Source organism: Simochromis diagramma, unplaced genomic scaffold (genome assembly GCF_900408965.1).
Source record: "Simochromis diagramma unplaced genomic scaffold, fSimDia1.1 OVJJ01000205.1, whole genome shotgun sequence".
Taxonomy (NCBI): Eukaryota; Metazoa; Chordata; class Actinopteri; order Cichliformes; family Cichlidae; genus Simochromis; species Simochromis diagramma.
In genome coordinates this window covers 9,296,483-9,368,090 of record NW_024386782.1, presented here as the reverse complement: position 1 = coordinate 9,368,090, position 71,608 = coordinate 9,296,483, and the positions used below count along the sequence as shown (strand labels likewise).

The window sequence follows — 71,608 nt, the reverse complement described above, 5'->3', positions numbered from 1 at the left end:
CTTATTCACTCTTATAGCATCCGTATTCAAAGGAGGAACCTCTCTCAATATATAAAGTAAATGAAACTTGATATTAAAATACCGTATATGCTCGTAGTGTAATATTCTACTTTTTACGATTTCTGTTTTTCGGAGAACCAATAAAATTATACAGAGTATTATGTTTTAATCACAAGTTCCCTCTGGGTGGACTCCACTTTTGGTATCGTCTCAGTTCACAGGTCATGCGCAGGCGCCCTTTTCAACACACGGAGTGAATCGCTTGTTGCTAACAAGCTGAATCATTTGGTAGCCTTTTCTCCAGCTTATTGCTATAATACGCGTCTTGCGGTGCAATGGCGGCAAGATATGACAGAGCTATTACTGTCTTTTCTCCCGATGGTCATCTTTTTCAAGTGGAGTATGCACAGGAAGCTGTAAAGAAAGGTTCTACAGCGGTAAGTCTTTAAATGAAACTAATGCTAAAGCTAACGATAGCAACATGGGTGACGCTAGATTAGCCGATCAACGCGCGGCTAGCGGTTTCCTTTATGTGTTTAGCAGTTTTCTTTCTTAACACCTTCTGTTATGGACAAAGGCTTTGTTGTAATTTTACGAGCTTGTTGGCGTGCTAATGTGTAATACATATTTTTAATGCCGGAAATGGCAAACAAAAAGCAGTCAGCGTTAGCTAGCATTTTGTCGCTGTGTCACTCTTCACACTTAACTTTCATTTTCGTTGTGTTGGTACTAACTGACAGGAGTTTGCAAGTACCCATAATTGATTATTACCTGGTCTGGAAAGTTGAATTTTACTCAGCATATTATATCTCCCTCTAAATCACTGAAAAGCCACTGTAGTAGCCTCATAACTAATGGTAGTTATGTTAAGGTTTAGTGACAAAAGTTATAAACTCACAAAGCTACTAAGTCGCAGCTCCCCTGGTTACAGGTAACATCTGTCATAATAGTGGCTTAGAAAGGACACTGAGAAACGATGAAGGCTAAACCAAACGGTTTATATTTATTATATGAAAATAAATGCAAAAACACCCCAAAACTTCTAACTTTAGAGTGTTTGGGAGTAATCTTAAATAAGTCCTAATCAGGGTTGTTGAGTAAATTTGGCTATGATAACTGATTACTTTGTAGAGGGCTCCTTTTTGGACAGGTGGACCACAGAAAAAACCTCACATAAAAATAAAAAACCAAACACCTGTGACCTGAGCAGAATTTTTAATTGGGTTTTACTGAGGTTGTAACTGAAAAATGTCATCACTCTCTTCTAATTCCTCTTTTGGCTGCTCCCTTTAGGGGTCAACACAGCAGATCATCTGCCTTTGTCTCACCCTATCCCAAGAATCCTCTTCTGTCATGCCAACCCTCTGCATGTCCACCTTCATTACATTTATGTATCTTCTTTTTGCTCTTCCTCATTTGCTCCTGCCTGGCAGCTCCATAGTCAGCTCCCTTGTTCACTGTATTCACTATCTCTCCTCTGCACATGTCCAAACCATCTTATCTTTGCCTCCAAACTGCTCAACCTGAGCTGTCCCTCTGATATACTTTGCATTGTGTACTTACTTTCTTTAGTCAACTTATTGGGGAATTGTTCATTTACACCTGGACACATAAACTTATTTGGAGCCTTGCAGCTTAAAACTCTGCCAAATCAAACACGCAGAGGTATCTGCTTTGTAGATTTATTTGGGAATCTGAATATTTGCTGTATACTATTTACTCACGTCAACTGCTAGCCTGTGGGAGAAAATTAATATTAATGTTTTCTTTTTCTTTTCTTTTTTTTATATATGCAGGTGGGAATCAGAGGTAAAGACATTGTTGTCCTTGGTGTGGAGAAGAAATCTGTTGCAAAGTTACAGGAGGAAAGGACTGTCCGCAAGATATGCGCACTGGATGAGCACGTCTGCATGGCATTTGCAGGTATCCCAGATAATACTTTTCTTTCCATAACTGAATAATGTGTTCATTATTTAACATGGCATAGTAGAAGACAGCTGTGTCATGTGTTAGTACTTGGCTTTTATATTTTTGTTTTAGCTTTGTAATGTGTTAAATGGCCTCATTCATTGTTTTATAGGTTTGACCGCAGATGCTCGTATTGTGATAAACAGAGCTCGTGTTGAGTGCCAGAGCCACAGGCTAACAGTTGAGGACCCAGTCACAGTGGAATACATCACACGCTACATAGCTACACTGAAACAGGTATGGAAGCATCTGAGCAGTCGTTTACTGTTAACACCTTCAAAAAGGCATGTGTTAGCTATTCCTTTCAGTAGGCATTTGTGCACTGCACCATGGTTGCTAGCCGTTTCATTTTCAGTACAGAGTCATGAATAACCTGTCAATTTTTATTTTATTTTTTTTATTTTTTTAATGTATTTGTAGCGCTATACTCAAAGCAATGGTCGCAGGCCGTTTGGCATCTCTGCATTAATTGTTGGCTTTGACTACGATGGAACTCCCAGGCTGTATCAGACGGACCCGTCAGGAACGTACCATGCCTGGAAGGTCAGTAGGATTTCTGTGTCCAAAAGGTTTCTTGTACAAGTATGAAAATGACTTTTAAAAAATGTATTTTTGAAAAAAAAAAAAACAGGCAAATGCAATCGGCCGTAGCGCAAAAACTGTGAGAGAGTTCTTGGAGAAGAATTACACAGAAGAAGCCATTGCTGGGGACAATGAGGCAATCAAATTGGCCATCAAAGCTTTGCTTGAGGTAAGGTTACGATTAGTTTCTGCATTTCCATATATGTTGAACTCAGTGTATTTACATCTTCTATGATGTGAAATTAAACAGTCGTGGTTTCATCAAAGAGCACAAACTGCTGCCAAATAAACTATAACTTATATATAGCTTTCCAATGGGGGGTGTGTGTGTGTGTGTGTGTGTGTGGTGGGGGGGTCTTAGCAGGCGTAGTAAATGTGTCCTGAATTGGTCACAGTATTCACTTTATTTTTTGTTTGCTGGTCACAGGTTGTCCAGTCAGGGGGGAAAAATATTGAACTTGCTGTTATCAGACGAAATCAGCCACTGAAGGTAATTAACAAGGCAAATGTTACTTTATTTTTTCTACTAGTTCACTAAAGTGCTAATGGGTTTGCATTTTGTTCTTTGCAGATTTTGGAATCCAAGGAAATTGAGACCCTGGTGGCTGAGATTGAAAAGGAAAAAGAAGAAGAAGCAGAGAAGAAAAAGCAGAAAAAATCCACATAAAGCAGTTGTATAAAATCTTGTCCTTATTGCACTTGGATGATGATGATGATATCATACTTGGGTTCCAAATATTAGCAGGTTTCAGAAGGTTTATTCATTTATTTCATTGTAAAGAACTGACTCATAACTTGTGATTTTCACTTATTGTGTAGATGCTATACCAGTTGTAAAGACCTTCAGAATTATACATCCAACTGTTGAGCTGACTATTGCGAAAACACACAGTCGTAGATCTCAGGTTAGGGTTCAGATCTTAAACTATGGTCACATTTTTTTTTTTTTATCATTCAGTAAACAATTCTAATAACTCCCCGGTGTTAAAATAAACTGTATGTGATACTCAGAACCTTAATGAAACAAAATACTCAATAAAAGCAGACTTGTTTGTATGATTTATTATAAAAGTTGTTTCACTCCATTATACCAGCTTGCTCTACGAAATACAGTCATTGTATAAAAATGACTGAAATTATTAGTAGTGACACTCCTAGTAACAAAGACTGGTTTCTTCAAGATGAGGCTTGGAAAAAGAGCACAAGATTTCTTCACTCTCTTTATTGATTATTGTACTGCAACGCAAGTAGTGTGATAAAGATAACTACAGTTTAAAAACGCCACCAGCAGAAGTGAAGCGTGTGGCTATAAAGTGTAACGTTTTTCATTTATCAGCATTCTGTTGCACAGACCTGAAAATGGAAGAGGGTGGGGAGTTGCTGGAAGCTTGGATTGCTTTATAAAGTGCTCACCTTTCCCTCAGTCATTTAAAACGAATTAGTGATGAACGAATGAAGTGTCTAATGGTGGCCCAACGAGACCCCCTTTTTTGCCTCTCCTTTTTTATTTCTCCCTAAATTCGCTTATCAAGCAACCACTGCTCTGAATTCTCAACGACACAATTATGGCCGGCGGTGTGGTAGGGCTGCTTAATGGGATCCTGGCCTCAGACCCCAGTGGGAACTTTCAGTGACTTTAATCTGGAGCCCTTTGAAAAGTTGTACCGTGCTGTGCTGAAGAGCCCCGGGGGTTCCCTCTGACTCTTACCAAAGACATAATGGTGAATGGTAAAGTCCTTCATTTAGAGTCATCTCCCCAAGCCAGGATTTCCTGAGTGGGTGCCCTGGCTGCCTTGACTAGAGCAATTGCACTTTGTCTTGTTTGTGAGTCTTTACAGGTTGGTGTTTCGGCTGATGTCAGAGATCAATTAGTGCTCTGATATCTTTTCCCATGTAATAAGTTAATAAATTGTAGGACATAATGGGTTTTGTGTAACTCACTCTCAGCCATTTCATCCATACGCTAATTGCTCTCACTAATGCATTTCCAGTTGGATTTTAATATTACTTGGCTGTAGCGGCCATTAGTTTTTTTTGGGGGGGTGTTCATATTGTGGACAGAGAGACGCTAAATTAGCCAAACGAAAAGCTATAGGTATAGTGCATTCTGGGTAATCCTCTAGGTTATCTAATTCATCTTGCCAATAAGGCAAATGCAGCTTATTCTTCGCTAAGACTCCGAGTCGTTTGAACTGCTTGTGGGAAGAGTTTTCCGTCTTTCTTTTTGCTGGCATTGTTGTTGCCCATAATCGGTGCTACTGTGCCTCAGGACTAAGTCCATCTCTCTCATCGCTGGCTGCTACTCATCATTAATGCAGAAAATAATGGCTTCACCAGAGGTCATTGACGGAGGAACAAGGCCTCGGGACATGTACTCTCCGAGCAAGAATGCACACTGCTGCAGGCTGTCGACGGTGCATTATTTGTATGCGCACGCATACACACAGCTTACAGGCCAATTGCACACACACAATGTATTAATGTGAACACGTAACAGAGCTTTTAAAAAAAAAAAAACAATCCTTGCATCTCTTCCATCTGCGTGCGTTCATGTACACTTTAAGCGTCATTCATTCGTATTTTGTAGATGATGTTAAACAATAGCTGGATAAGATTTAAGCAATTTGCTGGATCTAGTTCAACAGTCAGAACCTTTTGTTCAATGCTATCCTCTCTAGCTGGTCTCCAAGTCACAGGCAGATTTCACTTTAAGTATCTACATTTTTGTCATTCTGATGTTCCACCCTGTGGCCATATTTCAAAGTATGCCCCTCCTGGGATATTTAAAATTTGCCAGTGCAAAATGTCCTTAGGTCCAAATGAGGTAACTGCTTCAAGGATAGAAGCACACACACACTCGCATCCTCGGGGAACTAAGGTTGCATTAGTCCTGCAAAGCCTGTCTCCCTCCTTGTGCCAAATTAATCAACGTGTTAGCAGCCTCTCTACCAGCAGAGCGCAGTGTTGCATAAAAGCAGTTTCCATCATATCGCTTACACTTTCTCTCACTTTTTGTTCTACAGATTGACAGTATGACTCCTCTAGCTAGCAGCAAGCAGAATCTACTGGCCACTGTGACGTGTCTCTGTACTTTAACGTACACGGCCACAAAGGCTCTCTGAAACAATCGAATCCATCGAGGGAGAGTTGTTTTGCTTAAAATTGTCACATGAAAAAGCAACATTGCCTGTGTCCTCAAGCGATGGCCAAGCTGTCAAAGTGTGTTGGGTCATAAAAGGCTACGCTCTCAACACTGTCCCTTTTCTGCATGTCACATGTCGACAGTTACACACACACATTGTTTGGGTATAGCAGATTGGCCTGCCTCCACCAATGCCCTTTAGGGCTCTGCGTCAGTATGAAGTAAAGTTCGGGCGTATTGGTGTACTGGCTTACATATCCATAAGTTATCCAAAAATGTTTTCTTTTAATGTTCTCTTTTAACTTCTAGCTCCAGGGATATATTTTGAATATCATTCTATTATCTCTTATCACACATCTTATCTTTTTCTGTCTTCAAATCTCTTTCCTCTCTCTCTCTCTCTCTCTCGCACACATGCACATCGTACATTGATTTTCAGCTGTTTTCTTTCTCCAGCATACCCCTACCGCTCTCACCATCACAGCACAGAGATGCACATACAGTCAAGTAACAGATACCGCTGTCGTTGTTAGCCGTCATTACCTTTGTAATCTCTGAAAGGTGCGGGGATACTACTAACAGTTTGTGTGAAGAGACCAAAGGCATGGTTTTAAGTTACCCCTCAAGAGTCACCTGTCAGTGGTTTTGTCTCACAGAAGAATAGAAGTGCATCCTTCTTTAATTGAAAGTAGACACCACTGGGCAAGAAGGAAAGAGAAACGGAGAGAACAGGAGAGATGAGGAGAGCTTAAGTGAAATGATGGGGGGAGAGGCAAAAAAAAAATGGGGGCAGACAGAGCTAAAATAAACAATTCCCGGGATGCTGCAGGCCAAAAGCAAATGGCCCTAGGGCTTCATGGCCTCTGAGGGCCGTGGCAGAAGCCAGTCACACACATCACATAGCATTACTCGGGATGGGGTTACAAGAAAATGTCAGCCGACGCATAAGGAGGAACCATCGGCCCATAGGATAATTTGATTGCCTGAGGGAGGTGCAATCTTGCATTCCCACGATTCCTCTCTTTCCACCCACACCCTCTTTTCATTGTATTTTTTTGAATCTTAGTTCTTTAATGTTTTCAATTCCCTTGTTTTGCCCTGGTAGCCACATAAATTTACAAAAGTCCTGTTTTATTGTAAATAGAGGCTACTTCAGGGTTTTTGCAGTGAAGCCTCTTCTATCCTCGTGGAAAATTTATGGACCGCTGGTTTGCAGTGTGGTGAAATATTCTCCCCCACTTGTCTTCGCAGACCCTATCAGTGTTGGGGTTGGGTGGGTGGGGGGCTACATGTTGCGTCTCTGGTCACGGAATAATTCCCGTCCCTTCCAGTCTCGCTCCCGCAGCAGGCACGCGGTCAAGACACTGATGTTGAAATGTGAAATGACTCATTGCATATTGTATATCTAAAGCAGATGTTTATGGTTTACCGTCATCTGTTTTGCATAGTCTCTATTATGCAAATGTTCTTCTACCTTTGTTGCTGTATGGCTCTTCGAGCACAGAGTTGTTGCGTGTGCTGGTGCATGGACGTGCAGCTGCACATATGCGCGTGCATTAGATAAAGACGGAGAGAAGGATGGAAAGAGGAAAAGAAAGAGACAGCGAGAGAGTTCAGCGCAGATATCTGAGTGCGTCTGACAGAGAGGACAGCCCTGGAGGCAGGTCCCAGCCCTTCAGCACTGAAAATGACACATGACTGCTTTGACTTTTGTCATCCCCTGTCTCCCTACGCCCCCGAACCCAAGCCTCCAACAAACACCGAGGCTAGCGTAGATACACACACTCAAAGACACACAGTCACACACTGTATACTGCTTAGATTACATTATCTTTATCCCCGGGACATGAGCCCTCCTTGTTGGATGACATTTGGGCTTGTGCAGCACTAAGGTTACCTTTCTTTGCCCCTGAGTTAAAGATGCCTGTCTGCAGCATGCATTTGAAATGAAGGACGGGAAAAAAATCAGATGAGAAAGATTTCCAAAAGCACTTTGATCAGAGGCATCAACAGTCACGCACAAACTTGTTAAGCAGTATGTAAATTTGGGCTGATACTGAATAAAGTTGCCAGAATGGCATGAATCCATTGTGCTGCGATGATCAAAATAAAAGAGGGCTTCATACGCTGGAGGGCAAGAAAGTCACAGACATGAAGGTTTTTTTCCTTCCTCTTTTTTTCTACAAAGGGGCTGATGGGATGCAGAGAGGAGAGAAGAAGGGGAGGGAAATGAAAGATAGGGGAAAGCCTGGAAGGATCTCAATCTAAATTAGCCGAGTAGAAGGAAGACTGTGCTGAGTGAGACATATAATTAAAACGAAAGTGATGAAAACATCAGCACTCATTCAGTCACCCAACAGATGAATTTCTGAAATTGCTAGTAGGATGATCTGAAGATGGTTAAGAGCTAAAGGTAAATCACACCTTCGGTGAAAACACTCTAATCTCCCGTTTACTCCTTACTGGACTTTCTTTTAGCATCTTTCCTTCTGCCTTCCTCTCTCCTTGTCTCTTTCTGCCTCCCTCGTTCCCTTTTTCTCTCCAACTGACACTCTGAGATGAATAGACGCTGTCACCGAGACTCTTGTAGCCTGTCACTTTTTAAACAAACAGTTACCAAAAGGATCACTTTCACAGGAAAACTCCCAGTCTGAGATGAGGTTATCGGCTTTAGGTTCTTGGCTTCTGCCTGTATGGGAACACCCACCCTGTGATTGAAGGAATATGACCTCACGCAGGGACCGGTTTCATGCCTCATCATACCATAGGCTGCTCTTCATACAAAGTGACTAATTAAATTCACGAGACGGTTTTAGTACCAGCGATAGTGCTGTCCTGCATTATGTTCTTTATGCTTTATTTATTCTGGCAGCCTCTATCTGTAAACAAGTATCTCTGGCAGTCAGAGAGGAAGCATTTGTACTGCAAACCCTTTCCCTCCCTCTAGTATAGTGCACCTCCAGTAAATAAGTCCTCCAGACAAGAAATGTCCCTGCACTAAAAAGGCCCTCAAAAAACAAGTCTGACTTTTGTGAGGAAAAAAAATAAAAAATCAGCCCCCTCAGGTGTGTTCCCTCTCACTCCTCCTCTCTGCACCTGCACTGAGTCTCTCAATGCCTCTGTGTGTCTCTCCACACAATGGAGACAGTGCATAGCCTCTGGCACCTCTCTCCAGCTGAGAGCCACCTCTCTCCAGAGGACAGGAGAGGAAAACTGCCAGCACTAACAACTGATCCTGGCAGATAAAGGAGCAGATAAGCGAGGAGAGAGTGCCTTGGACAATACTTGCCTCGCCCTCGTCATCAGCACTGCTTCCCTTAGTTCTGAGAGCAGAACTCTTAGGGCAAAATGCTGATAATGAGAACACCGACAACACCAATCATTCTGCAGCCGCATACATTTTCTTTCTAATTCAAAATACATATTAGTTTGCCCACAATGTGCTCTTGCTTTGCACATATGTTCTATGCAGAGAACAGCATTCGAAACCTCCAACCCCCCGCCGACGTTGATTCGATTTGTGAGCTAAACTGTATCCATCACCATCAATTGCATCAGGTCAGATACAAACACTGGGTTGTTTAGGCCTTTGTTAATGCGCTGTAATGTAGTAGTGCCAGGCCAGATGACCCAGCACCAGATCAGTGTAGCACTCACGCTCCTGGGGGCAGCTGACTGGAACAGCAGTTAGGCGAGACAGCCATCACAGGTCGCCCAGGCCACAGCTGGGGAAGCCCTGGGCCAAAGTGTTGATCTGAAATGATTAAGTGTACATCCAGCTGCACAAAGGAGAATAATGCATTGAAATAGCGTTACACCTAAAGACGTGCAAGCCCCTTCCTCTTATTTCGTACACTCATCCATTTTCAGTGTGTGTATGTGTGGTCTATAAGAGCCAAACTCCTTGTATTTGTCCTGAGAAAGACCTTGATAAGAATGGGGTCTGAGTGAGAGTGCTTATTTTATTCTCTTCCATGCTGCTGCAGGCTATGGCTGTATTAATGCAATGGCAGGGATCTTTGAAGTTGTGACTTTATGAGACAAAAGCTAATTTCCTTTCCTTTGTTCATTATCGAGAGAGACTTCCAGCCGGGCGGAAAGCATGCTGTGCTAATTATTCCATTCATGAGTCGTCTCTAAAGTATGTAATGGATTTCACTGGGCTTTTCACAGGTAAGCAGGGTGATGTGGCAAACACACATCTGTCAACATGCTTGTTTCGAGTGATTAAAACTGTTAATTTTGTTTTCTTTTTAAAATCCTCACAGCATAAAGATAAGCAAATCTTCAAATACAGCACTTATTGCACTTAAATGACTTAGAAGCAGAATAGACCTGTAGGTCTGGGTTTCCAGGTTGCAAGTTGGTTGTAAGTGAACTTTTAAAACAGAGCTGACGCATTGCCACATTTTCCCGTAACGTCCCCACAAACATATTCTCCGCAGACTTATACAGCCAAAACCACTTTGCAACTCATTAAGATTTGAACCCAATTTCACAAATGAGTTTCAGAGTTTGTATGGGGCCAAGTTAGACATGTGACATAATGGGATTTCCATCTTTCCCTGAAACACAACTTGGCAGAGCATGAAGGAAAAACGATTCATTTCACATTCCATCTTTGCCGGCATACCAGGATGCCACCCACAACACCTGAGCACTCCCAATCAGAAAAATGTGTGCGCCTTGTCACTGATGTGCGGCATGTATCCTGCCACCCAGAGTCAGATCAGACAGCAATAAAAAAAAGAGGTGCAGAAAGGTGATACAAGTGAAGCCATATACCTCCTCCTCCGCTGCTGCTGTTGCTGCTGGCCTGACACCCCTCCTCTTCCTCCTCTTCTCTTCCCCCGTTTTGTTTGTGCTCATTTCATTCCGTGTGCAGCCTCCTGGCAGGCAGGTCAAGGTTTACCCTCGCACCACACACCATTTCCCTCACATGGCGCCTGAGGGAGGAACACTAGGGGCCCGAGGCAAGGGCAAGCCAAACAGCTCGCACAACATTGCCGCCATCACCACCTCTAACCATACGGATAGGAGGACAGAAATACTGAGCTCAGAATCGCCTCATTGGATCTTCTGTCTTTCTTTTTCCCCCCTACTTATTCCTTCTATTCTTCACTTCTTCGTCGCCCTTTATCTTATTGTACATTATTGATTTCTGTCAGTAGTAAGGTATATGTCTATTAACCGACAGATTTAATAGAGCGAAAATAGAAAGCTACTCATTTGTTCCCCCCGTAGTGTTAGTGTTCATTTTGAGAGTCTGATACTAACCGTGGCTAGAAGCTAGTGCTGGATTTTTAGCTGTAAATGGAAAACGCCTGTGGGCTTTTCATTTTCTGGGCCCAGACGTTCCCTTCATGGTGTCGGAGCCCTTGTGTTCACAGAGTTCATGTTTTGCTGCGGGGCTTTTTTTTTTTTTTTTTGCTTTCTTTTTTTTTATTTTATTTTGTTTTATCTCATAGCTTAGACTAGCAGGGTTTTAACTCCCAGAGGACTCCTGCGTAGCAACAGCAGAGATCAACAAAGTAAGTTTGTTTATGTTGGCTGTGTCCGCATGTTGTCGACTTATACATTTCTCAGTCTCCATTTCCTGCCTCTCCTTGCCCCAGGGGAAAGGAGCCCTCTAATTGGATCTTGTTCTAATTGAGCCTAATACTGGAGCTAACCGGAGTTGGGCCCTGTGGCTAATGAGGAGCTGAATCAAAACTAAGCACTAAAACTTTGACTGTGTGTGTGTGTGTGTGTGTGTGTGTCTATGCCTGCAGTTTTTTTTGTCCTACAGTCTATCACGAAAGCACTGTTACTCATTTCACTTTAACAGGAGCTCTGTTTTAAATTCTTTGCGTCACGACTGTGTTTTTAGACAAGGAGCAGTTGTTAGTGTGTGCCATAGACGGCGCAATAATAGTTTGCTTTTTTTTTTTCTTTTCTTTTTTCTTTTTTTTTACCTTGTTACGCAAATAGAACAGCACTGAATTGAACCCACAATTGTTCAAGCTAGGTGGCACATTGAGGTTGCCCCCTACAGGCAAAGACAGGTATAAAATGAAACCATCTGCAACATCTGCAGACAATAAATTTTACAACTGTTCCCCTTTTTCTTTAAAAACACCCCCCCCCCCCCCAAAAAAAACCCAAAACAAAACAAAAACAAAAACAAAAAAAACCTATAGATGCAATTATATTTTCATACATGGTGGGTACATTTCAATGAAAATAAATCTGTCAAATCTTAGTGTTTGTATTCTTTTTCAATTTGGCTACACAGGTGGGCCTAAATGCACAGATGTATACTCACAAATAAATGATTCATTGCTTTCTGCCTCACTCACAGGTGGCATTATTGTCAAAATTGCAAATGGAAGTAATTTTTTTTGCCTGTAGGCTTTTTTTATGAATACTTTTTGATATGTCACAATAGAGGAAGAACAGCTTTAAATAATTAATGACAGTTGAACTCCATTTAGCTGCTTCACCTTCCTGGTATTACGCTTGTGGCTCACTGTTAGTGCTGTGCCATACTGCAAATTTTGGTCCGATCTTATATCTAGTAAATACGGGGCCAGCATTGCCGAGACTCTTAACCTATATATTCAATTTATGTAGGGGAGAGCAGTATGGCATGATTTGTGAGATAAATTATCATGAATTTGCAAATTCTGACCACATTTTAATGACCACTACATCACCACAATATTTAGTTACACAACAAAACACACATTTCACCTTTTCATTGATTTTAAAAACAGTTGGGGTTTTTTGGACCGCTGGGATGTAAATGTGTAAATGTCTCTTAAGCGCTTTGGGTCAACTACTCTTGTTTAAACGTGCTGTATAATATAGATGTGACAGTCAACACAAAAAGGCCCAGACATTTTTCATAGTGCATGTTTGAAGTATATTTCTTTTCATTTCCAAAACATATTTTATATAACACAATTCAGTGGGATACTTACTGAACTTACGGGATAGAAATAAAGTATCGATCCTATTGCACTAGTGTCGATCTGATACCAATGCCAATTGGTATCGATACTATTGATATTTAGATCTATCCGCCCACCTCTACTCACTGTATTGGCTTACCTGAACATGAAACAAAGCAGCGCCATAGTTTGTAATAATCACTGTGTAATCAAGTCAAAACGTCTGCTGGGAAAACAGCTTATTCCGCAAATCTCCTGCTCTTGTAGATTTAAAGTTTAAAGTCTTCATGATGAGGCAGAGGTTGGGCCCTGCAAGCCTAAAACTGTTGTCATTGCACTCATGTAGATTTCTGCTCCTCTGCATCAGTGCCACTCTGCAGAGTGTGTGGTTGTGCTTTGACATAACACAGACATCAGACACTGTTTCCTTGATGAAAAGCAATTTTCAAAGGACTGATTTTTAAACTCATTCTCCTTTTCCTCTGTCACGCCAAGTGTCAATCCACGGAAAATAAAAGGAAACCAATAATGAAGCCAAGCATGTGATGCAGCTTCAACAGTTGCGTAGGCAACACAGAAATGGAAATGAATGATGCCATGTTTGGAGCTAGAAGGCTAGAATAGAAATGACTTCCTCTCTTGCCTTTATACAGTGTATGTATATATCTACCAATCCTCTTCCTTCTTTATGTAAAAAAGAACACGTGTTCACACACTCAGTGTAAGTATAGCACACAGCCATCATACATCTGTGTCCGCACTTCAGTGTAACGAATATGTGTTATTTACATTGTTCCTCTGCCAGGTACCAGAGAGCTGAGGCAGAGGTAACTGTTACCATCTGTTATTCAAAAAGTGCCAATTCAAATTTTTATGAAACTCGTGGAGACAAGATACTGATCCCTTTCATTTAAAATGACAAAATAACAAAACAGTGTCCTTTAATTAAATTTTTAATTTGTAGTCTTTAATTTGTACATTTCAAATCTGAATTCCAGAGGACCGTTCTAGTGGATCCCTGCCTTTAAAATGCAGAAATGTATTAACCCGTCAACAGATTTGATATGAGTGTTATTTTATTTTGTTATTATTATTTACTTATTTATTTACTTGTTGTTCACAGCCAGATTGCGCAGCTGTTTTCTTTCTTTGACACACTTTTCTGCAAAGAATTAATACATGATCTAAATTATTTTTACTAGTGAGAAACGCATATCACAACAAAAGTAGAACTATATTAGACTTTAATTAGTATTCAATTTCTGGTACAGCATAAGTCATTTTTAGCCTGTGCAAAATCTTCTGAATTTGGCACTTGCAAGCAGCCTAATCACATGTGGCTCAACTTAAATCTTATTTTCTAATGAGGAAGCTGCTTAGCTGTCTTCTGAGTGCAAGTCCATTTTACGCCTTCTTTGCATGGATCTTGAAGGTTATTTTAAGAAGTATTAGCTGGCAAAATAGGTTACCTCTAGGTGTTGCTGCAATGACGCTAACTGTTAGCCAATTGGTACCAGAAATAAACGAGTGTAAGGTGTTTATGCACTTCCAGCATAAAGTTCGGCTTCCTTTTTATTTTACTCGGCAACAAATCCCTGCTTTAAAGGTTTGACTTGTAAACGATAATGGGTACCGTCTTAACAGAGCCTTGCCTTAAATCCGTTCATTCACCTAAATACATAAGAAAAGTATGTTTAGGATCTGGCTTTGTTCATCCATGATCTTCAGATTGTGATGTCTTTCTAAGCAGTTGCAGTAGTTGGAGGCCTGTGGGACAGAAACCAATGCTGCACACTGTTTTCCCTACCACCAGAGGGGGGTTGGGTGGAGACACTCCAGGTAGGCTGGATTGAACCCTCCCTTAGGCACTCTGCCATGTCTTGAGAAAGAGGAGGGCAGAGTAAATAATTCCAGAGCAAATATAGCCTCCCAAACTTTGCCTCAAGGACATAGCCCAAAGGCCAATCGGAAGATTGGAAAGAGATGAGAGAAAAAAAACTTAGGTGGGGCTTTTATGTTCCTCTTATGAAACCCAGCTGAATGAAAGAGTTTTGGGAACACAAAGATACATTTGGGCAAACGCTTTCTTTTCCGGGTAATAACACTCGGACATGTGTAGACTTGAGAGCATATGTGTGTTTCATGTGCTCATACTCATTCAAAAGTGGCACTGCATTGCCTGAGTAGCCCTCCAGCTCTTGTCTTGTTTGTTGACTGTATTAAACAAATGGTCAGAAAGCCCATTACTCACAGGGTGGATGAATGGAAACTGTGTGTATATGTTTTTGTTCTTGTGTACACGCGGTCCCGCCCTAGCCCTGCAGGTTTCTCTGGGGTTTCTTGTCACCCCGTGTCTTGGAGGTGAGAGGGCGGGTGATAATTGAACACTCTCTGGCACTTTTAACAAATGTATTGAAAGGGGGAATCGAAAAACCTGTTAATGAGATTTGCCTCCTCGGGCAGCGCTCAGGGTTATTATTCTTATAATTTTCCTAATCTAATGAGTTACTCAAAGTTTATTTTCAAATGTATCTCTCCCACTCAGCCTATAGGGATCCTGTTTTATTAGCCTCAGTTTCATGGCAGCACACAAACTGTATTAATAAATCAGTTTACAGTGCTTTGCAGGAGGCCCAGATTGAGACGTGAGCTTTTCAAACCAAACAAATTGTAAGACAAGGGGATCACAGAGCACGGATTGAATGATTGAACAACACTGGCCACATACCAAGGTGAGCATCTTTGTACTTGGGGTTTGTTTACCTCATAAGATGGCTCCTGGCTTAGGGAATGGACCATGAAAATGGCTGCTCTCTTGTGCCTGCAGCGCTCTATAGATTGGAGTTTTTCATGTGGCAGTTAGGCTGCTGGGATATACACCCCAGGGGATGTGCACTCATTAAGGACGGTAGCTCGGGGCTCACTTATACACCGCTTCCTGTGGCCAGTGACCTCCTTTTCACCCGTGGGCTCGCAGCTACATCACAGCTCTGCTTCTTGGTCTCCCTGTCACTCCCAACAACGCCCTGGGGTTGTCACATGCCTTGACTGACTCCTGACCTGGGTGGCCTCTTGCAACCCCTCTCCTCCTCTCAACGAGTCAGTTAGAATGATCGCAAACAACATAAGGGTCACATGTGCCCCCCCCAAAATGGCGGTTATGTCCTTGGGCTTTCGGAGGAAGAATTTTCCAAGTTGACAGTGTCAAAACATCATGTCAGAAATGGCCAACTTTATGTGTCATCTTAAAGCAGTAGAGCTGCAATATTATTCAAGTGGAAAGAGTTGGAGCGCTACAGTAAAACTAAGCAAGTAATTCATCATTTATACTGATGGCAGTCACTGAGAGCAAATTTGTGATTGAAAGCACCTGTCTTGTCGGACCTTTACCTTGAGTTCAAGCAAATACCGAGCTGTGCTGCTTGAGTGGATACAAGTGTGATAATAGCATTGCTTCATCAATGCCCTCCCTGAGCCATTTCTGCAGCCATTTCCTTCATGCTGTGGTTTATTTTAGCCGTGATACACACTAGGTTGTGTTAAGCACCTAAAGGTGATCTGAGATCCTGACTAGGGTAGTTAATCACTGATCAGAAAAAAAGAAAAAAAAAAACATTACTGTGAACTTAGGGCAATATAGCACTGCGCCTGAAGTGTGCAGACAAATATCAATAAAAGTGCCCTTGATCTTTCTTTCTGTTTTTTTAATTGAATGCTAAAAGCCTGATGCTCCCTGTCGCTTCCATACTTGAGTGGGCACTCTTACACCCAAATACCTTTTTACCCTAGCTTAGCTGATTCAGTCCTAACCCTATGTTTTGGAGAAGTACAAGTTGAAATGTTCATTCTACGCATGTAGAGAATCTTCTAGTGTGGGCTTTAGGGTTAGGTCATTGTTTATGATGACTTGATCTCCTGAGGGTTAAATCGCCCTTACTGTCTATTTAAAAAATGCTCTCACAAACACCCTATTTGTAATATGACTGTCACGATTTTAAGAGGTAAGCTTTGGGGCGGCCCAGCTTAGCTGATTGGTGGATTGAGATATCAGATGAGTTCTCATCAGCACCACCCATACTTATACCTGCAGGCAAAACAATTTTGTCCTCCACTAGTAAGCAATTAGATTATATTCAAGCACACACACACACACACACACACACACACACACACACACACACACACACACACACACACACACACACACACACACACACACACACACACACAAAGCCTCCACAAACAGCATTCCCGCTATGTAGCATTCTCCCTTCCTCAGTATGACACTTGCTTCCTCCATATGTGTGAGTTTGTGTTAGCATGAGGATGCGAGGAGACACACACACACACACACACACATAGATACAGACACACACCCTGTAGGTATAAGGTTCCAGTTGGTATATCTCTGTCTCTAAGCTCCAGTTTGATGCCCTAGTCTCATGGTATCCAACCCCCACTCTTTCTGCATCCCCTCAGGCTTCTGTGTGTGTGTGTGTGTGTGTGTGTGCGTAAGATGGCTACTGAACCAAGAGGGCATTGTTTCTCTCCAGCGGGGTTTCATAATTGAACATTCACATTTATGCACACATTCAAATAGATACTAAAAGTAGAAGTGAAGCACGTAGCCCCGTTCCGCACTGGAATTATCTGTGGCGAAACTGAAAGTCGAGATTAAACTCGAGATTGTTATTGTGAGGCATTGTGCATGACTCCTGCAAGCTGCAAACGTTTTGGTGGATGAGCATGCAGCAGATGATTGCACATGCACATTGGAAGCTTTCCACAGGAGGTGCAAACTCCAGTCAGCCTGCATCAGGTTGTGTGTTTCTTAGGCACATGTGCGAGCGAAGCAGGGAAGTGAAAAGACAGCGGGCAGCAGGGACAAACCCGTCAGCCACTCAGATCACATCAGGTCTGTCGGGACACATTGGAGCACAGCAAGCCTGATGGGATATGCCCCCCAGGGGTGCGAAGCAGTCCAGATGACATACAGACACAGGGGCAGGAAAAGAAGGAAGGAAGAATAGAGGATGGCACATCTTGCCTCCGATACGCAATATGTTTTAATAACATGCACGCAATTATGAATGGTAGCCCTGTCTACATTGTGTGCTAACTATACAGTATTGCTATGCAGTTATTGCTGTACTTTTACGTGTTAAATTCCTACCCCCACCACACTCATACTAAAATGCATAATCGCCGATATTGACAGAAACATGCAGCCTGGATCTCACACCAGATAAACTACATCTAAAACAACACGGCAGATATGCTAATGTGAAACGTGAAGGCATGATGTTTATGAGTTGCACACAATGCATATGTTTCTGCGTGTGGGTAAATGCACAGACACGCTTGGATACATATGTCCGCAGGGGCAAAGTGGGAAATAGACACTTCTCTTCATGCCTGTTCTTTAATTGGGGCATTTATTGTTTTGTGGTGGTGTTTACTTCATTAAATTAAGGCACATTTAAGAAATGCAGCATGTTTCAAGGTTTATATAAGCAAAATTATGCTTTCAGCCATTAAGTTGCAAATTAACATATCTTTATGACTGTGGGATATGCCAGTTGAGGATGCTTTTACATTTCCACACTAATCAACTTGACTTTAACATGTTGGATTTCAGTTTGATTTGCTTTCATCACATATATTGTTTCCCCCCTCGGCTGTGTGTGTGTCTGCACGTGTATTTAAGTGGAACTGTTTCAGCGTGTGATTGCAGCCGAGTGTGTAAACTTGTGTGCTTCTGTTAGTTAGTCCATGGCACCTTCATGTCAGCGCAACGGTTTCTTTCTTAAGAAATCAAAATATTCGCGTGTGTGTCAGTGTGTGTGTATGTGTGTGTGTGAGAGAAAAGGGGGGTGTTACAAGGACAAAATGAACTAATGTTGAATATTCCGTATTGGTTTTACTGTAATTCTTTTCTAATTCTTAGTTTATTCAATTTCATCTCCTTGAGGCTGGTAGGTATGGAAATGAGGTCTGTTCTTCTTCTTCTTCTTCTTTTTTTTGCCTGTGTAAATTGCAGCTATCACCTCAAGCCTTTTGAACAAGATTACCCAGATGGCCTTGCGTGGTGTGCCTGAAGTTTTATTTTCCTTCTTTGCCTGCTTTTCCTTCTTGGCTTCAGGGGAAAGGAGAGGGAGCTGGGAAGCCTCCTGAAGGCTCTGGGTGAGGCCAGGAGGCAGCAGCTGTGGCAAAGAGAGATCTGGGGGAAGAAGAAGAGGAGAGAGTGAGTTGGGGAGGGAGCGCTTGGGGGTGGATGAGGCTGGTGCAGGGGAGGGGGGGGGGGGGGGGGGGTTGTGTTGTAGTGTGTGAATGGATGAGGCCACAAAAATCTAAAGCTGGGAACACCAGCCATTATAAACACAACTCTCTACCTGGCTTGGCTGCCAGCGTGACTGGAATAACCCTTGGAGAACTCAGAGATGGGCTGAGGTTTGTAGGTATGCTCTGAGTGGGGACAGGAAGAACTTGGGTTAGGGGTGGAGGGCCGCATACATGAACATGTGTTTGGAGAAAGGTGTTGTTTACAGATACAGTGAAGTGTGTCGCAGTGTAAACACGGCATTACCACATCACCAGGCACTTAAGCAATGCTTATAATTTAAACAGCTCGAATCGCACCTTTGAAAGCTGGGGTTTGGTGAAAAGCATGATAAATGGCTACCTCCTGCCCAGGTGATCATTGTTGTGAGAGTTGTGAGATTTGTCATTGGGTTTCCACTCACCGTGCCCCGGACATAATCTGCTGCTGGTTTTCTGCCCAGAGGAAGAATATGATTTTAATACATTAAGGTGGCGCAGAGATAGAGAATTATGCAGAGCTAAAGTCTTCACCTGTTTATTATTCCAACAGGCAACAGCCTCCATCCGCACTAATCTCCAAAAGAACACACCCAACTCCCAGATTGCTGATCTTGGCTTGGAGGCAACAGTGAAAAGAGATTCTCACCTGAGATAAGATGAGGAGGAGAGGAGGAGCTGCATATATCACTTAAAATATACTTTGAAAAAAAACCCCACAATATTGGAGGAAGAGCTGATGGGAGACAGTGATGTTCCACTTCTTCCTCTAGGTGACATCTACCCACCAGACATTTCTTTTATTAGCACACACACTTCCACAGGGATGTTTGTGAGAAATTTTGATATAGTCGTCCATTGCGGTACGCAGCAAAACAAATATCTTGGCGTGTAAGCCTTTTCAGTCAGCTTTTGCCTCATATTGAAGTGTGCTGTTGGATCAACATCCCTGTGTTATTTCAGCAACAGCTCTTTTTTTCGTTCAGATGCTGTTGCCAAAGAGTCAATAGTGGGCTATCACTGCTTATTTTCACTCCCTCGATTTGTTTGTTTTGTTAAGGTTTTGCACTCCATCATAATGAATCACCATTTTTTTTCATCTTGTTCTTATTTATTCTCATGGCTGGAGGTAGAATGTGGTGGTTGATGAGGGGCTGAAATGAACTGAGCCTTAGCCTTAGCCTGGGGGCTGGCGCATATCTTAGCATAAGTGATGGCCAACCGGAGGGCTAGAGCCTGGCTGAGAGCGCCCTCAGGATAGCAACTCTGACAGATCATGTATTTATAGGTCTGTTGAAAGACCTCTATTGTGTCCCACATAGCCTCAGAGCATATCTGTCCTCTGTATTATAATAAAGCCGCTGGCCTTACCACTATGATGGATGGGTGGCCCTCGAATGGCAAGCTCCAGAATCATTAGAGCACTCCGAACATGCAGGTCTACCCATGTGAAAGACTGGTGCAGGGAGGTGTGCTGCTTGTGAACAGTACAGTTACAGTATAGTTGAGACCTTTTGATCAAGGCTAGCTTTTTCATATTAACTCTCAACCAATGAATGGAGGGTAAGAGGGGGGGAATAAGAAAAGCTGTGATGGGGTAACTTTGCTAGTGTTTTCGCCAAAAAGTCGATTTTGCAGTTCTCAGCACAGGTTAAAATATGTCAGCTTTAATCATGTAGCTCCACTGATCAGATTTCCGTGCTGCTGAGCATTCCATCAGACCTCCACTGAGACACTAGGCATGGCAATGAAACTGGACACAGCCTATATATGAAGCTTTTCTTTTTTAGGAGGAATAAGTTTAAAAAATAGAAAAGAATAACACAACTTGCTTGAATGTGCTTTGCAGCCCACAAGAAAAAAAAAAAAAACAGCTTGACTTTTCTCCGCCTTGAGCCTCACAAGCAGAGTGGTGTTTGAGCTGTTTCCCAATCTCATGTTCTTCTGTTACCTCTGGAGTAGAATATAAATGATTCCCTCTCAGTGTACAGTGTATGCCAAGGGGCCTGCAGCGACCGTAGTCCGGTCTAAAATTCTTCACTGCAAGCAAACCATAATTCAAGGCCTGACTGATAAATAAACAATACAAAGCACAGCATACTGTGAAGCACTACCTCAATGTCTCCACTTGGAGCACTGTCACACATTATAGGGCAAACACCATGGGCTATATTGTAAAGGTGGGACTACAGAATAATACCTACTGTTTTTGACAGTATTCCATATATCATGGTGGAGGATGCATATGTACAACACTGCAAAACCGAAAGAAATGTACACACAGTAAGTTAAACCCTGCTACCTCTCAGCTCAAAGTACAGTCTCATAGAGCTTGTAGCCCAACGACTGACTGGACAGTTCCCTGTACATGAATAACTTGCAGGGACTGTTTCATTTACATAAGGATGAATCTTTGAAATTCAGCAAATAACTCCAGGTAAAGTGCTATGTTCCATATACAATGAAAGTATCATGTTTGTGTGGATAGATACGAAGTTGCCTTATGCGTGTGTGTGTGTGTGTGTGTGTGTGTGTGTGTTTCCCTTTCATTTTGTGTAAACAAGTATCCTGCAACAAAAGTAAGAGATTCTCTATAGAATTCATCATGCCTTAAACAGTTTTATATCCAAAACACACCGCAACACACTGTCACTCCCAAATCCCACACACAGGTCCTTGGTCATCAGCCTTTCTTGTCACATTTTAAGTTACACTGAGTACTCCTTTACCACCAGTTTTCAATACACAAAGTATTTCTCTTTATAAGTAAAAATAAAACACAGATTTAACTCTGTAAAGCCATATTTAAGAAATAGTTGTTTAGAGTTTGTTTTTTTTAAAGTATGGCTCTATGGTGTAAATTACTCTTAGTACATGTAGTGTTTCAAGCCCACGTTATCCTAACGACCCATTTGAAGTTTCACATAATTTCAGTTTTTATGAATGCATAAAACCTGCCAATTTTACACATTAATTTTCCTCACCGTATAAGCTAAAATGGTATGAGAAGCCTCAGCGTATTATGAGTTGGGAGTAAGATCGGGCTTTAATGATGCATCCATAAAGATACCAAGCTACTCTTTCAGATATAAACACTTTTCAATTAATCTAAGACATTTAGCTTCAGCCATGAATGAGCACCAGGTTACTTTCTCCTAAAAACTAAGGAAGCAACCTGTCAGACTTAGCTAATTTTACTAACTTCTATCAACATTTCAGAAATCTAAATTGGATGTTGTCACATTAATGGATAAGCACACGAAAGACTGCAACGCTTAGCATGTATTTCACATATGAAAAAATGGGACCTAATTACAGACTCCACAGTCAATATTAGCTGCCACAAGTGCTAGAAATCTGCATACAGTGCTGTGAAAAAGTATTTATCCCCATACTGATTTCTTATCTTTGCTTATTTGTTCATCAGATCATCAGAGAAAAATATTTCAGAATAAAAGCTATCCAAAACTTGCCTGTGAAAAACTAATTGCACCCAAACCTGTATAACTGGATGCGCCATCCTTGGTAGCAAGAACTGGAATCAAGTGTTTGTGGTAACTGGCAATGAGCCTTTCATATTGCTGCGGAGGAATTGTGGTCCACTCATCTTTGCAGAATTGTTTTAATTCACCCACACTGGAGGTTTTTTAAGGTCATGCCTGGGCATCTCAATCGGCTTTAAGTCCCGACATTGACTGTGCCACACCAAAATTTAAATAAAGGTATGGGAGGCACCTACTGTAGAAAATATTTCTACAGATCAACACAGAACAAGAGACAAGTGTACAGCTAAAGGAACACTGGAGGTTTTGTGAGCATGTTTAAGGTTATGGCAAAGCATCTCAATTGGATTTAAGTTTGACTAGGCCATTCCAACACGCACTTTTATTTATTTATCTATTTTTTTGGTGCCATTCAGTGGTGGACTTGCTGATGTTTTGGATCACTGTCTTGTTGCATAACCCAAGTGTGCTTGAGCTTTAGACCACAAACTGCAGGCCAAACATTCTCTTTCAGGATTTTCTGGTAGAGAGCAAAATTCATGTTTCCATCAATTATGGCAAGTCATCCAAGTCCTAAAGCAGCAGAGCCAAATCCATGTTTGACTTTAAGCATGATGTTCTTTTTATGAAATTCTGTGTTAATTTTATGCCAGATGCAGTGTGACTCAAATCTTCTAAAAAGCTAAACTTTAGTTTGGACAGTGCACAGAATGTGTTCCCAGTAGTCTTGGGGGACAATTACTTTCACACAATGCCAACTAGGTCTGGATAGATTTTTACCCTGTATAAATGAAATAATCAAAAAAGAAGAAATTAGGAAATGGGTAAATACTTTTTCATACCTCTGTCGATACACACATGGTATGCACCTGAACCTTGGCTCCATTATAGTTGTGGAAATGTCTGGATGAAGCTGAATGCAGTCATATGAACCTAAAAAATCATTCTAAGTCTCAAGTACTTATCATAAATTACTGGATCATAATTCTGTTAACTCTCTCATTAATGTCCCTCATAGCTTCATTCGCATATACGCTATATAAACAAAAGAATTGAGCCACACCTCTTCATCTGAATTCAGGTGCTTTCAGGCTCATTGCCATACAAAAATTGTGGAAACGATGGGTCTTTCTAAAGAGCTCACTCAGTACTGTAATAGGATGACAAGACTACAACAAGTCAGTTTGTTTAACTATCGGTGAGCAGTCTTATTGCAAAGTGGAACCATATAGAAACCACAGTAATTCAGCCACAAAGTGGCAGATCACTAAGTGCAGCTTTTAAAACCTACTTTGACATTAACAGCAGCACAAAAACTGTGAACCAGGGTCTTTTGGCATGGATTTCCATGACTGGGTGCCTTCTGTACTTGTAATGTGGCCCAGTACTCTGGTCCATATAATCTATGACAGTGATGGAAAGAGCTAAGGTCTTCACATGATTCTTCGGAAGTGCAAATGGCTTGTTGCACATACAGGAATAGGAATTGTCAGTGTTCACCCAAAAATTCACTCGATCAACATTGTGCATAAACGCAGAGTCTGTGCACTGTGTGCTGCAGCAGCTGCCCATACACCTTGCTCACTGCCTCATGGATTAATGTCTTAATCTTATTTCAGATTTGAAATGAAGTTGATTAGACTTGAGATTGTTTTCATTCCATAGTGGTAATCTTGTACACACCTATTTATTAATGTGAGCACATGCAGTCAGGCTTGTGCCAATGGGAATAGTGATACATAAATGTTACCAAGTCTGCCTCGTTAGTATTGTCCATCACTCCTCTTATAAAAGAAAAAAAGGAACCAGAAGACAGCATATTTACATAGTCCCAGATTACTGGAAAGAAGGCATTCCCAAAACCTACATGACGGACAGGGCCTTGTGACTTTAACAGATAAATAAGGTCAGCAATGTTACACATCCAGTGGTTGAGAATGGCTATTAACTGAAGCAAAGCCACAATGAGATATCCTTATACTAGCGAGTGTCCGTTTGAGATATTATTCTACGGGCGATTGTCCAACTAAAAACATTTAAAGTACCAAAGACTGCGAGACATTCATCACACCAATGAACTATTCTTTTCCACCAGAAATAATGGGTGGAAATATGTGACCATTATATTATAATAAAGGTATTTATGAGCCTTCAATCTCACAGCCTCACTATGAGATATCTTTGAAAATTTGAAATCAGCTCCTGAGGCTGAGGTTGGGGGAGGAAGGGAGGGAGAGAGAGAGAAGGAAAGAGAAAGAGAGAAAGAGAGAGAGAGAGAGAGAGAAATGGCAAGGGAGAGATGTGGGAGTTGTGTTTTTCTTTTTTGCCATAGGTTACATTTATAATTATCTTGCTGGCATAAAATGGCCAAGAGGCTTTTTCAATAAAGGTAGGAGGCACCTACGGTAGAAAATATTACCTACAGATCAACACAGAACAAGAGAGAAGACTGCAGCTAGAGGAAGATGGTGTACAGCGTACATGATCTAATAAGTCTGTTTAGTTTGTATATTCATTAGGAACTGGAGCCACTGCTTGCACTATAGGCTGTAGAACTGAGCACTGCGAGGGCTGATGATCTGAAGATGAGGTGAATGAGTCCATCCACTGACCTTCACTAGTGGTGAGTAAGCAGAGCCTCGGGATTGAGGGAAAGATGGCCACAGCCACTTTCTCCAGGCCCTGCAATGCCTTTTGATGACTGGAAATAATCACTAGAGAAAAAGCAAGTGAAAGAGACATAATCACAGAGGCGCCACAGAAGAAGGAGGAGGATCCCAGATTACTTTATTCTCCTCCAAACTACTGCCCTTTAAAGAACTGGAAGTCAGTTTTTAATACTATTCATCTTTTCTTCAGCATAATGCGTTCTGAGAGGAGGATATCTCTAATTCCTTTTCAAGTTAGTCTAAATCCAGGAAGTGAAAAGCGATAGGGATGGACAAGGTCTCATTATACTGAGGCTGCCCCACAGGTAGTAAACTTAAAGAACAAAAATCACATATGTTGCACAAAAAGTAGGAGTGCTACAGAATTTAAAATAAAGCTCACTGGTTTAGTGAGTGACACTATCCTTAATAACATTTTATTTCATAAGAAGATTAATATACCTATAAAATTACAACTTATATAAGAATAGCAACATATTTTTAAAAGAAAAAAAATGCTCTAGTTACTATAGAAATACTTGAAAGACAGGCATACCACTCTCATGCGATGCATATGAGGCTACAGCCAGTAGCTGGTTTGGTTAGCTTAACTTAGCTTAGCTTAGCTTAGCGGTAGATACAAAATCTATCCAGCAGCACCTACAAAGATATCTACATGTCTATATTTACATGTTTTTACGTGTAAACATCTACATGTTAAGTCAATCCTAAAAATGTAAAGATTAAGTTCTTTGTTTGGCCTGTAAAGTAAAAACAGGCTTTTGGTTTTGCAGGTTTTTGTACTTTGTCGTTGCAGGTTGTTGCTTTATGTTATGCTATGTGTTAAATGTTATAAACCACTATCTGTGTGAATATCCAGACCCTGTAGGGGAGGGATAAGACTGGTGGTAGTGGAAACTTTCTGGTTTGTAGTGTATTCGTAGTCTGAGTGTTATAGACCAATCTGAGTAAGCTTTGGTTGCACCAAAGTAAAGTTCCTGTAAATTGGGTGATGCCCATCTATCTAGAAACCAACAAGGTCACCTCTTCCAATCATGATTTAGCTTTTAGAAATGTATCTACAATATATCCTGGCCAAGATGTCACCTTTTCATTTAACTTTCAAGAACAAAGCAAATGGCTCTGCTTAAAATGATCAGTCATTTTAAATAATGAGTACTGAAATAAAAATTAAAAGAGCTGAATATTTAAAGCATTATATTTAGCTTTGCTAAAAGAATGTTTAGCCAATGATGTATTGTCTTAAACACAAACTTTTAATTGAGTGAATTCTAGTGCTTTTAATTGAAAGTTGATAGTTTCTTCCACGTGCACAGGAATTTTTTTTGATTTTATGACTGAGAACAGAGCATTGCTTTGAACCACTCACAGTTGCACCTCTAGCCTATGAGCATAACAGTCAGTCAAAAGGGAATCTGGGGCAAAGGGGCCTGAAAGGGAGACATATAGCATAAACTGTAGATAGCCAAAGAAAGTGGAGATTCTGCCAAAAGGGATGGAGACAAGACAACATGGCTCCGTGTGGGATTTCACTTTGGATTTTGACCCTGCAGGAATATGTGGAAGTACAACTGACAGGACTTGCGTGGAGAAGTCGGCTCTATTCAATATAACTAAGTAAAGAATGCCCTGTGTAGTCACTGATGCACCAGCATAAATCCTCCAAGGTATAATATTGCCTCGGCAGTTTGCTTTACCTCTCTGGTTGGAAAGAGCAAAGACACTACATAATGTCATGTTTTGGGTTTTTTTTTATCATGTTTGCCATAAATACATTCAGGTTTCTTGAAATAATTGCGAGCGGTACAACAGATGCAGCAAAATCAAATTTATGGAATTACTAATTAACTGCTGCGAGACATGTGAAAGCAGTCCCTGCAGCAAAGTAAAAACTGTGAACAGACACCATAACTACTTTAGCTGAGATTTATTTCACTTTTTTTTGCTACATTCTTCTTTACTCAAATCTAGGGAGCATAGGTGGGTCAGTTATTTAAGAAATACTTTATATTCAACTTCATATGAATATGTGCTACAAATAAAAGTGATCTTGGAGTGGGTAGTACAATAAGCTTTTAATCTGTTCAGTCATGTCTGAAGCAACAAAATTTCCTTTAAAAAGTTTAAATGTAAAAAACACAAACACATATACGATGAAAATTTACAGGTCATGACTCAAGGGAATTTTTTTTGATCCAATTAAATAATTCCCAAAGTAGGACGCGGGGGGTTCGCAGCTCATAGTCCCTGATGAGGCAAATGGTGTGTCATAATAATTCACAAAATGATTTCCTTACTGCATCTAGCGGCTCCATAGTGTAGTGGTTTACACATTTGCCCAACAAAAGAAAGATCCCCAGTTTGAGGAGACACAAATCCCTTTTGGGGTTGTGGCAGGAAGGGCATCCGGAATAAGAACAATCTGTCAAATCAAACATGCAGAGCCACCCACTGTGGTGACCCCTTGTGAATAAGAGAGCAGACGAAAGTAGCTTCTTCTATTTCCTTACTGCATACATGTGTGTGTATATATATATATATAAATAAAAGTCTTTGAAGTAAAATTTTGATGTCAACTGTATTTTTTGACTTAGGCCAATAAAATAAGCAATTAAAGAAAAAACACTTCATTGGTGTCGTAATTATTTAACGTCATGTTATTATATGAAAAACAGATGCTGTTGTTGAGACTAACTGTTTATGACAACGAAGACATTCTGCACTGTAAGCAACACATTAGTGACCTTTTCAAAACAAGGGGTAAAAACAGACTTAACCAATATGCCAGCGACACTGAATCAAGTCACTGGTTGAAAAAATACAAATTAAAAAAAGCTATGCAACACATAAAATCAGCAACAAATTCTTTTCTTTTTAATTTATATGGGAAAATTAGAACTCCTATTCAACCTAATGTAGGCTCCAAGTTTTAAAACAAACTTTGTTTGGGGATCCAGCATATATAAATCCTTTTTTAAACTGGTTTAGGGGGACAATCTCAAACTTATCAAATATCTTGTATCTTCTTATGGCAAAAAAAAAAAAAAAAAATCTCCTGTTGCACTTCATTTTTATTCTTTAGATGATTCTCAAGTTTAAGAAAACAAAAAACATCAACAAGGGAACAAAGAAAAACAGAGTCCACAGAGCTCTGCAGCGTCAAGCGTTTGGCTGCCACAGAAAAGTCTAGCACCTCCTGCTGCTTGGGAGGCTTCTAGTCTAGCTGCTCCTGCTTTATCCTGTTTGAATTGGGCCCTCGCTGACTTGTCCTCCTCAGTTCCCTCCTCAGGACGTACTCGCTGAACTGGGATGAGTCCACGCCTCCGCCGCAGGAGCCAGCGATCTCGAAGCCACGTTGCTGGAGACGCTCTAGAACCTGGGAAATGTGGAACAAGATAGAAGGGGGGAGGATGTCAGAAGCAAGATATTGATTATAGAAGGAAATGCACACGATTGGTCATTTCTTGGTAAAAGTCAGTGTGATAAGCCAGTCAGGGAGTCGCTACAACAGTGATGCTAAATTGTTAACCACTAACCTTTTGTTTACTGCTGCAAAGCTGAAAAGCATTCAATCACCCAAAACTCCTCCAATTATGTGCTGCTGCCTTAGTCTAGCATTGGAAACAGCTTTGGGAGTAAGTAGCAGCAACATACGGCTTGTGACGGGAATTTGGATGGGACTTTCACAAGACTTTCACAAAACCAAGAGCCTCTCATATTGCCTCATACCTCATTTTCATTGTTTTCTAGTGTATATGTGTGTTTGTCTGTGTGTGTGTAGCTGTTCCTGATCCCACAGCCTCGCAGACATCTACAGACGTGTCCAGGGGGGTTGTAGGATCACATTCCATCGAAGAGGCCCCAGGGAGCAGTGAGGCTTTCTCTCTGCCACTTGGCTCAGTGTGGGCTGCTCAGGAAAAAAAAACCCTCTCCCCAATTCTCCCCCAGGCCCAAGCCTTCACCAAAACTACAAAGGTCCCCCTACTGCTGGCAGCTCTCTCTGCTCCCCTTCCTTCTCTCAAACCCCCCGCCCTGCCTCCATTAGCCGCAGATACAGCATTCACCGCCGGCGTGCTTTAATAACCAAACAGGATTATGGGCCCTGCCTGGGGACAACCTGCTAGGGAGCATGCTCACTCTCTTGCTTGCTCTCCACGACACACACACACACACACACACACACACACACACTCCAGAGTCTGGTTTGTGTGTGTGTTTTTTGGGAAGGAGGCGGTGATTTGACTTCCTCAGACGGAGACATAGTCCAAAATCATTGTAAAATCTTTTCAAATATGCCTTTACTTCATCTTTTATGGATGCATGTCTGAGGATTTTACCATCAATGAGTTATTGGAGTATGAATTTATAATCTGGGAAATGCAGGATTGCCAAATACATGCAGACAATAACAATGGAGGTTGACACAAAAAGAGTGTTTTGTTGAGTAAAGGCTTACTTGTGTGTGCAGCATACACCTATTTTTTAAAAGCTTCAGTTTTGCATGTATTAGTTTCAGGTAAAAACAGTTCCTGGGAAAGGATCATATTTTAATAGAAAGCAAATTGAAACTTGACCTCTAGTTCTTACAACAAACTTATTTTCTATCTCCTTGTAATGAATGGTGTTCGAATAGACTCCCAACCCTTAGATTTATAACACCCCTAATAACTTATAAGAGTTTACAAAGGCAAAGTTAACTTTAATAAACAAAGATAAACTAATATATCAGAAGTGCACAACCTCAAGATATTGCTGGTATTCATTCACTAAGGCATCCAATTCTTAGTAGGAAATCTTGCCAAATGCTTTTGGGATGTTATACACAGAAACAATACTTGAACAGAACACCATCAAAGTCTTGATTTTATTTTAAATTGAACATCAATCTGTTGATCCACTAAGACACTCAGAGTTACTGACTTGTGTTTTCATTACACGCTGAACTTCCTCTTTCTTCTTCCTTACAGTTTCCTTTTGCACCACTGATAAAGGTCTCAGCTGTTCCACTATGTAAAACTCCCATCATTAACAACTTTCTCATCACTTGTCGTTAGTTTGGCCCTAATGCCCACTGTAAGCTGGCGTTTTGGTCATCATTGTTCAAATAATTCACAACAAACTTCCAGCATATTGTTACTGAAATGGGCTGAGAGGCTCCTTCAGCTTCTCTGGTCTCTGTTTTCAGTCTTTAAACCATCTAGCACATGGTGGAAGACTCTGGCCAATGTAATGACTTTTTAGACCAAGAGACAAAAATAAAATGTTTATAGGTTGTGAGACATGGTTTCACCTGAAGTAATGGGTTGAACTGAGACCTTTCAAACTGTATGTAAAACCAAAAGTCCAGATTAACTGATTTTTTTGGCATATGAAGCACATCTACACCTTCATTTTTGTGTAATGCAATGTTATATGTTCAAAACCAACCAAAAACATAGTGTTACATCAGTGGCTAGTACTGAAGCACAGCCCTTTTTCAGCTCTCCAGTTAGAGTCAACATTATTATTCCATACAGATCACAGAAAGTAAAGATGGTGGTAGACTTGTGTAATGATAGCTTTCTAAATTAGCGCTTTGATGAACTCATCAAAGCACCCATTTTTCTGCGAGGCTGTTCTTGTGATTTGATTGGATTAAAAAAAAGATTAAAAAAAAGAAAGCCTGCAATCAGACATCACTAATTTTTTATGACAGAAAAAGGCTAAATGAGCACAACATTACTGCACTCAATTATTATGTTTTCAAGATAGATGGATACAAACCTGGACAGAGTTGAGGTGACAGTACCCATTCAGTGGGAACCGGATGACGTGTGTGGAGTCGTGGTTCCAGCCGGCATTGACGGAGTTGCACATAACGTCTCCGATTTCTGGAAACACATCTTCGATCAGGGCCTTGTCACCGCTGAGTGTGATCCTCTCACCCAGGTCGGGTGCAACACGCACCACCAAGCACTCGCAGGGACGGGACACCCGACCTAGCTCCTGGTCCTGGCGCCAGCGCTCCAGCTCAGCAAGCATGGGCTGCAGCTGGAAATATCGTGCTTCCTCATACAGCAAGCTGTAGTCCTGTAGGATATAAAAGTTGAAGGGTTTTCACATCATTGCATTCTCGAAAAAGAAATGTGAAGTTGTCGGCCTTAACGGTTTACACATTAAAACCATGGTAAATATGGTATATGTTTTCAGGGTTGCATCAAATATGTTGTTCCTGTTGATTATTCTGTTTAGATTTCAAAGTATTTTGTAATATTTTTTGGGGGGTTTTTTCCTCCTAGATCGATGTACAATATTATCTTCTACACAGGTAGACTTGATGCAGAATTCAGGACAATCTGGATACTAGACAGCAACATAATAAAAGACACAAAAAGCAAAACAGTTAAAAGTCGTCATTTTCTTTCTAAAGCTGAGATATTCCAAAAAAAAAAAAACCCCAGAAAGAACAAGGAAGCTTTAAAAGCACTGTTCTACATGAATGAACAATAAACCCTAGTCGAGACACCACTCAGGAAAAATTACAAAAGATCCAAAGTAGAGAAGATACAGGGCGACGTGTAACACAGGGTTGCATGGGCTAGAGGAGCAGAGCCTTTACTCACAGCACTGCAGGGCCTAAACTGCACCACATTCCAGTTTTTACATGATCCTCTCAACATCTACTCACTGAGCATATGGCCTTAGCCTGAACTTGGTCTTGTCTTTTGCCTCTGCTTATTTTAACTGACATACTTTTTGCACAGTGGACAGTCCATCTGATAATGTGGTTATTTGTTTTCTCCCAGGGCAAGTTCAGTAATTATTGCTTAACTATTTGAGTGGGGGGTGGGCTGCTTATGTGCCACATACAGTGACAGGCACCTTGGATGGACACTTGGCACAAGAACACAGAGAGCTGCAGAAAAAAGGATATCGTATGGCCATGGGTGTCAGTATAATTGTTTCAGTACGAGCCTGCTTTTTTACTTATGTATTGCAAAAGAATCTTTGCCAGTTTGTAGCTAGAAGGGATCAAACTGCATCTCTTGATGAGGAAATGCTTTGCAAGTGGGGTTTGTTTGGTAGAGCCCTGATATTTTCTCTCCAGCATGTGAACCATTTTCAGTAACTCAGGGAGGACCAGTGACCAAAGGCGTTCCACGGCCTTAGCATTCATTGTGTGTGTTAAGTTGTAGGACTGCTGACTGGCTGATGGGAATTTACAGTTTCTAGGATGGGCATCAACTTACTTTGAAGTCGTCGGGGATGAGGAGCTTGGACGTCCTGAGGAAGTTGAGGATATAGCGGAACATGTGTCCATCCCTGTCAATGAAGTAGTGCTGCTTCAGGCTGTCCAGGACTATAGGCTCTGTGCCATCAAAGAGACGACCAATTCTGCCCGTAAGAGAGAGAGGAGGGGTGGTGATTTAAGCAGAAAGGGAGGTAAGGAAGGAAGAAGGAGAACAACATATCAGTGTATTTTTTGCACTCACAAACAATACTTGTAACAATTTTTAAAACCTAAACTTGATCTCACTAAATCCATCTTAAAGAAAGAAAGAAAGAAAGAAAGAAAGAAAGAAAGAAAGTCCTGAGAGGTCAAGGCCAGCTGGTGCTTGATTGCCTGAGGCAGGGAGGCAGTCACCCCCGGGCCTGTGCTTGGAGCGACAGTGTGGCCTCCCAGCCTCCAGATGGCTCCATGCCCTTTGGCTCTTTACTGCCGCTGTGACATCTGTCAGAATAACCAAGTTGCCTTTGTCTGCTCTCTGCATTCTGCGCTTAAAGTGCTCACAAATTGTTTATCCCTTTAAAATAGCAGAGTTTTACGAAATGTGACATCCGACCGTCGCGTTACAACAACCAAACTGCGAGGAAATTCTGACAAAAAACATTAGGCTCCATCAGAAAACATCCCTGTAAAACACACAATACATGAAAAAATCCTGCCACAAATGGTTACCCCTGACCCTGGATCTTAACCTCCCCCCTCCACTTAAAATACATCTGTATGGCAGGGCAAACTCACCGAGATTCTGGAAATTTTGTTAAGGTGGCCAGACTGCTGGTGTACATGTGCCCACCTACATCGATGTGCACAGGAGCATTGGACTTGGTGAGCTGAGCAGGTGTTGGGATGCCCTGGTTACTCAAGGGAGACACCGGTGACCGTGTGATCATGGGCCTGGACATGCTGGAGCGATTATCCTGAGGGAGCACAAAGGAAATGCATGTAGGAAGACACATTAGATTGTAATCTTCTGCTGCAAATGAAACAGACAATTAAAACAACTCTAGGGAAGATCGAAAAAATTAGTATATTAGGAAAGAAAAAAGAAAGAAAGGCTAATAAGAGACAACAATCTGTGCATTTCTTTATCCAATATATTCTGCAGTCAGGAGTGGAGAGCAAGGGTGGGTTTTTTTTTCTTGTTACCCTTTTCTGTGCAAGATAGAGCAGCCCGACCTTGACCTGAATGTTGCCACAATCCACAAGCATCCACTCCTGTGGGCCATAATCTCCAAAACCAAATTAATTTGGAGCATCAATCTCAGTCATGAAAATGAGCAATAATGATTCCTGATTTGAATACTATAATAGGATTTGGAGAATAACGTCTCACGATAACCTACAAACACCATTAGGAGACGATTTCTGTTAAGCTCTGAGATGAAAAATGACTTTATACCCGAAAAAGTTTGAGTGAAGATTGGAGAAAATCTCAAAAGTGTCCCGATCACTAAGGAGTGAGCAGGACATTAGACACATCTTCTTTAAAAAAACAAAACAAAAAAACAAAACAAAACCGTGAACTCAACACATACATTTTACAGTATATTGCACAGGAAGGACTATCTGACACTGTGTGCGCAGTCTACGGTTGAGGGCACCGAGGTGATGATTTCTTCGATTCGGTAAATAAAAAAACAAAACTACCAAAAAACAAAGTGTCCGGCACTTCGCTCCATAAAGTCGAAAGTTAAATCGCTCTCCCCCTCCCCAGACAACACGACACTTTTACGCGTTTACCTGCGCCGGCATCACTGTGGTTGGAGAGGAAGTCACCGAATGGTCATTTTGCTTCAGAGATGCTGCGGGAACGGGCTCTCCTCTGACAGCGAACATCAGCGAGCTCTCCCTGCACTCCGCCGCTCGGATCGGGAGCCGTTTGAGGGAAGCGTGCACGGACTCATCCACGGAACTGATTGGACGGGGACGCTTTCTCGCCTTCTGATGCGTTAAGTCCATGATATCCGTTTCGTCCATTACGGCTCAGACGTTTAGGGTCAAAGAGATAGGAGAAAGCAGTGAGGCTTTTTTTTTTTTCACCCTCTCCAACACACCTGCCAAAAATGAAGAGGCGTGAAAAAAAATAGCGAGCACCGGGGGTGAGAGCGAAAGCCGTTGCTGTCACACGGAGCGGCTTCTTTGCAGTGGCTGGGAGAAGTCAAAGCCCCCGACAACATTAGCATTGTAGCGCCCGCGGCTCTTTTGGGCTGTCGCTGTTTCAGTGGCAGGTATGTGTGTCGCATTTTCGCGGAATGAAACAAATCCTGCCTTAGCCTGCAAAATGCGATCGTCTGCTTATAATGCGATTTGGGTTAACACGCCACATCTGGACCTTGAACAGCTGGCCTTTGCCCCCCTTTTCGGAGCAGTGTTTCCACGCGCGACCACTCCCCCCCCACCCTACACGTTGCTGCCCATTGTTCAGCAGCAGTTTTTGTTCAGCCTTCCAACACATCAGTCGAACAAAGTTGAGTCTGTGACAAAGCCGAATCAGTGGCCAACCTTCTCAATCACATGGACAAAAAAGGAAAAAAAAAAAAAACCCCTGCAATAGCCCATTCAACCCCCCCCCCCCCCAAAAAAACAACCTCCCCCCACCCATACACACACTTACCAGCCATAAGCACCTGATTGATTGTGAGCTTTCCAGTCACACAAAAGCAGTCAGGAACATCACTCTTATTTTTTAGATGACCAAATGCATTCTGAATATGATGTTTTAAGGGAAAGGACTCTTCACTATTTACAGGCTGCAAGATGTTATCAATAAGTAAACGTCCTTGAGGTCAGCAAAGAAACACTGCATGTGAAGTACCAGCTAACGCCCCTTCAAATCAACGGTGTGACCCTCAGAGCAGCTATAAAACTTCTTCATCTGTTTCTCCCTGGCTCTGTGTCTGACAAGTGTAAGCGCTGCGGTGTGGTGTTAACACCACCTCCAGTGACCACATCAGCATTGCAAAGCTACCACACTAATGATATCGTGGAGTATAAAACCAGACCACAACATGTCCAATTGCGGTTAAAAGTACTGCCACAGCACTCTCCTGGGTTGTTTTTTTTTTTCCGCAGAAGAAATGTAGGGAATCCACAATTTTTAATAACATTCAGATTAAAATTAATTAGTTCAACCACTGGCCTTAAAACATCCACATTCCTGTTTCTCATTGGCAGTGTGAGTTTCACACCTAGATACCCAATTAGCAATTAAGCTTGCCTTTGAGTGTAGGCCTCCAATGCGGTGTGTGATCCTGGTCTGATTTGCATGCCACTTGTGCACGCGCTGATAAGCGCAGGCAGCAGCCATACATAGTTTTAAAATTCAACTCCAGAATCCCTCGCAGAAGGCAAAGGGGCCTGCGGGGCAAAAGAGAGAGAAATCACATGGCTGCTCTTCAAAAGGGGACCTGTGTAAGGCAGCCGGCAAAGTGCGTGGGATCACACTCAGAATGCAGGTAATTTGTTCCCTGACTAATTTGTGGAGATGGTGGTGTGTGCGTGTGAGAGAGAGTGAGTGAGAGAAAGTGTGTGCCTGTGGAGAGTAAGTTCTGAAAACAGCTTGGTGGAATTGGATTTCCTCAAAGCCTTGTCATTGCAAAGGTGGATTGAGTGTAAAATCTGTGAGGCATTATGGAAAATTGCAGGGGAGAAAGAAGAGAGAGTGAAAGAGAACGGGTGGTTGGGTGGGTGGGAAGTGGAGGGTTGGGAGCTGGAGGGAGCCAGTTGAGGGAATGAGCTCTCATATCACAAAATCATCCCGAGTTGCTGGAAATAAAGACGTGTCGTGAACCTTTAGTCGGACCTGTGTCTACGTCAAATTTGTTGTAGCTCAAAATCAGTTCAAAGGTCACAGCGTCCTCAGAATCTACAAGTATGAATGCTGAGATGTGCCACACGAGCGCTTTTCCTACCTGTTGCCATTTTGAATTTGGCACAGCGCTACAGAAGTCTCCCATGCATGTTAGGATGTTTGCGAAAGAAGTCAAAACGTATGTGTTCAGGGAATCTGTTCGTTTATCCAGCTCGTGTAATTTTGTTGCACCACAGTATGCACAAACAAATCTAAAACAGGCGCAGAGCATCAAAGCCCGGAGCAGTCGAGCTACTCCCTTTTGTTTCTGTTGTTTTTCACCAGTTTTCTTTCAGGCCTCTAATGCAAGACCATCTTTCTTCAAACTTTAAGGAACTAACACCATACAGTAGCTCAGGTTGAATATTTAGTAAGAAATAGCAGGGTATGTGTTCCACTAATAATTAATCCAAAAACATAGAAAGCAAGGATCTGTCTGCTGTTGTAATAATTGAAGGGCCTTCTGGGGTTCAGCATATGTAACAGACTAACTTTAAGTTGGTCATCCCAGAATGCAACTCTTCACTGTTTCGACATATCTCACAAGATACAATTAGCATTTCAGATCAGAGCATTAACATTCAGTTCAAGGCAGGCAGACTGGTATTTACATAATCTGGATGGGTTGTCTCTGCTTTGTTGCCTGTGGCCATTTGTTTGAAATGTCCATACACAGACAACTACAAACTCTGGGTTAACATCAGTTGCCGCTAGCTGTATATATAAAATATATATGAAAAAGGTAATGATGAACTGTTATAACAGCATGGTTTGGGTAAAAACTGTAAGCTAGATCAAATGCATATCCCACTGGACTTTGTATACTTTGTAAATATAAAGTAACTGCATGCTGCAGCAAAGCCAAAATATCGCATTTCAATAAAACTTTTGTCATTGTCATTAATGTTTTTGTTTTCACATCTCCCCTCTTTGATGACAACTGACATAAGCATATAAGTTCTGAACAATGACTGCAGAGACTTTGTCTTCAAACTGACTCCACGTCTTATACTTAACAGTAAAGGGATTATTTGGTATGTTTCAAATGACCCGTGGAGATGTGTTTAGTATGAAAAAGTACTAAGGCATTAAATGAAAGAATGAAGAGGTTGCCCACACAAACACAAACACATCACCACATTTGAACATACTATGCAAACCTGTACTTTAAAGCATCTTGTTGAGTACATGTGTAGTCACCATTTCAATTTTTGGCTGTAACTTGCATAAAAATAATCATTTCCAGTAGAGCACGGTGGTCCGGATAAGCTTTGATTCTCCACACGATCAAGAATTTCATACACAGCTGGTAACTATAAAACAAGCCATAGTAGTGCTTACTTATTTATCAACCAGGAACACACAATTACTCCCTCAGTTTTCTCAGACGTACTAATCTACTTGAAAACGATTCTTTGTGGAGTTACTGGAGCTGTACATCAGCATGACATCACAGATAAGGAAGTGTGATCAGTGCTATGTAGCCGCAGGCTGTTAGAGACTGTAGTGCATGTTCACTGGCACAGAGCAAACTATCCCAGGGCACAGGAGTGGCAGAGCCACTACAAAAATACAATAACAGCATTTCTCTCCCAGCGTTCCAATCGAGAGCAAGCAAAGATGAAGTTCAAACCGATCCCGTAGCTTCACTAATGCGATTCCGGCCTGTTTTGTTAAGTGTCTTCTTTCAGCTCAGAGCTCTGTTTGTAAATCTACTGTCACTGTGAAACAGATGAACTGAAGCCCTATATACAGTTCTCCCCCCCCCCCCCCCCCCCTTTCCCTTTTTAACAGCGCCATCAGGTGATCGGTCCTGACAACCAAACATCTCAGTCCCATTCTCTTTATTCATTCACCCCCTGGAACTCGTGAAACTGGCTAAGGGCTTCATTACAGGTGACCAGAGCTGGATTTGAGTATTCTCCCTGGGGTCCAGTGGTAGATGTTTAGTAATCAAACACAATCTTTTATTTTATTTTATTAAAAAAAAAATCTTTATATTTTAGGATGCCACATGCAATACTGTAGAAAGTACACACTTTAAACGGAGTACATGTCTGTTTACAAAGTATAGTCCTACAGGCGAAATAAGTAGATACTGTTACTACTACTGAGTAAGTATATCTGTGCCGATTCGCATCCGGACCTTGGAGTTGATTACGCACGGCGCGGTCGTAAAGCGAGGAGACTAAAGACTAAATTCGCTCCTATTTTCGTCTTTAAATGCATAAATGTGAATCTCATAACGCGGACATGGCTTGCATTAACGGATGATTCACAGATTCCGCACTGACGTGTATAAAAGGTACATCCTGTCATACAGAATAAGAAATACGCCCTCGGCAAAATTACTCCACAATGGCGTCTTTCATTAGAAGATCTAGGGCAGCCAGGAAATGGAAGTGTTTCACGACAAAACTCACTTCGAAAAACCTTTACGAAAACGACAAACGCGGGTTTAAGTAAGTTACGAGCAAGTTGCACAGCAGCAGCAGACACGGAGACGGCGATGTTTTCCGAGCTGAAACGCGCCAGGAGCGAATTCACACGGTGGATAAGTAGAGTCTTTGCTCGACAAGATCACAGTCTGAGCCCGCTGTTCGTTTAGATTGGATGCACCAGAACGTCCTACATTGTAGTCACGCGCATACATTTGTACAGTAAGTAAGGGACAATAGCCAGGAAGTGGTTAAATATTTTTTAAGAACTGTACCGCTCGAATCGCTTGGCACATGCGTAAAAGCTGCTGCGCCTCTATGTCCCAGTCCATCCAACCTCGGGAATAAAATCAAACCAAATAAATCTTCGCTTACCTGAAACATAGAGCGGCATAAAGTATCTTTTTGGGCACCTTTTCCGTCCGATTTGGCCCACGATCTGCCTCTGTTCCTACACCAGTGAGAAATGCAATAGCTTGGCTAAGGTAGACAGAACAAAATACAGAGAATACTTGCTCCAGGGCTCCGAAACCCCTCAAGGCAAAGATCAGGATACAATTAGCTCATGTCTCTGCCCCAGTCTAAACCAATCTGCAAAATAAAACCGCGAGCAAAGAAAGAGATCACAGCAGCAGTGCCTCAGTCTTTGTTGAGTTTATGTTTTTATAAAATCAAATATTTTTTTTTCTTTCTGCATTTACAACACCCTCACCCCTCCTGCCTCCAACTTGCCTATTGCCTCGGTCTCGCAGAGAAGCTGATTTTAATCGTTATGATTAGTTTTGATGTAACGTTCCCCCGGGCGATTTCTACAAATGGATGGAGTGTTTTTCTGCCAGGGAGGAAAGGCAGCAGATGATGATAATTATATAGATTGTTGGTGGAGTCCTTTGATTTTTTTTTCTCTCCCTTACTTTTCAGACATCTAACCTGACTAGTTTGCTTCTTTAACGTATACACGCAGCATGTGCTCCCTGACAACTTGTTGATTAACCTTGAATCAACGAAATTAATAGAATGTGCTTAAATGAAATTCTCACTCGAGTTTGGTCTTTGTGATCTTTTCAGTCTCTTTCCTCCCTTTGGACAACCTCCAAATGACGTAGACCAGTTGTATAAATAAGCACTTGCAGCTTGCCTTGCCTCAATCAAGTCTGAATCAGTGCCCGAGGGTGATGTGCGAGCTCATTTCAAATGTTCAACCATGCATGATTTCAGGAAGATTGAGGCACTTCTGAGGCTTTTAGAATTACTTTGGGGATGCAAACAGTAAAGGAATTACATGTTCAAAGTTACAAGTCAACAGGCATAATTATTCTTTCCGAGTTAAGAGTGCTGTTTTGTGCACATGTGGGCACAGGGTTGACAGTTATTCCTTTAGATTCTTAATAGTTATCCCCATACCATACACTATGAAGGAAAGCTGAAATATCTCCTGCGCCCCCTACTGGGCAGAACATAAACTTTCTTATATGAAAGCAAAGCTGTTAGTGTAACTTTACCCAACATAAAAAGCAGAGAAACCAGAGAGGAAAAAAAGATGGATAAGACATCAATTTAAACTAAATATTTATAAACATGCCATGTAGCCTAATGTTCACGCAGAGACAAAACTGAATCCAAGCTCGTTTTGAAGTTCAAGCAACAGTGGAGAAACAATGCCACGTCACTAGGGACTGATGGACTGAACCATGTGAAAACATATTTCAGCTCTTTTCATCAGGAAAGTGGTGTCCTCAGATCTTTTATAAATTACGAACAAAATCGCCTTTTGAGGATGAACCGTCCAATTCGGGCATGAAACTTTCCACTTTTTGACCAGCACGTCCCACAGGGACAGGGGATTCAATTGTTAAGATGAGGTTACTTTTTCCACAGGTTGCTGGTTTGGGCCACATTACTTCAAGAATCAGGTGTCAGCCATGATGCCATAAGAATGAACAACCTTTATAGAAATCCCATATGTTATTTTTTTCTGCACGAGTGAAGCTGTTTTTAATATGAACTTCAAAGCATTCAAAACGCGTATCATGAAACTAACCAGGGTAGACTTCTGAATGAGTGCGGTGTTGGTTGCCAAAAAAAGGAACCTAAGCAATTGTTCCAATGTCCCTGTGAACGGCAGGTATTTAACTTGGATTTAGACCTAAATAATGGCAGCAACAGCAGGCCTGCACTCACTGGCTGTACCACGTTTTTGGTGGACAAATTATCCAGATTGGTTGCAGATGTTAAATTTGCCCCAAACAGAAACTGCCGAACCTGAATGACATCATAGGGTTATAAATGCTCTCACTGGAGAAAGCAGAGAGGAAGCCTGGAAAACTCACTCCGCCTGCTGGAATTTTTCTTTTCTTTTTTTTATTTATTTATTTATTTTAACGGATTACAGTAATGTCTCAGAAACACTAGGTGTGATTACTTGTATGACAATTGGTCTCTGCTGTTAACACTTAGTGAGAGTAAGTTTTGAAAGAGGAAGTTCAATAAGCATTAGAAGTCCAGGAAAGCTTTTCTTTAGACTTTTCCTAATTGCACCCTAACTTGATAGAATAAGTACTGCCTTATGGTGGCTAAAGATTGCAAACTTCGAATAGTACTGGTGTGTAACATTTAGATTAGTCAGCTTGTTTACTGTGTGATTATTTAATTGTGCCACAGCTACACTGCATGTTAACATTTATTATTATCCCATAAGTTTCTGTTCTGGAAAAAGTGATAATTTATATAACTTCTAAGTGAACTCCATTTACCATTAATAATTCACTGCCCTCTGCATATATATTTTATTACCTACACACATGACACTCCCCCTACCCCTGCGCCCAAACCCGTTGATAAACCTAAATTGTGTGAATTACCACTGCACTTATAGTACATTACTCGGCTCTCTTCTCTTTGCAATTCAGTGTTGACTAAAAGAGATGTTGGTTTTGCCTGAGACCAAGTTAATAACTGCCGCTTTACCCGCCACACCCCTCTCATGGCCTGTGGTTATGTAAGGGAGTGGGATGGATAAGGGAAAGTGCTGAAGCTGCTGTAGCTCCTGACTCAGTCTGCCCTGCAGGGTTGCACAGTTTGAGGCCAGACCTGTTCATCAAATACAGTATTATCTTTGGCACAATGAAATTTAGCTTTGGAGAACCTCTCCTTTGCCATAATATAGTCCAAGTCACATCAGGCTTTGAAAGGCTAAACATGAATTGTAGTAATTGTATAACTGAAGCTCTTTTATTCAATTAGTAATAGCAAACAGAAAAAGACAAGAAACAAGTGTCTGCATAATAGTTGAGCCTTTGTTCACTCCCTTCAATAGAAACTTTCAGTATGCAAACTCTTTTGAGTTTGCATGTACATGTGCCTCCCTCGGTGTTGCTGTGGGGCTGTTACGAGGGGTGAAACTGGGATTTGTAGTATGTGTAGACCTTGTTACAGGGTTGCCACAACTTACCCGCAGTAACAAATATATCTTCATACATACTTCTTCCTGGATTTGAATCCAAAAGCAAACTATAAAGAGTAGGCTTATGATAGAGAGCATGTGCCAGACTGTATATAAATAACTGTAAGGTCTGATGCGCACTGCTTGTAGTGTGAAAAAACACCTTTCTATAAGTGCACACTCTAGTGTGTTAGCACACAGGAATAATGGTGTCAGGCTATCATAAGTAGGAGACAGTAATATGCATCAATATCATTTTAAAGAAAATTATATTAATGGATTATTAATTTATATTATACATTCTAGCAAAATATACAGAAACAATACTAAAACTATAGTTCAGACTATCTTGCATTAACAGCCTGTTTGACTTGCTATGATATTCTGTTCAAACCATGCTAGCGTGGAAGGTTAAATTGAGTTTGAGCTTACAAGCAACCCATACTGGATTATTTCAGCTAGGCCCAAAGCTTGGTAAAAGGCATTTAGTAAAAAGAGAGACGTTTGTGATTTAAGACTTTTTTAACAGTTTAATTCCAGTTACACAATTAAGTTTAATCTTATTTTATTTCAGCTAAGCTATATTTATAGAGTGCCACTTCACAACAACAGGCCAGGTTTGCTTTATGTTCAGGTAAAGACTGTTTAATACTAGAGAGAATTTCACAACAGTCAGATCAGTCCCTATGAACAAGCATTTGGCAGTGGTGGGAAGGAAGAACTTTACTTTTAACAGGAAAAAAAAAAACCCTGGCTTAGGGAGGTGCAGCCATCCGCTCCCCTTGGTTGAAGGCTGAGGAGAAAGAGAAGACAGAAAATAGGAATACATGGAGACCCCAAATAGGGTAAAACACATACTATGAAGGAGGTGGGAGTAGAGAAAAAATGAACGATTGTGGCATGGGGAGTAAAAAGACAGGAGTGGAGGAGAAATGCTCAGTTCATCATGGGAAGTCCCCAAGCAGCTTGAGCCTACAGCAGCATAGCCAAAGGGTGGTTCACGAACAGGATCATCTAACTATAAGCTTTATGAAAAAGGAAAGTATGAAATAGAGAGTGTGTCTGTCTCCCAAACTGGAAGCTGGTTCCACAGGAGATAGCTGAAGGCTGTGTCTCTCATTGTACTTTTGGACCTACTTTAGGAACCAAGAGTAAGCCTGTACTCTGAGACCAAAGTGCTCTATTGAACTAATATGATACCATGAGGTATTTAATATATGATGCGGCCTGATCATTCAGGAATCTGTGAGGAAAAGGATTTGAAATACAATTCTCGACTTAACATTGAGCCAACAGAGAGAAGTTAATATGGGAGAAATACGACCTCTCTTTCTAGTCTCTGGTAGTACTCTAATGTTATGCCATCCACACTAGATATCTGGTAAGACATCATGTGGAATATTTCAGACCTAATATAATAGCTTCAGGATGGCCCCTGCCAGATTTCCATTTCGACTTTTGAATAATTTCTCCCACTTCCTAGGCATAGGTAGCTTGCATCTATCACACCACCTGCGTCATCCGACTAACAAAAGGCGGGGAAACCACTGCAAGTAGAACTGGAACCCCTTTCTTATACCCCTCAGCTGCAATTAGCTAGAGCTATTAGAGCTAATGGTCTTAGACAAAATGTAATATAGTAATGTGTAAAAATATTAAGACAGAGAATTGTAACAATATATCAGCTATGATGTGGCAGAAGAGTGATGAGATAGAGCCCTGACCAGTGTAACCGCTGATTATTAGCCTACATTAAACAAAACATGACAGTCTGTTATGTTCATGAGATTGTTCAAGTTTGTTATGCAAAAATTAAGATTTTACCACAGCGAGTTTCTTTTTCAGTAACTGAGGAACAATAGAGATCTCAACTCTATGGTGTCATCGGTTTCCCCACTTGTTGGCTTCCCTCGCAGCCCCAAATGTACCCTTCCCACCCACAGTGGACAGAAGTCAGTGACACTACTATGTGGGGAAGAGAGACAAGAGGAGGGGGCTGCTTGGGTAATGCTGGGAGGCTCTAATAAAATGTAATCCTATTATATGGTTCCCACTAGAGGGCAACAATAATAAAGGTTTCCCTAATAACATGAGCAGACCAAACCCAAATGGAAAACAGCTCCTCCGGTCAAGTCCCACACTTGTACATATATCCTCTCATTAACCCAATTGCTGTTGGGCCACATTACAACGACAGGCCTTCGAGATTTAGCCATGATGGGGAGGCAAGAGTTAAGTCAAACAAATGTGTTTCATCAAACTGCAGTTTGGGCTGCTCTGCATAAAGGAATTGAAGGGGGAGGGCGGGGAGGAGTGAGGGAATGTGTGCGGGTGGGAAGTTGGAAGCAGAGCCCCGAGGAAACCAATCAGAACTTCTCCACCCTCCCTTCCTGTGTCAAAGCCATTGGGGTCTCAGGTGTGTGTTACATGAGCTAATACCTCCCAAACTTGATTGTTTGTGTTAGAGTAATCAGAGTTTTCTAAATTACCATTTTGGAAATGATAGTCCTATCATTGGTAAACAAAATCACAATATAGTTGTAGTGGAACAACACAAACTAGAAATCACATGATAAGAGTTGATAGCCTAGCAACCCCCCCCCTCCTCCCCCCAAATAATTATGGAGTTTAATTCTTCCTCATGGGCCAAATAAAATTAAAGCTTTCCAAGTGGTAAAGTTACCAAAAAAGCTGGGCTGTCATCAGATTAGCCGCTTTACAAACAAACTCTTTTGCACAGAAACATTTTTTGCTTGACTTTCTTTGACTAATATTAGGAAGAAATGACAATCTCCCTGCTAGAAAGGGACATAAACACAAACTCTCATATTTGTGTGATATGATAATGTAATGAACGAGTTATTCCACTTCCTAGCCATCTCACATAAATGCAGCATAATATTTATCATAAGTGACAAGGTGAGTGAGAATATCAATCATATCCTCTAGACAGCTTGAGTTATTAAGTGAGCCAATGTAACAGTATTACAAAACCCAGAATAACAAAGTTATTTCTCTCTCTCTCGCTCCATTTCAGCATGTGTGTATGTACATGTACGTGGAGTTTAGTGTGTGTGCGCGTAGGTGTGTGTCTGTGTTTATGTTTCTGACAGCATCAGACAGAGAGAGTGTCGCATGCCTTCCTGTTCCTGTACCACCCTCCAACCCCAGAGCCGCAGACTCAAGGCAGTTTCCAGAATCAAACAATTTCACGCAGCTACTGGAGGAGGAAATGAACTGAGCCCAGAGCAATAATAAAATTATACAAATGTTATTACAGACTCGCCTGCTACTGTCCTACTTTAATTCAAATTTGGGCACTCCAGGCAGTGCTGGTGGCAGAGACCTTCCTGAATAAATCAACATTAGCTTACGTCTAAATTATTAAGGAAGTGGGAGACTTTCTTGTTTATAGTATGAATTATTAAACAAGTGTTTAACGCTGTTTTTCTTCACGAATCCCCAAATATTAATTGCTAATGATCTTTAAGGTGTATGTTTTATCTTTTGCCCTTTCTATTCTATGCTGGGAATGGGGAATCTGAGGTCGCAAGAAATTGGTCTGTTTTCAATTAGATAAAGACGGGGTACACTTTGAAATATAATTTTCTGGCATCTATGTGATGTGCAAATAAATCTTTGGGTATAACAATATTCCCATCATATAGCCATTGTTGGTATTTGAATGTGAATGCAAATTAATGACTCATGGAAGCAGACGCGATGAGGGCTAGCCATGCGTTATCAGTTTTCTGTTCAACATCATGCTGACAAGCCATTCAAGATGTTCACAAACAACAGCTGAAAAAAATGTTGGTGTATTATTTGCTATCACTTTTTATTAGCTTTTCCTAATTGAGGGGTCTGAGGCAAACTTTTGAAAGTTTGTCAACATAGAGTGGATATATTTGTTTGATATACTTTCGTGAGGCGTTGTAGTGCAATGATAAACACTGTTGTGTCACAATAAGAAGTTCCTGGGTTCAAATCCTCCAGCTGGCTGGCATACTTTGTGTAGAATCTGTATGGTGTCTCTGGGTACTCTGGCATAAAAACATGTATAGCTCGGGCATTTGATGAGAATGGCTTCCTGTCTGTTTGTGCTAGTGGTTTGCTCAGGATGTTGTTTGGTAATTTCCAACAGTCCCGCATTTATCTAAGAGTCAGTGTCTGTGTATGGAAACAAAAGTCACATATACTTTCAGGTCACAAATATTCATCAGGAAAATGTCACCTGTCTTCTTCAATGTAAGTTGAAGATGAGTGGGGCCAATAAATCCAAACCAACCAACGATCAATTTCTCATCGTCTGTCTTGAGAGGAAACAGTCAGTGCATAAAACATCAGATTTACGTACTCATTTTTTTGTGCTATATAAATGAAAGGGTGCTGGACTCAAAATACTGAAGCCTTAAGGGACATAGCCCCATGCAAGCAGGTAAAGGATGGTGCTGTAAATGCTCAACTCCAGAACACAACAGTATCGGAAGAGTCACAGTTGGAGTTAATTTTGTAGCACATTCTATACAGTTCAGTTATAGTAATAGTAGGACAACACAGCGGAAACAAGAAGGTACTAATATAGAAAAGCAAGTTATTACCAAATTAATATCGACTACTATCCAAGTAATGATGAATGATGCTATGCTGAAATCTATGTAATCGGGTAATAAAAAGCCAGATACCACAGGTAACAATGTAGAAACAAATCAATTAGTGACAGTATAGTAATATATTGGTAACAATATAATAACCTGCTAGCAACATAAGGCAATATTATTGATGCTTTAAACATTAGTGTATTATTACCACATTATAATGCTGGTATATCCAATGCATTCTTTTTTGGCGATAACGATGAAAACATTATATTTAATCTTGTGGCTTTTTCCTTGGAAACATTTGTTGTAGCTTCTGTGTAATAAATAGGAAGCAAAGCTTCAAAATCAAACCTTTCCCCTTTCTGTCTAATTCCACATTAATAACCAGTTAAAGCAAAGTTCAAAAAGTTTGAGCTGGAATAGTATGGATATTTCTGTGCCTGATTTCTAGTTGCAAACACATAAAAGACCACATATCTGCAGGTACTCATCAAATTTCTTGAAGTTTGCTTTAATGGGACACTAACATGGAATTAGTTGAAAATGGTCACTTGGGGTTTGCAGCCCTGCTCTTGGCTATTACACAGAAACTGCTGCATGTGTTCTCAGGTAATAACCACAACATGAAGCATCATTTTTGCATTGTTAATTTAAAAAAAAAGAAGAATGCCGAGGACATAAGGTAGTATTGATTCCAGCATTATAGTATTACCATATTATAATGCTGGAATCAATACTATCTTCAAATGTTAACCAATTTAAACTTATTATTGTGATGTTGCTATCAAAAGTCAGCATATACAAATTCTAATGCGTACATATTACCATTTTATTATTATCAGGTTATTGTTTTGTTACCAGGATATTATTATACTATTACTAATTATATTCAAGTTATACCCAGTTGTACAAATTTTAGTATTTTCATATTACTCAGCTATAATGGGTGGTGAGAAAAAGGGTTACCTAGGCATTACCTTGGAAATTAAGTGGTAATAACTTGCTATTTCTACATTATTACCTTCTTGTTTCCGCCTCATTACTCCTCTATATTTATTACTGATGGTAACACAAAAAGTGTTGCCATTCATTCTTAAATGCACACAATAAATAAATACTATAACTAAATCAATTTTTAAACTTGTAATATAACCCTTAAGAGAAAAAAATCATTATTAACTTACTGGGACTCTTGTTGTACTAATACGGGGGCTGCACGAGACCTAATACTGCTGTTTACTTTGCATTTGATGATCTAGATCAATTTAAATATAGAGTTGTGAAAAAGACGAACTGTCTGCAGACTATGGCAGCGTAACCTGTCCATTAAAAGCTCGTGGCTGCCCTCCCCTGGAGAAATGCAAAAGGGAACCCTTCTCACACCACGGCCAGTAGATGATGCTGTTGTCCCATATAAAGGTTGTGCTGAACCAGTGACTTTGGTATGATACTATCAATATGGGAGTAATAACACTTTTGAGTCAGTATCTGACTCATACTTGTATTTTCACTTTGCAAATGCAATCTAGTTGCACCATGTAGACAAATTCAGTGGATGCAACAGAATCAGTGGGGCTGATCATTTCCTCCATGTTGTAGAAAAAGATGAGATAGCACCTATTTATTTATTTTATTATTTTTTTTTTTTTTCAGTTAAGAAAAAAATCCTATAATAGATCACCTCCATTTCCTATCAGAAGCGTTATCATTTCCTGTGCTCTGTTGATGAAATGAGATTACTTGGAGATATTCTCAGCGACTTAACTCACAAGGAACACACATCCTAGACAGTTATTGGGCCACAGGGAGACATTATCCACGTGTGGATGAGCCAATACATCAGTGATCTGGACTTATCTTTTCCCCGGAGTCTACCACCTACCATAAGAAAGCAGTGAGCCAAGAGGAATGGATAACAAAAAAACAACAACATATAGGTATCATTACTAGTTTTCTTTATGGAGGCTGAAATATTAAGAAAGATGAATTATTAATGATAACTGAGTAGTAGAAGGTTTATTATTGCAACTTCACAGTTTTACATGTTCCAGATTGCGAGCACAATAACTGAATAATACTTGAACATAAACATAGATTAGCCAATTGTCCTATAAAAAAAGAGAAGATATGATATACAGCCAAGCAAACACTTACAAGAATATAGATCTATAAAACAAAAAAACAAGAAAAATATTTTATAAATATGACATTTTTACGAAATGGAAAATGATAAAAATAAACAGCAAAAAGTGGAGTTTGATTTTTATTTAACAAAAAACAAACAAAAGACATTGTGTTTCAAACAAAATGAGCTGTGTTTATTTTTCTCCAACTTAATGCACTGAAAATAGAGAGCACTGTAACACAGCTCTGACTCTGATAATAATGCTTGTCAGAGCTGTCTTACTTTGCTTGGGATCTGTAATGTGATTAATGATTACAAGGAAAGCCTCTACGTTTAATTACATATAAAGTATGAGGACCAAATGTGACACTAATCCAAAAATAACAAGGCTGCATTTTCTTCTTCTCGCCTCCAATTCACTGTGATGACCTCACATAATTGGTTGACCCTACCCACATTTCCTTAACTTCATGTACTGTGGGCTGTACAATGTATGCCACATGCCAACACTGTTGCTAAATCATTTATAGAGGGTGCAGATGTTGAGCCATAGCATCACGCAAGCTTTATGACAATAAAAGCAGTGCAGTTCGGGTGTGTCACAGACAGAATTTTTTTTTCCTGTTTTAAAGACACAGTCTTTAGAGGGGGAGGGGGTTGTGTGTGTGTGTGTGTGGTGGGGGGCGGGGGGCAGTCTTAAGTTGGATAACCCCAAAGTTTGATTGTGATTGTGCTCTACAAATTAGTCTCCATTTCCAGTGCACGTGATAGTCATACTTCTCCTGTTAACATAACATCAGCTTTCTCCACGTTGATGTTATGGATGGAGCTGGGCTTGACGGCAATGTCCCCTGCCTCCACTTCCCTGTATTTCCCTGTTGGGTCCTTCTTGAAGACTTGCTTCATCCTTTTCTTTATCTCAGGGTCGGGGCAGTACAGGTACTCATACAAACCAGCAGCCAAGATACCTCCGAGAATAGGTCCCACCCAGTAGAGCTAACACAAGCAGCAAGGCAAACACCTTAATTAGTCAATTGGTTAATCGGTGCCTTGTTAGAGGTAGGTACGTTTTGTGTCTGCAGGCTGAAGTGACTTCTGAATATGACGGCAGACACAGTGAGAACGAGTTACACTTGGTGTCATTCACATCATGGAACACCCAATTTTCATGTCACTAGGCAAATTATTTTAATTAGCAAATAATTACACATTAATAAACTGTGACTTGACGCCTTGAAGGCTATGATGAGTTAAATAAATGGTCTGGAAAGGGTTCACTCAACTCATTCAATTAGGATTAGCACTTCATTGATCTCAGTTCAGCATTTCTAAAACTCACAACTAACTAGTCACCCTCAGTTGAAGCATTTTTTTTTTCATTGAACCAACTTAAAGAGACAGTTCGCACCTAAAAAGGATGTTTATACTGTATATTTAACATGTATAACATGTAAATTCCACACAGAAAGACTGACCTTTCTCTGCTATAACAGGGAAGAAATGCTGAATTAAATTTCGCCTGCACAAACTCCTTAAAGTAAGAATAACATCATACAGAAGGATCTCTCACCCAGTGGTTCTCGAAGTTAAGTGTGACCATTGCAGGACCAAAAGAACGGGCAGGGTTCATGCTGGCTCCTGTGTATGGGATCTGCAATATGGATAATAATACTGATTTTAGTCTAAAAGGACTGTACATCATAAATTTGCATATTATCAATATGTGTGTGTGTGTATGTGTGTATGTATGTAAACAGCCCAAATGAGAACTCAGTTGTGCGTTGTGAGAGATGATATCTGTTTCCCTGTGCATTCATTTTCTCTGCAGGTTTCAGGAAGCCCCCAGAGATTGGTTGCCATGCGATGGCAACCTCCAATAAAGATGCGCGTGTGGGTGTGAACACTGACAAGTGTGAGTATCACACATTCACGAATAGATGCTTGATCCACCTGCTCTTTTTCCACTGAAAAAGCTTGCACTTGGAAAAGAACTTGCTCTAAAATTCTTTAATTTGGGAATGTAATGTGAGCTTCAGGTTAATCTTTAAATCTGTTTCACTGCTAGTTGTAGGAGTACTAGATGAGTCAGCTGATATGTAGATGTGGTTGCAGAAGATTTCTAAGGCTCTGATGTAGTTAAATTTTTTATATAAGTGATCTGAATATACCATTCCTGTGAATGTGACATTGTTTCTATCTATATGTATTTATTTAACTTGCTGAAAGCTACTTACTGCAAATAAGTGCCCTATCACTACAGCAATGCCAATAGCCAGGCTTGCAGAACCACCTAAGTCTGTGCGTTTGGGATCACAGGTGGCGAAGACGGTAAAAACCAGTTCAAATGTGATCAGGAGCTCCACAAGAAAGCCGTGTCCCACGGATATGGTGGAATTCACCTAGGATTCAGAATCAGAATACCTTATTAGGAAACAATGCGGTTGGGAAACAACTGATGAAAAGAAACAATAGGAACAATAGTAAAAACCTATTTTACATTTATCATAACCATAAATAACAACCAAGTTCTTACTGTGGTCACACCAAAGGACCCTCTGACAGCAGTAGGTGTGACTAAGTAGAGAATCCCAGCTCCTGTAATAGCTCCCAGGCACTGAGCTGCCACATAGAACACAGCCTTTGCCAGGCTCAGTTTTCTAGTTACAACCATAGCTGCAGTGACTGCAGGGTTAATGTGTCCACCACTGATGTGGCCAAAGCATTGCACCATAGTGGCAATAGTAAGGCCAAAGCACAGGGAGATAAGGACTAGGTCAGCTGGCGGAGGCTTCTCCTCCCCTGCAGCCCAGTTGATGGTGGAGCCCAGGCCAAGAAGGACAAAGATGAGTGTGGCTAGGTATTCTCCAGACACAGCCCTCCAGAAGTCCTTGGTCCAGATCCCTTTAAATGCCACCATTATGTTCTGACAGTTACACCAGGACAGCAACCTCCTGGCAAAAAGAATAATGAGAAAAATGATTAGCCTACTTGTGGATTCCTAGTGTGTGCATGTGGCTGGAATTGTATTGAACCCTATCAGAGCAGCTGCCTTTGGGCAAAACATTTATAACTCCACTAGGGATTTAAGCAAGTGACTTTTCCATGACAAAATGCAATTAAGAGCATTCTTTAAACATTGTGCATAAGGGCAAATTATCATTCTTAGAGTCAAAGCATACAACTTTTAATTGCTGCCACTCAGTGGACTTTAACCAGGATGAGGAAAGACTGTACATCGCTTGAGTATTGATGCTAAAAGGAATCTGTTTTGTACAAATTCAAATATCTGCAAAACAAAAATGTACGTTCAAAAAACGATATAAGACCTGCAAACCTGCAGGACAACAAACAATAACTTTGAAAAAAAAAAAAAATACAAACAAAAATCTAAAACTTACCGAAAGCAATAATGTATTCTCTCTCTCCTTGTCCCCATAATGTGAAATATATTTCATTCATGCGTCCTGATGATCTTTTCAACCAGCAGAGACACTTGACTCTTCATTTTATCTACTGTACAAGTTGTAATTGCTGTGACCTGCAGTACTTACAGAGGAGCAGCAGGTCGTGCGTGCGCAGGGTTGTTGGAGAAAGCAGGTCTGTCAGATGAGCATGATCCACTCATTGTGCCCTGGGATTGCATCCAGCAGCTTTATTAGGTTACTACCCGAGCATCCCCTCACAGGAATTAAACATCCTGCTCAGGAGGAGGAGTCAAGAGATTTGCCTGCTGAGCAAACAATATCTTTGATGCACACAGTGCAACTGCACATTTACTCATTCAGTGTCAAATCGCATTCATATTGGAGCTTTGAAAACTTGCAGGAGTAAGAAGAATATTTACAAATGATTATTTTTTTAAGGTGCAAAGTCACCAGTTCAGAAAAGTTGTCAAATAAAAAAATAATAAAATAAATCACTCACTCAACTTCATCTGTTAATGACCCAAAAGTGTTAGAAACAAAAAAAATCCTTTATACCTTTAAGTTTTTACTCCTTCTCTGCTGAATCTCCACTTATGTGCACACACACTAGGTGGAGTTTGCTCATGGGAACAGAAAAGGTTCCCGTCAAAAGTCACAACAACATCTACATTCTTGCACTTTACAGATGAAGTCAATAGGATAGGGAGTCTGTGCGCGTGTGTGTTTATGTGTGTGTGTAATTGGAGTGACATATTTGTCACAAATGCAAAGAAACAAATATTATTTGACACTTCTGAGGTCTTCATTTGACAGCTGGGTCAAACTAACCCAAACAGTATCTATGCCATATAAACATGCAGGAGGGTTTGCAGGTTTTCATCTTTCATGGTGATTACACTTATTAATCCAAGCAATGAAGTTTTACACTATTAAAACTATTTAACTATTCGGTTTAAATATGCCCCGGGTCAAATTTACCCAGGAACATCACTACTGTTACTGAGAGACGAACACAACAGGAGGGTTAAATGTGTTCAGTAACAACCAGACAAGCAATATTTTAAACCCCTTTTACTGTTTTTTTTTCTGCCTTCTACATCTCTTCTTCACTCCTCCTCACTGTTATCTATCTCACTGTCCTCACTGTCAGAAATGATTTCCCTAACATGCATTTGATAATATGTCATAACATTCAAACCAACCTCAAACAAGTGTTAGAAAAACATCCATTACTGCAGAGTGTTGCTCTGAGTCGGAGAAAAGTGAATTTCTAAATATGCTAAATTAAGTAAAACTGAAAAATCCTGACAGGAGGCTTCTCTACTCCTTTACTACTTCTATTACTTTGTTATCACTATTATTATTATTATTATTACTCTTGTTTTGGCTTCTCTTCACTGGTTGTCAATAAATTTTAGGTTTCAATTTAAAATTTCAGTTTGAACTTTTAGGGCTCTACATGGTAAAGCTCCCCAATGTATCTCTGACCTGTTGAAACCTCATGCTTCTTCCCCAGCACTTAGGTCTTCAGGTCAGAGGTTGCTCTTGGCCCCATGTACTCAGTTCCAAACACGTGGGGATCCAGCTTTTCAGGCAGTGGCACCAAGGCTGTGTAAATCTCTTCCACTGTCTTTACGCTGTGCAGACTCCACTGACTCTTTCAAAAAGCAGCTGAAGACGTTTCTATACAGACCAGCTTTTAATTAATTTGTTGTTTTATATTATTAATTTATTTTTATTTCTGGTATGGCACTTTAAAGAAACGTTCCAAAGTAAATAATCTTACCTTCTTCTTACACTTTATGACCATGCGTGAGAAAAGGCAGTTGAGCCATTGGTGCTTTGGTTGGTTGCAATGATTTAAGGGAAAAAAAGGACAAACAGCTTGAAAATCTTCAAGCTGCCTGAGCTGAACTATTGCAGGGGAGCGTTAAACACAGACATGCTGTGTAGGTTACTGTAGCAGAAATTCTGACTGTAGTTCCGTATGTCATTCAAATGTTAGCCTTCATATCAGACAGCATACCTAACAGTGGTTAAATATGAAGCTGTAATCGCTAAACATAAAAGCAGTACTTTACTGATGTAGTGTATTGACACAACTAAATCAAACATGTTGATTAACTTTCTCTGACAGACATTCTTACAGTAGTTCTGGATGTCATTCAAATGACAGGCTTATCAAGCAGAGAGCATACAAAACAGGGGAAACTATTAAGCTGTATTCGTTTAACATAAAAGCAGCATTTTCCTCCTGTAGTTTATTGACACACTTGCATCAAACATGTTGATTTAGTTTCTGTAACAGACATTCTTACAGGACGTTAGGTTGGCATTCAAATGATACGTTTATATAGTAGGCAGCATATGTGATAGAAGTCAAATATTAAGCTGTAATCATTCTTGCTGTGCAACTGCCCATTTATAGTCACTTTAGATGTCCACCCGTTTATCACAGCCCATTTAAAAAGTTTTAAACAATAAAACCCCTCAACAATAATAAGGTATGGTAATCCCAAAATAGCTTGTTATGAAAAGATTGCCATATTTAGATATTACACTGGAATTATTGTAATACCTTGAATGAAAACGAGGTGTATCAGGTTAAAAAACTATTCAAGCAAAATGTTTTGGCTAAAGTGATTTTATACAAAAATACATCATACTAAATATAAATACTATAAATACCATACCATAAATACTGCTTAAATATCTGTATTTAAAAATGAGACAAAATTACCCTGATTCTATCAACAGTTAAAAATGTTACCATCATAACATAACATGAAGCTGTGAAAAGGATCATATACATAATTTACAGTTTTACTTTTGGTTCATTAAGCTTCATAAATCTTAGAATTTGCTTGTTTGATTTTTGGAATTTAGTTTTTAGATTGCAGATTTGCTACTGTATCTACTTCCACCATAAAAAAACATGTGTACAGATCTCACACACAATATTTTTTCACGTGAACTCATTCAGTTAGTTGGGGTGACAAGAGCAAATTAACAAAACAGGAATAAAGAGTGCTTTGTTTTGTCCTTTTGAACATCACCTCATTGTTTAAACAAGGCAAGACCTTTGACAAGACCACTGTGCAAAAGGTTTTGGGGATTAACCCCATTAACACTGGCCTAGTTTGTCAGTCTGTTGGTATACACACATCCAAGTTATCAGCTTAAGAAGATGTGCAACGACCATTAAAACCATAAATCGTATGTTTACTTCTGTAGTAATGAAAGCAAATATAGTCCATTCCTGTTTTATCTGGATGAAATGCTCAAGTGTTTCAAAATCAACAAGCACCTGCAGATGCACACCCTTGTCCAAATCACTGTTCCATGATAGGTCTCCAGAAAGAAGTGGGCTAGATTTGGCATTTGGAAAGACAAATGTCATATTTATCATGCTTGCATTACCTTTGCCGATGCTGATATAGCTGTCATTGTACAAATAGTCCCTTCCTTTGTTTTTATATCAAGCCTTTGCAGTCTCTCTTTGCAGTTTGCGTGACCGCAATCACAATGAGTAATTTTATTGTTAGGTGAGTGGGAATGCAATAATGTATACAATTGTCAAATTTGTGCTCGACAAGACTAAAAATTAGGTAATTAAAATTACGGCTAACAGGTGTATTTTTCCATTTTAATGCATCTAGCCAAAAAACGGGGAACCACTTACTGAGACAGAAATTGAACATGGACAGTATATCCTGGTTTCTTAACATAAAACTCATTTTTGCAGCCAGGGGCAGTGAAAAAGTGATCCCCTCAGACTGACTGCTAGTTTCGATCCCCTTGTTTTGCACTGACTTATCAGTTCTGTCACTAGTTAGTTAACATAAACTAATGTAAGTCAGTTAACTGCAACCATCCAACCAACCCCATGATGTGATGTTCTGTACTTTAACAAGATGGAAATAAACGTTTCAGAACTTTAATTTTATGTACTTATATCCTCAATCCAGCTTCAAAGCACTTTAGCACTTTGTTATAACATAACACTATTAAGCATTAGTAAGGCTGTATAAGGCAAGTGCTTAAGTCATCATTTTTATATCACTACTGCTCCTTAATATGACATTTACAAATACAGATATGTTTATCCAACTGTTACTGTTATGCCATTACAGCTATCACTGCTGTACATGGTGTGACTATGTACAGCTATCAGTGCTACTATATCACTGCTAGTAATAATCCTAATCATAGTCATAATCATAGGCATAATAATATATCTGTATTTATAAATGGCATATTAAGGTTGTCGAGTTATATATGAATGGTAAATTAAACACTTTTTAATACCTCATCAATTAATAGTGTGACATTATTATAAAGTACTACCCAGTAATGTTAATATGCAAAAGCTTAAATATGTGTCCAAACCTTACTATGTTTTTAAAACTGTAATGCTGAACTACAGTACTTGCATGTTAAAATGCATTAGGTTACATTAGATTTATGTTATCTGCAGTTACATGACACATCGTATCCATTTTTTTGTTCGTGTTAGTGTTCATGTTATCGAACATGAGAGTTATGCAGCAGTTTAAGAGTCACAGCACACGAGCTGAGAACCACTGGTCCAGATTACAATAAAGCTGAATGCTACTTGATGTCAGCGATGTAAAAGTTTAAGCTGAAACTGCTATTGATACAAATAATTGCTTGGAATATCTTTTAGCTGCTGCGATATGAGCTCATCTTCTGTCACATCATTTGGAGAGTGACCTGCTGCTGCCTCACTCTCCCTGGCTGTTTCTGAAATTAAGGGTTTCATGGTGTTAAGCTGTGTCATAGCTCATTATGATGAATACAGTGTCACATCTAAGATTGGATCGCTGTCTTTAACAACTGCTCATACTTAATCCATAGCTAATCCATTCTTAACACGTTATCTATGAAGGTTGTTAACAACTGACATCCCCCAGTTTACGTTCTCTTTCTCTTCTTTTGGTGTTGTTGTTTTTTTGTTTTGTTTTTTTAATATCTGAATTTTCTTTGTTGGTGAGAGACAATTTAATTGTTTACTTTGATTAATACTTAGTTTATGATTTTTTTTTTAATTTTATTTCTAAAACAAATATATGAATCCACGGTTGTTATAACCCCTCCTAGCATAGGTTCTTAGCTAGTCTGTCCCACTTTACCCCCCAACTATGACCCCCAGCTAGATGCTGGTGGCATTGAGATGGAGTAGTGTGTGAGCCCTGAGTGCACATCTACAATGATTTACTTGTACTGCACATGTAACAATACAATTTTGTCAGACCAAACCTAATGATGCATTCAGTGACCATGTAAGTGAACTTGCTCTAGAAGGACTTTCCCCAAAATTTTTCAAGTGTTACGGTAATATAGTTCATGTGTTAGTATTTGTCTTAAAGATCCTTCACAGGCAAACACACCAATTCTGCTCCCTATCAACGAACAAAAAGGCCAACAACAAAGTAGAGGTGACTTTGACATACAGTAACATGTGAGAATGCAACAAGAAAACACAAAGGAAAAGAAAGAAAAACATACACACTTTATCAAAATATATTACAGGATTTTGTTAACATAGTACGAGTTTAAGATAAAATTCAGTTAAAAGTAACAACTGACAACCTCTCCTCTTCATCTCTCTTCCCATGTCTGTCCCTCTGGTGTTATCTGTGTTAATGTGTCACTGAATTGCAATATAAATAATTCAGATAAAATATTTTGACCTTTGTGTGTCCTACACACACACACACACACACACACACACACACACACACACACACACACACACACACACACACACACACACACACACACACACACATGCAATAACATGCAAAATCTCATTTATAGATGACTTATTAGTTGTTCTGCAAACACAACCTTTGCAGGACAACCTTTAGCTGTTTGGGCATGAAGGTTACAACTTGTAGAACTTTATCATGTCAAGGTGCAGTTGGGGGTATTTTGAATTACTGCTAATCAGTGTACACGTAACATGATTGATCCACTATTCACTATAAATTTCAGAAGTTACATTTTTGTCTCTGAATTTAAAATCTCATTCATGACATAAAGCCATATAGACATATATTGTTATTGTCATTCATCACGCTTGAGTAATGCCAGTAATTACCTTCGTGCAAGTCCAGCCAAAAAACAACACAGAATGAGTAGTTTCATAGAAGAAGGATTTCTCTTCTTTTAATTACTCTCAATTAAGAAAAACAAACAAAAAAAGTCACCTTATGCATAATCTGATAATTATGCATGCATACAGTATTATTTACAATGCTAAATATGGCCACCAGGCTTTCTCATTTTACACTGAAATTTATATCTGCGCACTATACACACTTGAATATTGATGAGCTACATAAATCGTTTAAAACAGTTACTTAGTATCATGTGGGGTTCTTTTCCTGGATCCTGTTTCAATAGTTCCTCCAGGCGTCACACACATCAGAGGAGTCCCTTCTTTACTAATTAAAAGCTTGCTTTAATTCTTCAGATTTGCATGTCTTTAAATTGCAGTTGAGTCGCTTAATGTTTGTTGATATAATATGAGTTGTGTTTGATTAGGGAGCTGTCCCCTAGATTATGCTGTTCAGTTTCAAATTAAGTAATCTTTAAAGAAAGGAGTTCCTATCGCACTTGTGAAAGTGAAATGTGGATTGTATATATTCCATAAGATGACACTGTATTAAAATATTTGAGCTTTTAATACTTTGTGTATTCACTTTTACTCTTCATGTTTGTCATAGAAGCTTCTAACTTTTAAACATGTATTTGTTTGATGGCTCGTATGCACAACAACTAAGTGGATTTCATTATCACTTTGGGTATTATTTACCATTTACACATGGGCAGTGCTAATTAATACTTAATACATATTTATTTCAGCTGTAACCTTGGGAATTTATGGAGAGCAACGCTGGCAAACTGTCTAGTAGTAACAACTTGCTCGGTAATGTTGCCATGCTTTGTTAGGTAGAAGCTGCTGTCTTTGTTATCACTGCACCACGCCAAGTTCTCTTCATGCCACAGTGAAGAGAATCCCAACACTGTTATATAATCCATAGGCTTGCCTGGGAACCAAATGTGAGGCCTCTTTTCAAAACTTGTGAAAGGGTTTATTCTTATGGAAGTAAATGAAGCAAATGAATGCTTGTAATGGTCCTGGACTTTGAACTCCCAGTGTTCTGCTTTTGGATTTTGAATTCATTATTAAGCACTCACTCTTCGGTTATGGTTCTTGTGTTTTGTGGTTTTCGAGTTATTTACTTAAAATCTGGGTTTGCTTTACTGCTGTTACCTTTTGTTACTTATGGTTTTATGTTTATGTTTTCTTGTCTCTGCCCCTTTTATTTTAGATTAACTATCATTTCTAGTTAATTCCTGTTGTTCGTTGGTATTCTGGGGATTTTTAATTCATTTGTAATTCTGTATATTCTGTTTGTATCAGGTGTTATTCCTAGTAGGTGGTATTCCTTGTACCTTGCTTTTAATTTTAAATTCCCAGGTCTCGTCTAGTTCAGGTGTGCCTAGTTTCCCTGGCGTCTCTAGACTGCCCTAATTAGTCTTCTGTGTATATCTAGTCAGTCTCCCTTTGCCTTTGGTCAGATTGTCTGTTTATCCCTGTGGTGTGTGTTCTTGCTTCCTGGCCTCATGCCCTTTTAGATTTTGTATCTTTCTCAGTTTAACACAATGAAAGGCTAGTTTCTGTTACCTAACCTTCTTTCTGTGTGCTCCAATCACGACACTTCTTCAAAAGCTTGTTTGAACTTTGAAATGCAGAGAAAAATGTGCAACAAAATGCATTCATGCAAGTGAATGATGCAGCTAGTACATGCATGCATGCATGCATGCAGCATAAATGGCTTCTCTGGGATTTAAATCTTTTTCTATCCAAGTCAGTGCGCTGTATCTTTTCTTATTTCCCCTGAAATTGTATCCTAGACTCACAGACCAGAGAACTGGATATCCAGTTTCTGCTGTTATTTTAAAGAAAATGGCAAACCAGTGAGGTGAATCAGCACAACACAGAAATGCCTGCACAGTATAAGTGGCTAGCAGCTTAACATGAGTCAGCTGACCACACACACACACACACACACACACACACACACACACACACACACACACACACACACACACACACACACACACACACACACACACAGAGAGAGAACAGATATCTTCTCTTTCTTTATCATCTGTTCTGTTTCTCCCTGTCTGTTTCACAGAGGGACCCAAAAGACCTTGAGATTATAGCGCTGTTAGACAAAAACAACTTGAAAGGATCCCTCTGTCTTCTGCTCTGGGGAGAGAGCACATTCCATGTCAGCTTCATTACTCCTATTCAATCATGCAGAGAGCATACTCAGATTTTCTACTTGGGCTAACTTAAGCAAAAAGCCTCACTGCTGGGGCAGAAATATGGAGCTAAAAACAATATTTCATTTTTATTTTATTTATTAAATTTTTTAACTGAAAGACATAAATAATGTTTTTTTGTTTTTTTTACCTAACCAGGAAGATGTCCCTATAAAACCACCTATTCCTATTATCTCACCTGCCAATGCATAGTTACAGCCAAAACTACTGTGGTTGAGTGAATCTAGATCTTTGGTTTCCTCAACTTCAACACAGTGCACTTCAGCTCCCTCTAGTGGTAGATGGTGGTTCAGACTCATCCTGTTTTTACTGATGTTTGTTTCTACACACTTTTCTACCCTTTGAAAAAAGGAAATCTTCATTATAAATGAATCCATATTCTAGGAAGGACACATAAAAATCAATTATACAAGTTTCGCAAACTGGATACTGCTAGATGAGCACTCCAAAGTTTATGGAACACAACAGCCATAGGCCACTCATCTCATTTACACATAGCCAGATAACAGTCAACAAAGCTGACAGCTACATTACATAGAGAACAGATGACTAGTTGCCCTGTGTTTACCGTTATATACACTGCAGTAAATGCTCTGTGATTTTGAAAAACAAAACAAAACAAAAAAAGATGAATGTAGCTAAAATGTAAATTTAGAATCCAAACCTTCTTAATTGAAGGGAACCATCTGACCATCATCACTTGTGGTATTTTTCTAGGGTAGGGTAATACATGTCACAAGAAGCTTTTACAGGAAAATTGCATCACCTTCAGCATAAGTCACTGTCACCTGCCCAGGATTTAATTTTAAGACCCTTTTTTCCCTTTACCCCTCTTTTTTCCACTATCTGTCTCGTTCAGTTCTATTGACTTCAAAGACATTCAGTGACTTGACCAGAATTTTCCACTGTTAATACTGTCATTGGAATTACAGAAAAACTGTATATAAACATGATTATCAGCAGAAGCTGGAAAACAACCGAACAGTCTGTCTAACACATGTAGTTTGACACTTAGTTTCACTCCCATTTTGCATATTTTACAAAAGGTAGTGACACAAATGCTTTAGGTTTTATAACTCTGTCAGTCCTGAGTATATCATGTTGTCTTTCCACTTCATTTGCAAACTGAGAGACTGAGAAAATCCAGCCTCACTAAGCATGTTATGTACTGTCAAGATCAGTTTGGGACCTACCACCCACTCGCCAAAGATCATAAATATCTTGCCTTCACAGCAACAACTGTGTGTTTTGTTAAGTGATTTTGCCTGCATTCTTGTGTTTTTCATTGCAGCAAATGACAAGATCATTAGAGGGGAACAAATTCTTCTGTGTTGTGGAAGTGTAAGTAAATAATGAGAGAGTGGCTTTCAGGCCACTTTTAGATTTTCCACAGTGTCAAGGAAAGATGATTCAGGCTCTTGTAACACTGCAGAAATGAATATTTCACAACTGGTTACTGCCTACTGTATATACACACATACACACATACACATATACATTTAATTCACAACCTGGAGATGAGCTTCATAACATAGATTATAATATAATTGTTCTGTCTTTTTTTTTTTTCAGAAAGAAAAAGTTGAAGCAGTGAATAACCTTGTTTCCTAAATTGATGCAAAATGCAAAGCTGATGATGTATGGCATGGTACCAGTACACGTCTAGATACAGCCACCCTTATTATTTTTCTAATAAGAAAGGATGATGTGCATTGTAAAAAGGTCTTAAAGAAATAAAAGAAAATCCCAATTTCCTCAGTTCGCCTCAGCCCTGTTAAAGTTTCCTTATCTTTAAACTTTGGTTATTACAGTCTGCAAGTTTGTGTTCTGGTTCAGGCCCACTGCTCTTGTCAGCCCCATTTCCAGCTGCTAGAAAAAGGAAAATTTGGGAGTAGCTGTTGAACATGAAATTTAGCAGTTAAATGTCTCCTTAAGAATGGTGAAGATCAAAACAGGGCTAAGAGGGGAATAAATGGACAGAATCCTGGCACATGGATTCCGATGGCTCTACATCAGTAATGCTGAGAAGCTCTCTCTATCATCTTACTGGTGTAAGTCCATATTGAGTTTGTAGCTTGTTGCACAGCCTCCATTTGGGCAAAAATGATTGACAATTTTACATTTGCAAAACCTGATTTTAACCCTTTTTTGGGCTTTTCATTTGTATGATTATAAAGCTACTACAACACTATCATAGCTACTCTAACATTACAGTACAAAGTCTAATCAATTTTGTTCAGCCAGCACTGAAAACATCACCCAGAGGGGGGCTGAGATTTGCACCACACTGTTGTCATGTCTGGATAAAATTACACTCCAAAAAGCCTACACCATCTTCACACATCTTCAATCCTGGACAAGTAGATGATTCAGATAAATGTCTGAATATTTTTCCTCTTTTTTCGGTCGCTATACTTGTCAAGCAATGTTAGAAGAAAACCACAGTGCACACAAGCTCCAAAAACACTCGTATATATGTCATTCTGACACGTGTAGACAGAATGAACACGGTCTTTCTCATTACCAAGCCTTCATTGAGGCAAGCTGTCAGGTTGAAACCCACAAGAGCCTACTGCAGATGCTGCAAACCATCAGCATCAACTCCCAAATCGAAGGAAATAGGATGTCTGCAAGCATCACCATTAGAGGGAAAAGAAAATATTTACGAGGTAAGCATTCAAACTGAATTTTTGATTATAAGCTTACTCTTCCACAAGGTGTTGGTCCATTGGGTTCAGCTTGAGTTTACAATCTGCTGTCAGAGCTGCCAGTGGACAGATTTAACTATTTTACTAATATGCTCATACTCTGAGCAAAAATCTGGATGTCCCAGTAGTAAAACCTTCCTTCAATAACACAACACTGATGCTCCACATTTTTTAGTGTTAGAATGAGTGAGAGAAATCTCCCAAGACCTCCACTGACAACTTCTTTATCGCCCAAGGTGATCAATATGTTATACTCGTGAGCTATAGAGCTTCCCTCCTCATGAATTGATCCATGCCATCCATGCTCTTGTTTAGACCAAGGTCAATCAATAAATCATATACAAATGACTGTGAATATTGTGCAAAAAGGGCAATAGAAAAAAGAAGAAGCGCTAAGTTGGCCGATTATTGATTTTTATTTTATTTTTTTTTTTGGAGTGGGTGGGGGGTTATACCAACCATTTTTTTTTTAATATCTTTAAACTGCATCATATTCACGCCACATATCAGGGATGATTAATGTTTTACTCTATAACCTATTGTTTTACAGTCAGAGTACAAGCTGAAAGTCTTGTCAATGAGGAAAACATCTTTAAGTTACTGAGGCAAATAGGAAGACATTCACTTATTTGTCAAGTCAAGAGGTTAGGGCTTTACCACTCCACCAGTGCCTTAATACTTATGTGACACCAACTCTCAAGGCCAACAATTTTGAGTCATGAGGTCTTATATTAGGGGTTTCTAAGAAAGGCAAATCCACACAGCAAAGAAATAAAAAGTAGATAAGACAAAAGACTTGAAAAAACTTCAATAAATGAGACTTCTACAGAGCAGAAAACCCAAGGGTGTGATAGAGATTTTTGTCTGTATTCTGTAGCTTTTCCTGTAAAAATGCTTCTCCTTTATCTGTTGTTTCATAAAACCTCCTTTAGGAGTAGACCACATTTTTACAGAGAACAAAAGGAAAATACCAAATCTTGTCAGCTAGCTTATGTTCCACCAGTTTCATTTAAAATTTGTAATTCATTAGTTATAGTTATATTCTCTCTTTCTCTCTGTGTGTCTCTCTCCTTCTTTTGTAATTCTAGGGCACTTCCACTTATAAATCAGCCTCTGGCGGATTTGCTACTGAATGTTGCCTCTTTGGCCTCAGTGCCAACTCTGCTCTTTTCATTGTGCTCCTTTTTTTTAAAATATACTATTTGATGGCAGTCATTCATCAGCTCAGTCCTGGAAACATTTCACTCCTTTCCATTTGCCAAAAACAGGCTGGTGTTGTAGTCGGGCCAGTAGAAAGAAATATACCCGTTGTTTTTTTTTGTTTTTTTTCATCGATCACCTCACTCATAGAGAAAGGAGCTGCCTGTCTGGCCTAAAAGAACAGCAAGGTGATGTATGGATTGCCCACAGGTCAGTGATTACCCTGCGTCCCAGGCAATCAGGCCAATGATAAAACAACAGAAAACATGAAAATAGATTAAAATAAAATGGATGAGATAACTAAAGTAGAGTGTTCTTTTTCGGAAAGGATTATATCACAAGTATAATTGTTATAATTGTTACTGTTTAGTTTCTGGGAAAAAAAACCAGGGTCTGTGCCTGTGGAGAGATCTTTCAGAGGTCTGAGAAATTAATCTAGTCTAAAAGTGAAATTTTGCAGAGAACCTGCATACAGAGAGGAGATTCACAATTTTAAAGATGTAAGCTCTGCTAGGCAGAGGAAGATGCAATTCAGACGCAATATTGGAAGTGAAAGATCCATGATTTCTACCCTTGACTTATGGACTTGACTCAAACTCTAGCATACTTTAGTGTCTGCTCCACCAATTTTGAGCTCTTTTTAGTCTGATCAAAGCAAAACCGTGGGATGCTCCTTAGATATAACCTGTAGTTACAAGAACGTATTTGGTGTATAGACTGGACTTTAAAAAAAAGGATACACTCCCTACAGATGTTAATTTTTAAGTACTGGTTTTGGTTTAGGAAACAGAGCGTGCAGAGTTTCTGTCTGCATGCATCATTTACAATATGGATTTTGCTTCAGGCCAAGAAAGAGAAGTCACACCTCCAGAAAGACAAAATCATCTAGCACAACACTGTAAAAAGCAAAACCTATATTTTTGTCAACACGGCATGAATAATAGTAGCTGTATGATAAATGTGCAAAATATTTTTTAACTTAGTGTCACACACAACAGCGGTTTTTAGAATCATAAAAGAGTTGTGATGAACACGGCGAATGGGTATTTCCCTTGTTTACAGCAATAGACCTGACGAAATGTTTTCTAAACTGATGTAGGTGCTGAGTGAAGCCTCAGGATGGTGCCAGTGTGCTTTGAAACACTGAGACCATGGCCACCTACAGATTAACAACAGATCCTCAGCTTTACAGTCTGAGTGACAGTCTTAATGGCATCATACAGTATGACATTAACTTAACAGCGAATGCTGTGACACAGTATGAGCTCTCTTTCAGCTTTCTGATATTAATATTTCTATCAGTCTTATCCCAGGATGATGACTTAATAAGAAAAGCATGCTTAGAAAAAAAAATCTTCAGAGCTTTTCCAGTTGTGTCAACATCTCAGCTTGTGGCAACTCAAGCAATGGCTGCATGCAAAAATATTGGGAAAATGGCTTGAGAAGTTACTATAGATACATAGATCGATAGATAAGTGTGAATTATCCCTGTAAGAGCAATAATCTTTACTGCTCAGTTCTGCAGTACAGGAACAGGAGACGTTTGTTTAGTGTGCTTCTCTGCCTGACCAGTGTTACGTGGAGGGGGGGGGGGGGGTGGTGGTGGTCTGGGGTTGCTGAGGATGACCTGCAACATGATCCTTATACAGCTCTCCTGCACAGCACGCACAAAGTCCAGTCTCTCCTAGTTGGCTTCTAGCTGAGCTGGCCATTTTAACCAGCTTGTCCCACTTCTTACTGTCTTTATGAGTGATGTTTTTATCCCAACAAACCAAAGCAAAGAAAAAGACACTGAAAACAAGTGCACGATGAAAGCAGTATAATATCAATATTTCATGACGCATATTAAAGGATTCAAGTCTCCTGAGAATGAAGCTCTACCCTTTGTTGCAGAGGGTCTCAGTGTTGACAGACCAGTCTGTTTTGTCATGAAGGTGCACACTGACATATTCATGACTGCACCAAGTCAATGTCCAACCCTTGAGTGCATCTATATAATAGCTGCATTGATGTGACATAAAAAAGCTTGTTGTTGTTGTTGTTGTTGATCTTGTGGTAATCAACAAGATAAAACAAGCCAAGCCAACTGCCAACACCTGTTGGCTGGGGCTATTGTTAGGTAGCTAACTGGAAAGCATTAAAATTTAATAAAGCACCCTGCTACAGGTTACCACAGTTTGTTGGGTAAACCAGCACTGGCATAATATGGAGAACAGAGTACAGGTGGGGAAATGTTCTTATTGCTTTCTTGATTTTAATATTATAATTTCTGTATTGTTAATGTAGGGTAGAGCCAGTGTCTATCTATCAACTACTACTCCTGATGATGATGATAATAATGTCAGACTATTCCTTTAACAAAGTCAGAACAGTGGTGAAAATTAATCTGACAGTAGTAGAGATGACCACACCTTTGGCTTAAGAACCACAGTTATCGCCAACATCAAGAAGACAGTGTGGCTGTGGAAACTCAGATGCATGTTTACCTGAGTTTCCACAGCCACACTGCCTGCCTAAGTTCAAAATGCATAATTGTGACCTTAGAATAAAAAGTTCTGGAGAGGGTGCATAGAAAGAATATGAAGTAGAAAACTTATTTCCTTCACTTCAGTCACTAAGTCAAAACAACTTTTTCCTGGAGAAAGAGTATGCAGCATATTTGTACACAAAAACACACACACACACCCGTGTGTATGTATGGTCATTGCTTAAATCTAACAGATCTTCCAGACACCAGCAGAGTGAGTTATTTTATGTGTACTAATGTTATTTCTGAGTGCAGTCACAGACTTTCCAATAAACTTTAGGGTAGTTTGTCAGAATTTTCTTATCATATTTTCCAAGGATATTTGTGCACATAGTAGACTTTGCTGAAAAAAAGAGGAAACGGTGTGAATTTAAAATTGTGAAACTGTTCAAGAAAAGTGTGGGAGGACACTGAGTTTTGGGAGGGGGTGGGGGTGGCATTGTTCCCTCATGTAAGTGAATGTGACAGATCCTCACCCAGGAGAGCACTTGTACTGAGCACTCACTAGAGGCCAGCAGGGCCACCTGTCACATAGATCTGTGACTAAAGAACTCTATTAGCAAACAAACACCCAGGGATGGCACACACACATGCACCGACCACACACACTTACACAAACATGCATGAACGCAAGCACACGCGTTCAACATGAATATGCGACTGGAGCTGTAAATGTAAAGCGACTTGGTAGGAAGACAATAAATAGGGTGAGGGGTAAGACAAGAGTAGATTGAAAGCCCCATTCGACATCAATGCACATTTTAACGATCCCATTCTCCACAGTATACCCTGCTTGTCACAACAGTCCACATTGAACATTTCCCCTTAATATGATTTACTTTACATATAGGTTGTGTGTTGTGATAAAACAAAATGTCCTTCTTAATACTTGCGAGGTGGTGCATAACCATGTTTCATCCTGTCAACACTCCACTTGGCATATGACAATTATTAAGATGGATTGGCAGTAAATTGTGTACCCTGCCACGTACAGTGCATTTGATAGGAAAAGTGTTCAAACAGAATCATCTGTATTACAAATGAGCTTCAAGTAGAGGTGAAAGGCACACTTAACTCGCCTTTCAGGTCTTCTGCTTGTGACTTTTTCTTATCTTATAGTCTAAAATAATAACCCGTCAAACACTGTTTATACATAATATAAGTTATTTAATGTGCAGGGATACCCCCTCTGGAATAGGACAGCCAGAGTTTTTTTTTCTTCTTTTTTTGTCAACACTGTCACTCTGTTGTGATCAAAAAAAATCAGAATTATATGTGACACAGCCACATCAACTTGAAAGCCACTAAAGTTATGCTGGCAGGGCTCTTTGGTTCCTGTCCTTGAAGCCTTTTTGTCTTTTTTTAACTTCTTGCCCCCCGTCTCTGTCCCTGCAGAGAGAGTAGTGATGATGTTTGATTTTTTTAAATGGCTGCAGGAATAATATCCATGAAATCAGGGATGATCGTTGCTGTCTCACAAATCACTACCCCTCCATTACTCCCGTTCTGCAGCCTCTCACGTGATGCTGTCTAGCTGATCCAGAGAGAGAAATTCATTGGAACAGGTGGTGCTGTGGACCATATCCCATTAGTAAGGCTGCCAAAGGCCGGTCCCTGTAGGAGCAAACCCTTCCCTTAATGCACTATAGGCGCAAGCTATTGTATATAGATATGAATTTATGGGCTAAAACATACTTCTTATGGGAAAACAGTCAAGGATTGATGGGCATCTGTACCATCTTTTTATTACTGTATAATGCATTCTTTTATTTTTCTTTTTTTCAAATCCTTTTTATGTGAGCTTGAAATTAGCCTGGAAACATTCAGCGAACACTCATTTGCAGCGAAAGTCAGTGGCTTAAATGCACACGTAGGCCTGATGTGTGTATTGTGGGTGCATGTGAAGGACGGACGTGGCTCCGACTTTGCCTTTGACGGGCTCGGCTGTTAGCCTCTGGCTTCATGACTCTTCCCACATGGCAACACATTATGGCAACACTTTCCATCCTATCCGCAGAACGAAGGGAAATGTCAAAACAAATGAAAGTCACTGTTCACAGTGATGTGATCAAACAGTTTAAGAAAATGAAATGGACAACACTTCAGACAGTAACAAACTAGAGATCTCTATTCAATCGAATTTAACCAGCTGCAATGCTCACGCAGTGGCTTGATGCACACTCTTTATGTACATGCATTATTATACATGTTTATGCACATGATAAATCAAATTTATATACTAAAAGTATAGTGGGCGCTTAAAAATATATTAGAAATGTAAAAAGAACAAAGGGTTAGGGTTAATGCTGGGGTGCCACTGCCTCTATGGCTGTCGTCGTCCATCTCCCTGTTATTCAGTATCCGTGGGTCAGACCACAGCTATCTTCAAGCTTGACCTTCATTTCGAAAAGTAAGGTAATGTAAAAGTTTTGCGACTGTTCCATGCTCAGTTACAGTTCTGTCTTGATGACAAAATCTGTCCCCAGAAAGACAGAGAATGATAAACATCAACCACAGTGCTGTGGTAGTTCCTGCTATACAAAGTGTCTCCAGGAGCACATTAAGCAATGAGGAATTATGTCCTAAATATGACACATAACCTAGATGAATTAAACTTTGAAGCAAGAAGCCTTTTCTTGGGCAGCAAATTTAATGTGGTGTATTTATATGGTGTCGTGGGCGTTAATTAAAAAAGATCAAGGAATGATGTTCAAAATCCTATCAACAAAGGTCATCATTCTGTAAGGAAGGATGAAAAATCAACAGCGTTATCATTTTTCAGTTGAAGTTAACATTGAGAACAAGAGCAATAGCACTAACTTACTGAAAGTCAAAATCAAGTAGAGAGCAGCTGCTTGCACCACATTGGAACAGGAGAACTTAAAGGAATAGCTTCCATCATTTTATTTTCACAATCTTGTTATAAGTGATATTTGCTTAAATAACATTTCAAACATAGCACTCTATTTAATTCCTGTGGCTTGTAGAACTGACTTGAGAAGTTTCTCCTTTATCTGCTAAAATAAAAATGTGAACTTCAGCTCAGATTAGCCGATCTTAACGCTAGCCCAAGTTGCTACAGCCTCTGAAAGCTGCTTTAGAAACTCCCCTCCATTCATGCTAATTCTCACTCTATCAATATGATGTCATAAATAAAGTCAGAATCAATGATGAAGTCATGATATTATCTCTATTTAAGGTTCTTCCCAGCACAGATCCATAATTTGAAATATGTAGATACAATAATATTCCTATTTTGATCAAAGTGGTCCTGATATAGTAAAAGTACAAGCTAACGTTACCAGTGTACATCTTCTATTGCATTAACTACAGTAGTGAAACTATCAAAACATTAAGAACTGGTTCTCACTGGCTGTATTATTTCAGCTTACCATATAACAGTTTTTGGCTTTCCTACAGTTTTGATTTGTTTGTTTTTTAATGCTTTATACTATCTAGCCAAATTGATAAGGTTTGCCTTTATTATGTTGGACTCCTGTTAAATGATTTACAGTCAGTGAATATAAAATGGGTCCCTTGCTTTTTTGGACGAGTAACAGTTCCTGACTTAAACTGGTGCAATATCTGCTGGCCACAGTTGTTTCTGTGTAAAAAAAACAAAAAAGACTTTGCATAGCTTAGACGAGGCATTCATGGGGATGCATTTATGAAAGTGCCAGTGACAGTTTTACCCCTGTCTCTGTTGGCTGTGTTGCATTGCCACAAAATGGTTGAAGAGGAGCCTGTCTCTTCAGAAAAACAATACCAGAGTGCTGCAGCACATTACTGTGTCCTCCTGTTGAGTTGTGCTCAGTGATGCTGTTTATTTAGGTTAGCTAAGTACCCTGTTCCTCTTATGTCAGTTGCTCACTGGCTGAAACTGAAAGCTGTTGAAAGGCTGTGAAAAATTCATCCAAGTTAGACTCCTGGGTCCCATGCTGAGCTGAAAAGCTGATTGAAGAAAAAAAAAAAAACAAAACAGTATAATTATCCTCATCAAGGAAAGTGCCTATTCTGTATTTATGTTCCAAAAAACAGTCTTACTGAGAATGCGCCAATAATCCCCCTCTTTCCTTTATAGTGTCATATACTTCCTTTAAACTTCAAACAAAAGCTACACTGCCTTTCGATAGCTTGAAGTTTTCACCTAACTGTAAACCTTTGAACTGCGTTAAAATCTTTAGTCAGATCAAAAAAGGTTGTGCTCTACCAGACACTTCGATCCATGCTCCAATATATTGTAATCATGCATTTCCACCCTCATGTTTAGACGCCTCTTTTGAGGTCTGGACACAGAAAGGTATTATTACTCTCAAAGACTTATATATTGACAGGCAGTTTGCATCATTTACTCAGTTGCAAAACAAGTTCTCTCTCCCTGCGTCACATTTTTTTCACTATTTACAGATAAGAAACTATGTTCGTCAGAGTATTCTTAATTTTCCATCTCTTCTGGAAGAGGGGTCAATTTTTACACTCCTTCTGAGTTCCCCGGATTCTAAAAAGTTGGTTTCTGGTTTTGTGAA

At 40.0% G+C, this 71,608-nt stretch overlaps 3 protein-coding genes and 1 long non-coding RNA gene across 8 annotated transcripts; 2 read left to right on the top strand and 2 right to left on the bottom strand.

The window, feature by feature from the left end:
* The first annotated feature begins 222 nt into the window (after nt 1-222).
* psma8 (proteasome 20S subunit alpha 8) lies at nt 223-3,613 on the top strand. Its single transcript, XM_040021590.1, has 7 exons — nt 223-437; nt 1,797-1,923; nt 2,081-2,205; nt 2,389-2,511; nt 2,600-2,719; nt 2,978-3,040; nt 3,122-3,613. The coding sequence occupies exons 1-7, from the start codon at nt 336-338 to the stop codon at nt 3,215-3,217; spliced, it is 756 nt and encodes a 251-aa protein (XP_039877524.1). The 5' UTR covers nt 223-335; the 3' UTR covers nt 3,218-3,613.
* Nucleotides 3,614-27,026: 23,413 nt separating this feature from the next.
* Nucleotides 27,027-39,409, bottom strand: LOC120727276 (BTB/POZ domain-containing protein KCTD1). Of its 4 annotated transcripts, XM_040021532.1 has the most exons (6): nt 39,045-39,409; nt 35,599-35,738; nt 33,120-33,298; nt 32,344-32,488; nt 30,878-31,183; nt 27,027-28,490 (listed from the first exon to the last, which is right to left on the bottom strand). In XM_040021532.1, exons 2-6 carry the CDS (start codon nt 35,686-35,688, stop codon nt 28,329-28,331), a joined length of 882 nt encoding a protein of 293 aa, XP_039877466.1. In that variant the 5' UTR covers nt 35,689-35,738; nt 39,045-39,409; the 3' UTR covers nt 27,027-28,328. The 4 variants fall into 4 exon arrangements, with proteins under 4 accessions (XP_039877466.1, XP_039877474.1, XP_039877481.1 ...); XM_040021540.1 differs by lacking the exon at nt 35,599-35,738 and having other exon boundaries at nt 39,045-39,402; XM_040021547.1 differs by lacking the exons at nt 35,599-35,738; nt 39,045-39,409 and adding an exon at nt 34,996-35,256.
* LOC120727327 lies at nt 35,632-62,759 on the top strand. The gene is made up of 4 exons (XR_005694495.1): nt 35,632-35,836; nt 50,666-50,749; nt 61,939-61,988; nt 62,220-62,759. It is a non-coding gene; the product is annotated as an uncharacterized LOC120727327 (long non-coding RNA).
* Nucleotides 48,374-52,615, bottom strand: LOC120727301 (aquaporin-4-like). Of its 2 annotated transcripts, none has more exons than XM_040021550.1 (5): nt 52,389-52,615; nt 51,371-51,788; nt 51,072-51,236; nt 50,408-50,488; nt 48,374-49,833 (listed from the first exon to the last, which is right to left on the bottom strand). In XM_040021550.1, the coding sequence occupies exons 1-5, from the start codon at nt 52,478-52,480 to the stop codon at nt 49,609-49,611; spliced, it is 981 nt and encodes a 326-aa protein (XP_039877484.1). In that variant the 5' UTR covers nt 52,481-52,615; the 3' UTR covers nt 48,374-49,608. The 2 variants fall into 2 exon arrangements, with proteins under 2 accessions (XP_039877484.1, XP_039877485.1); XM_040021551.1 differs by having other exon boundaries at nt 52,236-52,488.
* Nucleotides 62,760-71,608: the final 8,849 nt, after the last annotated feature.

Bases quoted from the DNA above. Each gene is read 5' to 3' on its own strand.
- psma8 (XM_040021590.1), top strand. From the start codon at position 336: ATGGCGGCAAGATATGACAGAGCTATTACTGTCTTTTCTCCCGATGGT. The intron at 1,924-2,080 runs GTATCCCAGATA...ATTGTTTTATAG, and splicing joins CGTCTGCATGGCATTTGCAG to GTTTGACCGCAGATGCTCGT. The intron at 3,041-3,121 runs GTAATTAACAAG...TGTTCTTTGCAG, and splicing joins GACGAAATCAGCCACTGAAG to ATTTTGGAATCCAAGGAAAT.
- LOC120727276 (XM_040021523.1), bottom strand. From the start codon at position 34,358: ATGGACGAAACGGATATCATGGACTTAACGCATCAGAAGGCGAGAAAG. The intron at 33,299-34,121 runs GTAAACGCGTAA...GTGCTCCCTCAG, and splicing joins CCACAGTGATGCCGGCGCAG to GATAATCGCTCCAGCATGTC. The intron at 32,489-33,119 runs GTGAGTTTGCCC...TCTTACGGGCAG, and splicing joins ACAAAATTTCCAGAATCTCG to AATTGGTCGTCTCTTTGATG.
- LOC120727301 (XM_040021550.1), bottom strand. From the start codon at position 52,480: ATGCAATCCCAGGGCACAATGAGTGGATCATGCTCATCTGACAGACCT. The intron at 50,489-51,071 runs GTAAGTAGCTTT...TCCATATTGCAG, and splicing joins TGATAGGGCACTTATTTGCA to ATCCCATACACAGGAGCCAG. The intron at 49,834-50,407 runs GTGAGAGATCCT...TGCTTGTGTTAG, and splicing joins TTAACTTCGAGAACCACTGG to CTCTACTGGGTGGGACCTAT.